Raw genomic sequence first — 69,533 nt, 5'->3', positions numbered from 1 at the left:
AGGGATGATGAGCTGGGATCCCATTAAACAGAGGGTGTGCATACACCCCAGCTAGACACCCCTCTGAACTGGGATATTCTCCATCCTCGCTGTTGAAGATGGGTCACTAGCCAGAAAAGAATTCAAACAATGATGAGAGAGTAAAAAGGAAGAATCCAAAAGGGAGCCTAACTGTGGTCTAACAGTTATGACTCCTCCCAGTGAACTGAATATCCTTTGACACTGAGAACATTTACTGGAGAAAAAGAAACAATCCTATTCACAAGAATGAAAGAGCAGAGCTGGCCACCTTAAGGACATGGCTAGTTGCCTTCTGTTAACTGGTAAACCACAATCCTGCACTGGAACCTGTTGGATTTTTATCATTAAAATATGAATGCTATAAAATTTGTAAGTGATTATATGCTAATATTGTTGAAGACTGATTTCCCTTTTCCTCACGTTCCCTTTATAGTGTAAGTGCACATCTCCTGTCTCATTTTAATGCAATAAAGAGGCTTTGAAAAAGAAATGCATAAATGGTACCTGAGGTTAGGTTTCTAATTGAAATTTAGAAGCTTCAGGAGAAGCTTAGGGCTAAAGGGCATTTTGTACATGAAAATAACTTCCTCCTTTGGCCAGTGCGTCAAAGTGATGAGTTTGTCTGAAGCACTGTCAGTGCGCTCTCCTCAGAATACAGACAGCATGTGGTTGAAGAGTCCCTGTCTGTCTGTCTTCCCCTGCCAAAGAGCAAGCAGATATCCAGAATCTACTGCTGAGACACAGTATTTTCCTTTTAGAATAATTCATCAGGAATTAAGGGGGAATCTTTAATCTTCACCAACACAGGCTTTATAACCAGTCCTTATCTTCCAAGATTTTCTTAAAGTCACCAACACATAACAGCATAGTGAGTCATAATCTATTTCATAAGGAAATCCTATTTCTGTAGTGGAAATTTCCTTGCTTTTTAATAGTCTCTTCTTGAGCTTCCATTCAAATGTGCACAAGAAAGTTCCCTGTGAACCTGCAGGTAGATCAGAACACTGATTTTAATAGCCACAGGAATGTTTCTATCTTTATACACCTGTTTTGTTTTGTTTAATGCGTACTTCAGCTGAAAACCTAAATAATGAGATTAAGAAGAGCCAATGTTGTGTTTTCTGGTAGCTTATTTCCCATATTCTCCTCTCTCTTCCATTTTCTACTTCTCCTGTTATGTCCCCTGTCAGAAGAGAGATCAGGCAGCCGCATGGCTGCAGAGCTCCGTGAGGGATACAGTGTGATTGTGCAAAGGGTAGGTATGTGAAACACTAAATCACAGACTCTGAAGCACCACAGTGATATTTTAGATCAAAACATGCGGGGATGGGAAAAGCTCTGCCAAATCCATGCTTGTTTTTCAGTTTGTTTATTTTAATGAAAGTAAAAAAAAATACAGAAGCACAAGCTTTTAATAAAAAATTCTGTTAAAAAGCAGCTTCATTAGAAGATGTATCAACTCTCTCAACAGTAGGTGGGGCAGACATTTTCCTCAGTCTGCGTCTTAACTCCCAGAGAGAAATGTGTTTTTCATGCTTAGGATCAGATACAGTCCCCGTGTTTTGTAGAAAAGTCTCTCTACTCCACTGCGTACATGTTTGCTGACCTTGCTGTGGAACAGAATCGCAGGAGCAGAGTGCGGAGCAGTGCAAGAGGCCACCTCAGACCCAGAGCAAAGCTGGATGAACAGCAACCAAATGCCTTCCAAACAATAGTGTTCTAACTTGGTTTTTAAAATTCCCATCAGAGAGCCTGCTACACATCCCCTGATAGACTGTTTACTGTTTTGATATGTCAGCAGCTAGAAATTGTTTCTTAATATCCTATTTTTTTTCCTCTAAGTATGAGGCAATTTTGAGTCATGGCCACAGAGAAGAAAATGATTACTAGTCTTCTTTTGTTACAACCTTCCTGTCCCAAAATACTGATGAGCTCTCTTATTCTCCTCCTTTCCACACTAAAGAAAGCAAATCATTGCAACCTTTAGTTGTAGGTCACACTTGCTAAGTCTCTGGTTTTTCTTGCTGTTCCCCTTCAGGCTCCCACCAGTTTGCTTCCATCTCTCGGTGCAGGCTGACCAGGGTGGGATGCCGTGAGCAGGGACTGCCCATGCTCACACACACATTGCCTGCTACAAACATTGAAGCTGATTGCAATGGGAGCTTCGTTCCCTGCAATTTCATTGCACTGTTTTATGTTTTGACTGAGATCCCCTGAAATTTTCGGACCCTTTTCCGCAGTACTGATAACTAGTCAGACATTTCCATTGTGTGTATGCCTTGGCTGCTTCTTCTGAAAGGCTGTACACTTGTCTTCAAATTTAGATTTAGATTTATCTACAAATATAAATTGTGATGACTAGTTTCTCATTGTATTTTAAGAATTTCTACTTGTTTCTATAGCATGTCAGAAATAAAAGAGGTGGATATAAATTGCACATGTTCAACAATGCTCAATAACAAGGCACTGAGCATTGTAGAAATGAGCATATTTGATTTAATCAAAATAAGTGTTGTAGGAAAATCACGTAGGTTTAATTTTTGAAAAGCTATTAAGTTTCAAATTAAATGGAAGATTAAAATAAAAATGAGCTTTAGCTGTAAGTGGAGGCTAAATTTGGTCAATTTTTTGTTGTTTATCTGTGCATAAAGTCCTTGCATTTACCATTTGACAAATCCTCTAATAAAATACTTGCTGCAATCAGGTGAAGTAGGTTATTAATGGTTCTAAAAAAGATATACAGGATTGCCTCATCCTGAGGCAATTAAGTCTGTGAAGTAAGTGTGTTTAATATCTCTGGGGACCTGACTGGAATGAAACAGGTGATCTTTCTACAATTGGCATTGTTTCATTTAGAATTTCTTTAATCTTGTTTGTTTTTAACTGAAGAATGACTCCATGGTTTATATTCCTTTGTTAAGGCTCCAGTTTGGGGACTTCCAAAGGTTGTATGCCACACTGAAAGCAGAGGGGAAAATTTTAAACACCACTGAATAGCAAAGCAATGTTTCACTAGAAGTCCTAGCACCCCGCATGGGAGGGGACAGTCCGTATTCACTCAGTCACTTGAATCAGGCTTTACAGCGTCACTGCGAGGTCAGTTCAGACCTCATAGCTTTGAGTCAACTCGTCAAAGCAGTTTGCCCACATCACCAGCTAGCTACCTCCATGGCCCTTCATCTTCCACGTTCCCCTGAGGGCTTCAGGGACTGATGGGTGAAGGGACAGGGAGCTGAGTCACTACAGAGCCTTCCTACTCAGCCCCATAAGACGTCTTCATTTCAAAGAAACACTTAAATACAGAGCTCAACTCTCGCACACGGATCCCCAGCTTTAGGCACTCAGTTTGAATGATAAATTCTTTATCACGGTATGATTTCTGAGGGATACGTTGTGTATACATCAGGGTGCTGTTTGGCCCTTTGCTATAAAATCCTGTATTTTTCATTTCTCCTTTTTTTCCTCTGCTGTGTTCTTTTTTCCCCTGGATTTATTAGTGGGGATGGTTTGTGGAGGTATGGTTAATTACTAGAGCTTATGGCCTGCTGTGATTGAAAGCTGATCTCACCAGTTTGGGGTCTGCGTTATATTTATTCTGTATGTAATTAAATCTGAATACCATAACTATGCATAATGTTGGAAAATAATGAGAAACTTTTTTTTTTCCTAGTGAAAGCACATCTGAAAGGTATTTTCTTCCTGCAGTACTAAATTCCTACAAAACACTCTGCACTCCACACACACAAACAAGCAAACAGCCAAAAGGCCAAAAGGAGCATTCTGGTCTATGATTTAGATAAAAACAAATGTTTGTTTATCAGATCTTTGTGATCCATTAAAAATAAAGAAGGAATTCAAGCAAACTGTGATAAAGGCTATCCATATATCTTGGGGTATTCGTAACATCACAGACATACTAAAGGCATGCAAAGAAGTGCCAGCACAGCAGGGTGAACATCCTGGAAGCACATCCTGGAAGCAGCAGCATCCAACTGAACATGGGAGATTTGGCTAGGGAGTCCCTCAAATAAAACAAGTTGTGGGAGGCCAGGCCACTGCTCTGTCTATAGGGGTCAAAAATTCTCCTGATTTCCTCACCTAAGGAGAAGGGAACCAGACTGATATGGGAAAATAGATCACACACTGTTTACACTGACAAATCAAGCAGAACACCACACAACTGACTGGGCCACACCAGATTTAGGCCAAACATATCATATGTTGTAGAGACTCAATATTTGTTTTCTCTGCTACACACAAATCTGAAGTCTGCCGATGTCGCTGCTGTTCATCAGCGTGACAGGGATCTGAAATGAGAGGCCCCAAGAACAGTCCTGGAATATCAGAAGTCTTTGGTCTGGAAGTTCATCTCGGTGCTTCTACGCACATTTGATGATTAGAAAAAAAATGTTTGGAATCTGACCTAATGTGATGGACGACACAGTCAGTAATGCTCCAAAAAGTATGTGCAAGCCAAAGTAAAAATAACTAGATTAAATCCACAGTCTTACACCATAGCAAAGCCATCTGACCTTACAGCATACCAAGCCATAAGACATGACAGGGTGACACAGTAAACCAGGAGATTATCTATAAGGTTTAAGAAACATAACAACGTGAAGAAAGACATCTTTCACTGCAAAACAAGGACCCGGTCCCTCTCCCCAAAAGTATTAATGCAGGTCATTCATTTTACATCAAGTAAAAATTCACTGAACAGTCAATGTGTGGGAAGTAAGGGAATTCCTGGTGAAATCCTTTTGGGAGGATCTTGCTGTCTGGAAAGATCCTTTTGCCTTGTCCTGTGCCCCAAGCAATAAGGAACAGAGCTGCCACAATGAGATACAGGGAACACCACAAGCCATTCCAGCACCCAAGCATTCAAAATTACCAAAAACTTTGTTTTTTTTGATACTAAGCCATTGTACCCCGTGCCATGGCTATTAAAGGAATATTCTTAGACAAAGTGACCAGTGTACTCATATTTCTGCAACATCAGCCATTTTCTCATCTTGCCAGGCTGCAGATGCACAACAAAGTGCAAGCGCTTGAACAGTCAGTGTCAATCTGCGGATCAGAAAGCAAAGTGAACCAGCCCTCGCGGGACATGATTAACCGTGCAGGTGTCAGCAAGACGGTTTGCACCAGTCATCACCCAGCACTTTAATGGAACCAGATGTACCAGCTACTATTTTTTTCCCCAACAACCTTAGCTTTATTCTGCACAGAAGCCAACAGCTGCTCAAAAAACATAAGCATCCATACAAATGCACCTCATCACAAGATCCTGCAGTGATGTCATCTTGGGAATCACAGTGGCTACTTTTAACTACATCCATGGTGTGTACAGACCTGAGAAAACAATTATCAGAAAAGAAGTTCCTTGACAAACTCCAGCAACTAATGACTCCCCCTCTTTGCAAATCATCTAAAAGTGGATGATTCACGAATTCTGTCTTCTTTTTTCTCACAGTGTTCTCCAGAGTTGCCAGTACTTGAGCATTGACACTTGAACTATACTGATTTACTGTGATTTGTCAAGACCAAATTTTGTCATACCAAATTTTGTATAGGCCTCACAGTCAGGAGAAAGGCCTAAAAGGACAACTACTATTTGCAATCTGGGGAAACTTGGGAGTTTGTCCAAGCTCCCAGTTTTCAGCCTGTGCCATGGCCCCATCCTGCCTGTAACAGGGCAAGATACAAGGGCAAACCCCTTGCTTCCACTACAGTAGCTCCAAAGAGCTCAGCTGCAGGCCAACATCAGCCATCCCATGTTTGTATCCAAGGCTCTTGCCCCCACTACTTGCAGCACCTCAGGGTGACATTGCACTGTACTACACAGCAGTCTTGCTGTAAACCAGTTTTCTTTCTGATTAGAGTTCCCTAAAATTTGTGGCTCAAACACAGAGACTAAGTTTCACACTTTTATTTTCAAATTCCCACAATGAAAAATAGCTTTTGGGGATGAACGTGGTCAAGTAATCTCATTTAATAACTTGTGGAAAAGTGGTAGCAGAGACATTGAGGAATCCTCTTCCCAGCTACACAAAGTACCATCCTGTATCATGTTCGATCTGGCATTTTTTCTACAAGTAACCGTATACCTGACTTTTCTATTTAATGTCACATACTTCTCCACCAAGAAAAAAAAAGAAAGGGGGGGAAGGGGTCCGCTTCCTGTGGGTGTTTGTGCAAGCAAATCCAAACTGCAAGATTATTTCCTTGACAGAAAGCTGTGATATTTCATAAGACCAACATGAGAACAAATAAGTTCTTGGTATATGAAAGCAAAAATGTCAGCATCCATCCTCCGTAATAACAGTAATTTCATAAATTGTAGGCTTATATAGAGAGTTATACAGACAATTAATACATTTCTGAAATATTTTAGCCAAAGAAAAAATTCTGTTTCTAATCACAAATACGCTGAAAGTCCCTCAACACCAACACCACCTTGCACATAATAATTATGCTGTCATTTGTGCTCAGGGAGAACAAACAAGAAAGAGACACACATCCCTGACTCCTCCAAAGAAAATGTTTGTTCAGGAAACACAAAGTAGAAAACATTTTCACAAACCTTATTGTGCCCAAGAGGAGCTCTAAGCTGCACGGCAGGCATTTACACTTGCCAGAGCTCCACTCTAAATGACCTGTTCAATATAAATGACCATCTCTGCAGCATTGCTCACGTGCTCGGGTTTAGCTTCTCGAAACACGTGCATGGCAAACTTTCGGAAATGAAATTATCACAGGTAAGGTTTGTTCTTTCTGTCATGTAGAAAGTTCCTAAGGTACTCTGATGCAAATGGCACTGAAATCTAAATTCTACTGCTCTCCAGTAAAAAAAAAAAAAATGGGTACTTACTAGTAGCTTAAGGTAAGTGACAGATATTGAAGACTTGCTATAATAAAACATGAAAAGAAACAACACGCTGATAAGTCACACACATGGCATATATTTTATATCACATTCCTCCCAATCTGATTTTTGCTTCTGAATTAGCAACCTGTTAAAATGCACAGGGTTGTTCATACCTAACATTTCAGGTTCTCTCCAAACACAGGAAGACAGTAATGATCCATTTAGATTTTGTTTTTTTTTTTTTGTTTTTGTTTTTTTTTTTTAATACAGTGATCTCTGTGACTAAGGCTGCTAGACTTAGCGGGGGGGGGGGTCTTTTCATTTAAAAGTGAAAAGTTAATGTACAATTTTGTAACAAGCAGGGGGGCAACTCCATAGCAAATTCTATCCCCATCAACCCATGATATGCATGAACCTTTTTTCACATCCACTGTTTAAGCAGAGCTCCCACAATGACTTTGCTTGAGAGCCTACATAAGAACGAATGGCACAATATCTCAGACTTTAAAACATACAATATGTTTTCAAATTATTTCCATAAGGATGTTAGTAAATTAAAAAAAAAAAAAAAGCTTAAATCAAAGCAGAGGAAAGAGTGGGAGTTCTTCACCAAATAGTTTGTCTCTCAGCAGAAAGAATGTTTTCAGGTTCATATAAGTAAAAAATCATTTTAAGCTCTGAAGCTACACCCAATGCTACCAGGTGGATATATCTGGAATGTTATTGCTTATGGGAAACACTTGGATGAGAACTAAATTCCAGGGAAGAGCACTGTAGAGCTGTGTCCTGCTTTCCATTAAAAATAGTTCCCTTCATATTTCCCACCACCCTTTGCAAACTTCCTCCAAATACATTAAAAACTCAAACTCCAAGATAACATATGCTTTTTTCCTCAGCCTCAGTTGAGAAAAAGCTGTTTGTTTGATTTCAGAGTTACACAGGTGCAAAATCAGTTGAAGTTTCAGCATTACAGCACATGCCAAATCTCTTCAATGGTGCTTTACCCTAGGCCTGGTGGGTAGAAGAAAAATCACGAGGCCTGGACATTTCAAATGAAAACATCTGCACTGATTTTAAAAATTTGATCTCTTTGTAAAAGCTATTAGTTCTCACTTACTTCACAAAAACCTTCACCTCCAGAGTAAAAAGCTTCCTAAATGAAGGAGATCTCCACACTTCACAGCATGGTCAAAAACAATCTGAGCGAAGCATGCATTAGCTGGAGACCATTGACACACTCAGTCCTCCCACCTTGCAAAGTTTTCCCTTTTACTTGGCTTGCTCTTTATTCCCTAATATAGTAAGTACATGATTAAATACTTAAAATACTCCCTCTGCTGCCAAAGTTTGCCTTAGTATCAAAGCTTGCCCTGCTTGCTGGGAGTAACAGCAAAGGAATTGTACACAGAGCCTGAGCCTCTTCCCCTTGACTGTACTGATACTGCAAGATTAAGCTCTTTGACTTCATAACTCTTTAATGATGAGCCCGACATCTCTCTTGCATATGGCAAGAGGCTGTATATAGCATACAGCTAGAGAGATTTAAGAATGACCTTTTGCCTCAAAGCAGGACCCACACACCTGCAGTCCTAGTAGAGGTTTGTCTGGCTTCTGCTCCACTGATGGAGATCCCAGAAGGTCAGTTCAGCACTTAACTCTCCTTGAAACTACAGAGCCTGGTCCCTAGCCTAAGCCCCCTTTGCTGTAATTTAAGCCTGTTATCTCTTCTGCTGTCTACAGTAGAGATAAAAAGTGCTTAGTCCTCTTCTCAGTAATAGCCTTCCATACTTTCAGAGACTCTACTAAGCTTTGTCCTGGCTAGACTAAATCCCGGTGGTCATGCTATCTGTCCTCACAAACCATGCCCTGGAGCTCTGATCAAGCTTGTTGCTTTCTTCTGCAATTTCTTGATTTCCCCTTGTTGATAGCTCAGGCCTGAACTGCCCACAGCTGAACTCACACCTCTCCTCTCACTCAACAGGAGCAAAAGGCAATGCTCTCCTGCATATATAGCCACGGGCCAGACCCACAGGTGGTATAAATCAGCACAGGTCTGTGCCTGATAAAAGTCCTGAGTAAACTCAGAAAACACGAGGCAGTTCTTTTCATTGCTTATTTAGGAAAGAGGAAAGTAATGAGGAGAAAAAAAAGAGAAGTCTCTCTTTTTCTCTATTTCTGTAGTAAGAAATGCAGGACTCTCAGTTTGCTTAAATGGATACTGGGGGAGGGGAGAACACTATTATGATCTGTGTGTTGTTGAATTAAGGAACCCACGAGAGGTGCTGTTGGGTTTATAAAGGACAACTTATGCATTGTCTTCCCGTTCTGATGAGGTTAATTAAAGTAAAATAAAAGCACAGCGTTGAATCCCCCTCTAAAAGAGGGGCTTATTTCCTATGCAAAGGAGCAGTTCGTTACCAAAAATCTGAGGCTTGAAATGAGGCCGTGCCTCTGAGCAGTCACTGTCCTGTAAAGTTTAAGAGCCAGAGGATGGCTCTTAAATAAAGAGCATTACAATTAGCGAGGTTAATAAATAAGCTAACAGGCGCAAGGAACCGCTGGGGGGGGGGGGGAGAAAAGAAAAGAAAAGAAAAGAAAAGAAAAATAAGTGCCTCACGTTTCCCCTGACTGATGGGAGATGCAGTCCCACCCGCAGGAGCAAGGCCAGCCCCAGCGGCAGGAGCGCCCGGCAGCCTGGTTGCCGGGGCTGGGCCTCCGCCGAGCAGCAGCGCTGCCTCGCTGCGCGGCCCGCGGCGGGTCCGCGCTGGCGGAGCGGGGGCGCCCCGCGGGCGGGCGGCGCGGGAAGGGACAGCGACTGGCGAGGATGAATTGCGGGGAAACGCGCGTCTCTCTCTTCGCTTACAAAAAGTTGACATCAACTCAGCTGAAAAGTAGGTTAATTAGTAGTGTCTGACAGAGCTCCCCAGCAGTGACTTACTTCAGGTGCCGCACATTACTGCTACTCTGCTGAAAAAAGGCTTTGTTTTCACCTAGCTTTGTAGCCTCGAGTGTCTGAATATTGATTAACTCCGGGTATTTGATTTCTTTGAAATACACTCACATTATTCCAATAAACTGAATCCTTTAATCGACTTTTTTTAAATGTAATTAAAATATTAACACCGCTTTGCTACTAGAAATGTGACCCTCGGCAATGAAGCCATTTCTTCTTTTACCATCAGAGCTCGTCGATATGTCTCTTAACGAGCGGATGTGGTTGCGGGGAGGGACTGGACGTGGTCAGCAAACTCCCGCGCACCAGGCAGCGCTTCTTCTCATAAGAAAGACAGAAATATTTACATTCCTAAGCGAGTCGGCCGAGCCCCAGCCCCAGATCTGTCCGTGCGAAGTCAGAAAACCTTCCCACTTCCGAAGATGTCGGGAGCAATCAGCCCGGACCGGAGCCGTCTCCAGGCTGCTCCTTGGCCCCGGTGTCGCGGTGTCAGGGCCCGACTTTATGTCGCGATAGACGTAATGTCGGGGACGGAGGTGCGGCGCGCTGGTAGGGCGCTCCGCGCCCCACTTGCGCGGGCGCGCACGCCGGCCGGGCCGCGCTGGCCCGAGCCTGCCGCCTGCGAGTCGTCGCGAAGCGTTTTTCCTAACGCCAACCGCGGGATGCGCTCAACTTTTCAAAGGCCTCTGGTACAGTTTTCTTCTCTTTTTCTTTTATTAATTGAATGAGGACACGCAGGGGAAAGCATGCAGAGGTAATGGTAACCGTGGGATTAAGCGCAGGAATAATAAAAAATAGGCTGCTGCGCGTTCATTCCTGCCACTCAGGCGTTGCTGCGCATAGCTGCCCAGCAATGAAGCGTCCTATGTAGCAAGTTTCTCCCTCCTCCTCTGGCTGCTCTGAAAGCCTGCTGAAAACGCACCCTTCTCCTTGCTCACTCCAGCAGAGAAACCTTGCCTCTGCCTCTCGCGTGTAATTTAATCTGCCATTTTCTCCCCTAAAGGGCTCTGCCAAAGTTTGCCGTTTTGTTCTCCCCTGGGCCCCACCTTGATGCGGTTTTCTCTTCCCAGTGCTCCCTGTAAAGCCAAGCAAAATCAAACCCACTTGTCTTGATTTGATCCCAACGATGTACCAGACAAACTCCGATCTCAGCAGAAATGTCCTTGTTTCAATTTCCTCTTAAGTCTATTGCTTTTTCTTCTGAGGCAGGCAGCCATGCAGCCACTGCTTGAATGTGCGGGGTGAATTGCAAGGTCATCAGGGCTTTCCTGTGCTCTAGGAAACTTTTTATTTTTTGTTTGCGAGGAGGTGAACGAGAGACGTCCCCAGCCAATCCTTCTCCTATTAAAACATTTGTAACTTAGACCCTGCCTGTTGACTTTACCTAGCTGTGTCGGGGTGGCGTTACGGGAAAGTGCCTCGCTAAAAAAAAAAAAAAAAAAAAAAAAAAAAAAAAAAGGCCCCCGCAGCTCCCCAAAAACACAAACCCAAATACTCCTTCAAACGGCCAAGCTGGGAGGGCTGGGGTTTGCTCTGCTGGAATTATTGCCTATTTATACCACACTCTCCAAAGCTTGCGGGATTCACGGATAAGAAGCAGAGTGTCCCTGGACTAGGTTCAGAACGTGTTCCGATGTGCAGATAAACTTCTGGAAAGTATCTCCTGACCGTGCCCGAGTGCGCTGACCCGCCTCCCATTGATGGGAATAAAGCGACAGCAGTCGGCTTAAAGAAAGCCGCAGAACATAATTAGTTCGATCCTTTAATGGTTATAGAATCTGCAAAACACTAGTATTAATTTAGACACTGGCATCTGGTTCCACTGAAATTCATGTCGAATGCGCAAACTACCCCTGCTTTCTCCTGCTTCTCTCCGGAGCAGAAAGGGGGAAGCGGGGCCGGAGCCAGCTGCGGTGCAGGGAGCCTCTGGCCACGGCGCAGGGAGCGCTCAGGGCCGGCTGAGCCCGGCTGGGAGCTGCCCCCGACCCGCGCCCACACCCGCGCCCGCACCCGCTCAGCAGCGGCGGAGCAGCCGAGCCCGGCCGCCCTCCCCGAGCCACTCGCACCTTGGCCGCTGCGAGGGCTCCGGCCCCGACCCGCGGCCGGCAGCGGGGGGCCGGCGGCGCTGGGCGCCCGCCTTCCTCACCGGTAGGTCCCCAAAGCAGCACCCACCGCCCCCGGGCTCACTGAGCCCCGCTGCCGAGATCACGCGGCGCTAGGGCGCGACTCGGCTTTTCTCCGGTTGGGAAATCTCTGCTCTAAGACAAAGAGTCTCCTTAAACCACGACAACGACAGACTTGAAAGAGAAAGCTGATACTGTTAAATTAGAGTTTACTGGCAAGACGGCATTTAGAAAGGGGCGAGATGTCCCAAATTTAATTTTCGCTGGTGAAACAAGACAATTCTGAAAGGCCACATATGAGACGACTGTTATTTTTGTACTGCTTTGGAAGCTCAGCCATAACTCATCTGCACTAAAATTTACCGACTTCGATTCATCAGATAAGTTTGCGCTTGGACGTGCTTCAAAGGCTGAATAACAACTCCAGTGACAGGCTATAGTGATTTTCCCCGTCTGATTTGCAGTGGTTGGTGTGTTCTTGTGCCCAGACTGAAGATTCATACTCAAATCCCGAAGTCATAAAATTTGGGCTTTCACATTTGTCTTTTCCCAACCGAAACTTGACTAAACCAGAGTCCAGGATCAAAAGCGCGGAAGAGCTATCAGTTTCTCCGGGGACTGCAAAAGCCACTTGCTGCTCAGGCACCCTGACAGCGCTGCGGACAGCTTGGGCAACACTGGGCAACACGTGTTGTCCCTGGGAACCGAGCTGTACTGTCTCTCCTGAGGCTGCCCTGTCAGCTCTGGTTTAACTAAACTTGTGCTCCAAGGCAGTTTCTCGGGAAAGGGGAGCACGGCTTAATATTTGACATCCTTTGCGGGGCGAGGGGGGCAGCAGAGCGGGGGCGGGGGGGGGCGGCGTTTGCTCGCCTTGGGGTGTTGTTGCTGCTCCCCTCTTGACTTTTTTTCCCTCCTTTCCCCCCCATTTTTGCTACTTTTCTTTTTTCTTGAGAGACACTAAAGGAGGAGAGACAAGTGCAGAGCTAAAGCCGGGTTCAAGGTGGCGGTGCGGGGCCGCGCAGCCAGGTCGCCGCCCGCTCCGAGCCCGCGGAGCTGCGCGGACAGGGCGGCGCGGAGCCGCTGGTCGCGGCGCGCCGGGGGGCTGCGCGGGCCGCGGGGGGGCTGCGCGCAGCAGCCGCGGCCGGGAGCTGCTGCTTTCCCGCGCCGGGGGCGAGGCTCTGCCGCGGGGAGGAGCGCGGCCCGCTCCGCACGGGCACCTCCGCCGGGGAGGAGGCGGCGGGGGGGCCGGGGGGGGCGCAGCCGATGCCGGGTTTCCAGAGGGGAAAGAGATGCCCCGGTGGCCGGCGCGGCCCCCGCGAGCGCCCCGAGCGCTCCCCGGCCGGGGGAGCTCGGCCCGGGCCCTCGCCTCGCCTGTCGGAAAAAGTGTGTTTTCTTTTACTTAACTCGGTGTTTCCGGCCCCATTCTGCAGCACTTGCATTAAGTGCGTGTGTGTGGAGGGGGGCCCGAACCACCAGAAAATTGCCCGGCCTGTGTTTATTCTCGCGCTTTACGTTAAAAGAAAACGGCTCGTTACTTCTTGATCTTTTCATCTCCTTTCCCTTGCGTCGGAGGAATCCCTCTGCCCGCCCCGCACGTTTTAAGCCATGTCTGCGGGACTCCGACTAACCCTAGGTCTGTTTTTTAAAACGTATTTAAGCTGCAGAATTTGCTGACACATAAATAAGCCATCAAGGCTCTCGGAAGCTCATGAATCTTTGACTGAAGTGTGTGTGGGGACTTACACACTTGTTCCACGTCGTGATACTTTAAAAACTTTCACAAAGACGACTCTGGACAAAAAGCACCTCTGTTTAACAAGATAATTCTTGCTTTCAGTTTTATTTCTATTTTCAACTTCCTATTCTTTTGTCCCGTGACATGGCGCTTTTTTCCCCCTCGGGGACTCCTTTCTCTTCTTTCTCCCCTCCTATTCTGAACTGTTTTACAGCCCCGCTTTGTTACTGTCAGGAAAAAATGTCTGGAGAGCCCTGTCTCCTAAAGAAGGAACAGAAAAGGGAGGACTGGGGCCGCGATGTTGCCTATGCATGCAGAACATCCCAATCTGTTTTTGTGCACTGGGTTGGGGAGAGGGCAGCGGGGAGCGTGCACCCAGCCTCGGCCCGGACAAAGGGAGGCCGGACAGCTGCGCACCCGCCACAAAAGATTCACTCTTCTGTCAACTCTGTTTACTTAGTGTTGTTTCTGACCTCTGTGCTACACTTGTTGCTAATACATATGCTTATCAAACCATTTTAATTGGCTTTCTTCATAACATTAGTCCCAGCACTTTTTTCTACATGTGTTTCCAAACAACTTAATTGACTTCTGTAATATTCGTCTTCTTGCGCTCTAAAGAACGGGTTTCTTTGCCCCACGCTTCCCAGCCCCCGGGGGAGGCCGAGGGCTCCTGGCACGGAAGAGCTGCCCCTGTCGAGGGGTGGCTTTGCAGGGGCATGGGCTCGCAGGGCTCACCCCACGGCCGCGGCGCCGGCCGTGCGTGGCGAGGCGGCCGCTTGCAGACAAGCGAGCTGGCTATTCCCGTAATCTTTTAAATGTGTTTTTGCTTTGCTTCACGGACCTCCGTGGCCTGCTGCCAGCCCGAGAAGAGCAGGCACCACCCTCGGAGCTGCTCATCGACCAAGAGGAGCGCGGCGCCCCGGCCGAGGGCGGCGGGCGGAGCAGGTAGAGCCGCGGGGGCGCTGGCCCGCCTGGCCGCTCCTTCCCCTCCCCAAAACCCAGCTCGGGGCAGCCCGGCCCCCCCCCCCCTCCCCCGAGGCTCCTGGGGATGCCGGGGCCACGCCAGGCTGGTCTGCGGGAGGCGGCACGGCGCAGCCGGCCTGCCCCACCGCCGGCCTCCGCCCCGCCCGCAGCCCTCAGCACCGCGGTTAATCGCTTCGCTTGAGCTCCCTCCTCCTTTTTTTTCTTTTTTTTTTTTAATTTTGTAATTAATTGTCGCGCTCGGGTCTGTGATGGAAACAACCCGGCGAGGCCGGACGGCTGTTGCGGCTGCTCTGCCCGGCTCTGCCCCCCCGCGAGCTTTGTCGGCGCGGACCGTCTCGCTCCGATATGATGTTGGGACAGCGCCTCCCTTGAAATGGAAACAGAGGCCTGAATAAAGCAGGGTGGAAAAAAAGTACTTTGTAGTCTGCATCGTCCGTCTTTAATTCAGAGACGCATCTATACTCCTGGGAGCGCCGCCTTTGATCTCTTTGATTTTTACACCAGATCTGTTATGGACTAAAATTCCTAGGTTTTCCATAGAAACATCTCCATTCCTTCGGGATATTGATGTTTTCTTCTTCCTAGGGGTTATGATATGGTAAATCAGATTCAGAAAAGCATGGACAATGCCAGCATTCATGGGTCGGGGGGTGGGGGTGGGGGGGCGGGAGCCTCTCTCTCTTCTCCCAATGAATCAAAATATTGTTTATTCTGTTGCTCTTTAAGCCCAGTCACTTCAGCTGCCTTTCAGTGCCTTCAACTCTGGAAGAGGGGCAGCAGCAGCAGCAGCAGCAGGTTGCGTTGCCATGGGGACCCTACTGTATGGCAGCAGCGCCAGCCCCAAGGACAATGCCGCGCAAAGGGGCTTGAAAAGTGAGGTTTCTCCCTTTGCCACGCAGCCACTTCCGATGGCGCAAGCATTCTCCTTTCGGGACCCTCGTCTTGTCACTTGAACAATGTCTATCTTCGCCTGCCAATTTTTTTTCTCTCTACCCTGCCTTTGATCTATAAAAAATCAAAAGAACAAAGTCAGGGGAGAATAGGGGGCTTTTTTTGTTGTTGATGCACAGAACAGGCTTTTATAATTTGGGTCTACTTTTGTGCCTGAGGTTTCCAGGGGCAGGGAAGGAGGGTGGCCGATTCCTGCGCTGGGCTCTCTCTAGTGCCATCAACCCTGGGCATGGCGTGTGCCAAAGGCCCCCTCCCCTTGCCCCCCCGCCCAGCGCCTAGGCCCAGCACTGCCCAGCCTGGTTGTCCCTCCGCTCCCTGGCCTTGGCCCTGAGAGCTCCCCAGCAGACGGGGGCCTACCCACCTGCCGGGCTGAGACCGCTGGGTGGCATTGACCCTGCCCAGGGCCTGAGGCTTAGCCTACTAATTAATTCTGGTGTTAATAACATGGATGGGTGCAAATAATAGCATGCAGGTATATTCTAATGCATAATGAAAATGATGGGTTTTTTCCAAGTCATGATTTTGTGTGAAGGATAGAGGAATAAACATGAAACTAGTGTTCTTTTCTTAGAAATCAGGAAGATCTGGACAGTGTGTGTCCATGAGATGCAGAACTCTTGGCTTTACATGCCAGTAAGGCAAAGAAACCGGAGTGCTCACTCAAATATGCAAGTGCTCATCTGACTTCTCTGGTTTTTAAGTGACAATGGACATTGTCAAATAGGTGTATAACCAACCATAAATAACTCTAGGTGGGAAACTGGGTCCCATTCTGGTTCTCTTCATGAGTACAAGTGGCTGGTTGGGTTCACATGTGACACTATACATGTAACACACCTGGCATTAATCCTAATCACAAAAACTCAGCTTAGTTCCTTGCCTAGCTTCGTATAGTGGGAAGTGTTAATTTCTCCAAAAGGATTGTGTTACAGCTACTTCCTTTTCATTAAAACACAAGCAAAAGAAACAACAAAAATGGCTAGCCTGCACTGTATCAGTTACACTGGCTTTGGTGCCTTGGCTAAAACGTGCTCCTGTACGATTCGGTGATTAACTCCATTGCAGACTGGTTTCCTACTTTGGAGGGGTCAATGTCTGGGCAATACAATACAGTAGGTTGGGGAGAGAGGGAAAATTAGAAGAAGGGTTATTAATGACATTCAGAAATCCTTGGTGAGAGCTTGTTCTCTCTCTGGCTACCTTTTGTTAGCTATTTTCTACAGAAAATCACCAATTTCAAAATGTCCAGTTAAGGTCATTGGACGGAGATGAGGGCATTTGACCCCCTGCCTGGGTTTGTGCTGCCTGTTCTGGGCATGTCTGTCCGGGCCTGCAAGTAGAGGCAGAGACACCCCTTGCTGGAGGGGCTGAGGTGGCTGCCCAGGGCTCAGGACCTCACTCCTGCCTTTATGACAGACAGCAACAAAACAGGGGCAATGGGTTGGTGAGACTCAGCCCCTTCCCAGCATGGGAGATGGACAAACTCTGTCCTGGTGGGCATAGGGAGCTCTAAGGGTGTCCCATGTCCCAGCAATGCACTGTGGGAGCCCCCGGACCTGATTGTGGACGAGGCTCCAAGCCTGGGTGCCATGGGTGCACCACCAAGCACCTGAAGGCAGCCAAGTCTCTGCTGCTTCATTCACTTGGCATCATCTCACCCTCACAGGTGTCTCCTGACACTTCCTTGTGACCTGCGTGGTCGCTAGGACTCCTGACCATGGTCCTCCATCCCAGGTAAACTCTCACCCCAGGGCCCAGGAGCTGACCCTTCCTCATCTGGAGGATCCCCACACCGCGGGTCTGTGCCTTGAGACCACCGAGGGGACCCTGCCGTAACCATGGATCCCAAGGCAGCAGGTTTGCATGGCGTTGGAAGGACTCGGGGACCACAACATCCACTTGCAGGCAGTATCAGGGCCCTGGCGAGAAGGGAAGGGAAGGCGGCAGGGATATATTCAGCTGTCTGGGAGATAATCAGTAGGAGAAGGTGTAGCAGGCCTGGGGCCCAAGATCAACCCCCTCTCCTTCTCCCTGCTCCTCTTCATCTTCCTCTTCCTCCTCCTCCCCCCAGTTCCCGGGGGAACTGGCTTCCCTCCCTATCTGGTCACATTCTGTTCCCAAGATTAATTGTTGGGTCAGGGCAGATTCACCATTGTGTCAGCCTGCAAGTGCCTTTCGCTTTTTTTCTTTTTCTTTTTTTTTTAAAAAAAGAGCGCGTTAGTCAAACTTCAGGCCCCCCTCTCTTCCCTCCTCCCCCGATCTTTCAGGGCGGAGGCTGCTACCCCGACCCGACCTTCTGGGCTGCGAGACATCAGCCATGCCTTTTAACTGTACAATTATGCACACTCCCTAAATGCTGTTTTAATAACAGCGTTTGAAAAAAGCCGCAGCGGGTTGGTGTTTAGAGAAGCAGTGAGATGTCTGGAGCAGCTCGCTCGCTCCCTCACGCACACGCAGAGCCGCCCCCGACGGCTCCGGGGGAAGAGCAGTGCAAGCTCACCTAGCAGCGCGCCCGCTGCTCCAGGTGACCCCTCCGCCGCCGCAGGAGACCCGCCAGCGGGGCAGGCCCGGGGCAGCGGCGCGGGGGCGGCTCGGCGCAGCTCCCGCCGGGGAGGCCGCAGGGCCGCGGCGGCCCGGGGCCGGGGCGCCCGCCGCAGCTCGGGCTCGGGCTCGGGGCCCTGTGCGCAGGCGGGAGCGGGGCGGCGGCGGCGGGGGGGGCGCGGGGGAAGGCGACGGCACCGAAAGGGCTGCACGCTGCGCCGAGGGCGCGGGGAGGCGCAGCGCGGGGGGGCTCCGGCCGCAGCAGAGGCATCTCCCGGCCCGGCCGCCCCTCGCCCCCAGCAGAAGCAGCCCCGCGCAGCCCGGGCGCGCAGCGGGCACGGCGCAGGGATCTCCTGCTCTGCGTTCCTCCTCCCGTCGCCAGCGCGCACCGCCTGACCCCGTCCTGCGGCTCTCCGCGCCCGCCTCCCCCGCGTGCAGCGCCGCGCCGGGGCCGCGCCGGGGCCGGTCCCCGGCGGCTCCGCGGCGCTGCGCCGAGCCGCCCTCCCCTCCGCCCCCGCGCAGCACGCTCGGCTCTCGCGCACCTCTGAAACCCCAGAGCCTGGTGCCCGCTGCGCTTCCCAAGCTGCCGTGTAAGAAAGAGGTGCTGTGAAGGAGACCCAGACACCTCCATATCTCAATTTCTGTTCTTTGGACAGGAAATGTGTGTGTGTGGTGGGGGGGGGGAATCGAGATCGTAAATTTCACTGATTACTTACAGATTGTACAGAGAATATTCAGGCTTTCATGGCAGCTTCTAGAGCCATAACGACTGGACAATATTGCCCAAACAGTACAAACTCTCTTTAACTACTACAAAGAAATCAGCAGGTAATTATAGGCTTGATTGTATACATAACAGGCATCGGAAATCGGAGAATAACTGGAGGCAGCGATTCTGAACCAAAAAGGGAGCTGTTCTGCTTCAAACTCTCATACAAAAGCTCCTCATTGTGCTGGGTGCCTTATCCTAATTAGAGATACCTGCACAGCATAGCAAATATAGACGAGACACACATCCTTGACCTTCCTGCCAGGGAAACTCATCCTTTTGAAACTGGAGATACAAGGACGAAGCCATTGGGGCATTCCCGGGACACGCAGGGATGCTGAGGTGTGCGCGGTGCTCTGGAAGGAGTGCTTTGCTGGGCACAACGAGCACGCCTCATTTGGGGAATTTCTGATCGGACAGGGATTGCTGGCAAAAAAAACTTTTCTCAAGGTACCTAGAAAATTACCTTTTATAGAGAGAAAGCTAATAAATATCAACGAACGTCTGGCCAAAATTACACGAATCTCTTCAGGAATATATCAAGCCCTTATTTCATATGCGGTTTATCATATTTGATATTATTTTTTCTTGACGTGAGGGGAAAAAAGACAATATTGTTTTCCTATTCCTAAAGAATATAAACATTTATTTCTGATGTAAAGACGGTTCCTTTTTAACACGTTTTGATTTTGAAACCATTATTGACACTCCCTTTGCAGAACGATCTGTCTTTCCTTTAACCTGTAATTCCTCCTCCCAACAGACCCTAACTCCTAGCAAAACCAGAAAAAAACACTCTTAATACCTTTCCTGATCTTGATGGCCATTCCACTTGAAGGCATCCTCAATTTATTTTCTCTCAGGTGAAGTTTTCCAACAAGTTACTTTGAAACAATACGAGGCAGATGCCTACCATCTACCCGTCCCTGTTTTAAGTCAGTCACTCACTGATTGCTCTTGTACAACTGCTCTATTTTCTCTCTTATTAAAACGAGAGTGTAAGCCGTTTCCACGTAACTTCGCTTTGACTATCATCTGGCCTTAAGGTTGACTTCGGTTGCTTTGCCTCTAGGGGTACGTGTTATGTTATTCTAGGTCACTAGTGACCTATAAGCCCAAGTGAACATGTGTCCACATCAAAAACAGCCAGACAGAAACAAATAATCAAAAGTATCATTTCAGCCTATAGGGAAGATTGCTTCCACCGGGTCAAGTTTGACTGTCCAGAAGCAGAGCAGGGTGCAGCTGCCAAGTACTAATTCCGGACTCCTAAACCTCGACAGAAACTTAGCGCAGTGCCAACGGAAAGTGGCTCCTCAGTGCTTTGACCTGTACTATGAAATCAGCTTTTGCTTTCAACCAAAGTGCCCGCACTCCTGGCTGTAAGTACGCGCAAGGAGAGCAGGGTTTTGCAGAGCTGGACACACACTTCGTGCATATCTGTGTGAACAGAAATAAACTCTTCAGGGAGCAGTCATGCTCAGAATAAGCTAGATTTGGATTCCTTTCATTTACAAACATGTATTTGCGGAGTCCAGTTTCTATTTTTCTGAACATCTTTTACTACACCGCTATAAACGAGATAATGCAATTGTTGGTTCAAAAAAATGAAATGATTGATAGAAATAAATTCTCTTTATCACTGGCAACTATTAACAGCTAAATATTCCACTCGGTGCTTTGCAGTCCCGCTCTTGTAATAAACGTTTTGTCTAACCTACATTGCTGGCTTCTGCCTACCTATTTGGTTTTAATGTCATGTTAACGTTAGATCTAAAGCAGGATGTTCACATAAATATGAATCAACTTTTTCAAAATGCTCCTGACTAAATCGTGCCGTGAAAATAAAACACAGAGGGAGAGAAGGAGAGGGAGCTGTGTTTTCCAAAATTGAAAGACAGTAAAAAATTGATCATCAAAAAATCTCCAGATGAAGAGAGTAAAGGTAAATCAAAGCAGAGCAACTGTAGCAGTACCGCTTGTACTTTTCCTGTTGGGCTGCGCAGTATTTCATCGAATGGAAGTACTGGCACGACGTGCAGGTATCCGCTTATATTGCAAACTGCAGTTGGTATAAATATTCTGCTCCGGAGAACAGCTTCATCACACGCTTCCAAACAATAAAGTAGCCTTTCAAACAAAAGCCACACATCAGGTGGCTTTTTATTAATGAATGATGCTCTGCCTGATAAATATTAACAGCGACTCTCTCCTCTCCCCTTCCTTCCGCTGCCTCCCACCCCGCTGGCAGCCCCGCGCCCGCCGCCGCCCGCCGCCCCTCGGCCGGGCTCCGCCGGGCCCCTCGGCGCTGCCCCCGCCTCGGCGCTCGGATCCACACCGAAACGCTCCCACCGGAGGGCAACTCTTTTTTTTTTTTTTTTTCCCCTGAAGTTTTGCGGGGTCCACCCAGCCTCGGCGAGAGGGGCTCGGGGGGCGCAGGGGGGGCTGCCGGGTCGGGTGGTCTCCGGGGGATGCTCCTGCCCGGCTCGGCTCGGCTGCGGCACCTCCGCGCTTCCCAGGTGCCCGCTTGTGTCTCACCCGCGCGTCTGCCTCTGCCATTAGCAGCCTCCGCAGTGTCTGAACTCAGCCCTTTCAAGAGCCGGTCCCAAATCTAATCTGTCAGTGCAGCTCCAAAAGCCACGTTTTGAATGGGGCGGAATAAGAATCTGTTGATCGCCTTGACCACGAGTTTGGTTTTCTGACCTGGTATCACGTCCGGCTGGCTGCTGGCTTTCGCCAGGTTTCGGCTTTTTTTTTTTTTTTTTTTTTAAAGCCGACTGTTATTCTACGTGCTAAATGGTCGGCTCTTTAACCAGCAACTAGCAATCATCAGACATTAATTTATACGGCTTTTACAAATACCTAAGCTATTTAAAATGCTGAACTGGGTTGTGTGTGGCAGGGAACATCTATCTATTGAATAGGCAGTGTCACACGGTAGCATGCTCTCTTGTCAAGGGTGATTGTGTTTTAGGCAAACATTTGAGCAAACATAAAGGCAAAGGTCAAGTACTGTTCAGTTGCAGTGTGTGCTAATTCACCTAGCTAACCAATGGGGCAAAAGTTGCATTTTCTGCTAGCGCCGCGGAGCAAACCTCTGCGACGGGCGCTGCGAGCTGCGGGCTCGCTCCCAGCCCCGCCGCGGCGGCTCCCGGCCGGGGCAGCCCCAGCCCCGGGGCGCCGGGCTGCAGCTCCCCGCTGCCCCTCGCCTCCCCCGAGCTCCAGGAAAACGGTGCTTTCTGTACCTCCCCCTCTTCTTTTTTTTTTTTTTTTTTCTTTTTGCCTTCTTCCCTCCTCTCCCTCCCGCAGGTGCCCTCCTCTCTTCCTCTCTTCCCTCCTCTCCCTCCCGAGCCGAGACCGGGGCAGCAAAGGGCAGTTTGACTCCGCACTGAAAGTGCGTCGGGAGGAGAGGGGGAGAGGAGGACGGGAGTTATTTTATTACCCTCATTCCTCCCCACGTCGTTGCAATAAACTACAGCCATGTTTTGAATACGAAAGGCTGGAATTTATCTCTGGGGGTGATCTGCCTGCAGAATTTGCCCGGAAAACCTTATTATTTCTCATAGGGAAATTCTTCCTGCCATCCAAAAAAATACAGGAGAATCAAAGGGCTGGGTGGTGGTTGTCACACTCGCAGCTTAGAAGTGTCTCTCTCTTTTAAGAGGAAAAAAAAAAAAAAAAGCAGCGACCAATTCCTTCCCTCTCGGCTCAGCCTGGAGGGCTCGCGCTTTGAATCAATAGTCATTTTGCTTGAGCCAATGGCTGGGCTTCCATCGAGACTCTACGTACAGTAGTTTTCATAATAAACCCGGGTTTCACAGTAGTGGTCTTAAAGAACTCAGGTTTGGCGTTTTCCCGTGCAAAATAAATAAATAAATAAATGGCGGTGAGACTTAAAAAAACGAGAAAACCTTCCAACTAAAAATGATTGTTTTGAACCCAGCCGAAAGCTGGGGAAATTCTTACTTGTTGCCTTGTGCTTTGCAGGCAGTCGCCTATCAGTGCTGCGCTGTGGGGTCTGACTGCTGCCTGGCTGTAGTGCTGAGAGAAGCTGCTTTTTTTTTTTGACAAAATTCCAAGAACATCAACAACGTTAGAGACGTGACTCTAAGCACAAAATTGGTTTATGGCTAAAATGACATTAAAATCACGAGGGCACATTTCCTTTGCAGTGCAGACTTTAAACACAAGCATACACACATGAGAAAACACGATTTAAAAAATAAACTTACCCCCGCTTGCCAAATCATCACACTTTGTGAGACTCTTCTTTAGTGCTGCAGACAACTTGGTCCTTTCCAAGCCCTGCATTAAACACGGTGGATACAGTACAGCAGGAATAAAATAAAAAAAAGTTTTGTCATATATTTCTAAATAGTCTAATCTCCCTCAAATGTCTCGGATTTCTTTACAACCCACTGGCTACGGTCCTATAAACACCACCTGGGCAGTTTCACAAGCTTTAAAGTTTTGTGTGAGTGTGTGTGTGTGCGTGTGCGTGTGTGTGTGTGTGCGTGTGTGTGTGTGCGTGTGTGCAGTAAGTTGTTTAAAAGGCATCGTTGCCATTCAGAGGTATAAAAGTAATGCCCTGGTGTTTGGCGTGATGGGGTTTGTTTTTTGGATTTGTGACTGTTTTCTTTCTTTTTTTTTTACATGCACCTTTCATTTTACTTAACTTTTTAAAGATGGGAAAAGCTGGAAGCTTTAGTTTTCGAGAGACTTTTCTCGTTATTCATCTGTTTGGTCGTCTTAGCTGCACAAAAGCGTATCAGCTGCGTTATGAAAAATGGCCTAAGCCCAGAGAATGTCACAGTGGTCGACTTATTATTTTAGCCCTTCTTAAAAAAAAAAAAAAAAACCTCGGGGAAAGTTTGCTTTTGATGAATTCAATAAAAGCAGCACTGCAACGGAAGAGATTTTAAGCTAAAATCATACAGCATGGGGGCAAAAGCTTAAACCAGCCAGATGGCCAAAGGTAGCCAGAGTCTGCCCGCTTCAAATCCGGCCCCTGAAGTTACAGTCCTCAAGGCTTTTTCATCTTTATCCCTCTTTGTTTCCTCTATTAAAAATATCTCAACAAACAAATAAACAAAAGTAAACTTTCACAGTTCATACGTCGCGAGTGGTTCTTCTTTCCTCCCCACACAGGGACAGGACAGGATTTTGTTGGCTTTGGTTTTAAGAAGACCCTGCATCTCCAAGCCCCGGGGCAAGGTGTCACTTCGGAACTGGCCAGCAGCCGCGTCGGCCCGCGGAGGGCTCCCGGCCCCGCCGGGGGGGCGAGTGCCCGGGACGGCGGGGACCGCGACCGCAGGCTCTGCTGTGGATGAGCTCCTGTCCTTCTCCTGAGTAATAAATAGATCTAAATAATGTCAGTGAATAATAATAATAATAAATACACAGCCTGGGGAGTCTGTGAGGCAGGGCGTTGAGTTCTGTGTGGGTTTTGTTTGCTGTTAGGAAACATCCGTAAGCAGTGCTAAAGCCCCGGGCAAACTCTGTTCTCTCCCAGCTTAAAAAGCGCTGCAATTCTCTGGATTTCAGTGGCACTGAGAGGCTGTCCCTGCCTTCCAGAAAGTTGTCCTGGCTGCAAGCGAGGGCAGTGATTTGGTCCCTCAGCGTTTATCTGAGGCTGTGTCACCTGCTCTGATAAAAGGACGGAGCTTTTGATGCCCCCGGTCCGGGGGAAGTGTCAGTGCTGGCGTGTGCAGAGGGGAGAGTAATTTGCTAGAGAAGTAGGGGCGGAAGAGGGCGGCTGCCCCCCGCCCCGGGCTTTCCTCTCCGCTCCCCCTGTCCCGGCTATCCCCAGTCTTCAGAACAAGGGTCCGAGCGCCCCAGCCGCGGCGGATTAAAGCCCGCCCGCAAGCGCGTAGTGCGGCGGATGGATCCCGTGCCCTTCACCTCTGCCCTCCGCGGCGCGGCCCCGAGCCCTGCCTGCCCCGCGGCCGCGCAGCTCCGCGCCGCGGCTCTGCGGGGCCCCGGCGGCGCGGGGGCAGCGAAACCCCCCGCGGCCGCTCCGCGGGCTGCGCAGGGGCGGCGCGTCCCTCCGTGGGGCGGGAGCCGCCGCGCCCACGCGGGGCGCAGGTGGAGGGACGCGGCTGCGCGCCCTGGCCGCGGCCGCGGCACCGGCGCTGAGCAGCCCGCTGGGAAGCGGGGCGAGAAGGGTCCGCGCGGGCTGGCAGCTGCCCGGGGCGGAGGGTGGGTTAAGTCTAATACTGGGCTCAACTTGTAAACGATTAAACGGAGCGCGGAGGGGCCAGCGCGCACCCCTGCCGCCAGCGCGCTGCGCGGCCGAGCAAGGAAGGAGTGCGCGGGGGCGTGCGGGCGTGCGCGTCGCGCCGCGGGCACAGCCACCTTGCAAAAACTAACTTGCTTCACAGTTTCCTAACGCCTAACCACCTCGGCGGTTGGGGCTGGTTCCCCGACAGTCGCTGTCGCGATGGCCATGGCGAAAGCAATGCCAGCGATCAGGGGGAGAAACCAGTCTGCCCTCGTTCCCCTCGCTGGTGGTGCTGATTGCGAGGGGCGCGTAGCTGGGGCAGGGTAAAAGGAGCTGGGGAGAAAAACTACGAAAAAAGAAGAGCCCCAGGGCAGCCCCGACCCGTGTGGGTGCGGGACTGGGCAGCGGCGGCCCCCGGACGGCAGCAGGCACGGGACCCCCCCGGCACCCCTTGCCCTGCCGCAGCTCCTTCTGCAGCCCGGCGCTCGGGTCTGAGCCGCGTCCTGCCTGGAGCCGGGGCTGCCCTCGGCGAGGCACCTAGACGTGGGGCGAGGAGAAGTCCAGGGAGATCCTGGTTACCTTCTGGACGTCTTTACCCCCAAACGCCCTGGAAATCCGTTAAATCAAGACCTTGTGAGGCTGGAAATTGCCCTTTGCGTCCCCAAAGAGCGCAGGCTGGGTAAACTTGAAGAGAACTGATGCGAATGACGGAGCAGAATCGAGGGGCGTTCAGAAATTTTGGAAAAGGCAGTCATACCAGTCAAACAAATATTTTTTGGTTTGGGGATATTTTGTACCTTGGAAAATAATGCCGATCCGATGTGGCTCTGTTGAAACTGGGGTAGCTCCCCGGCTTAAGGAGTGTGTCTCCCCCGGCGCATCCCCAGGTGTTCCCGAAAGTGTACCTGCGACCTGCGACCTGCTCCCACAACTGACCCAACACCAGCGTAGCGGGGGAAGAGCAGCCCCGCGCACGGGACCTGCCCCCGCCGCGCTGGGAGCCGCGCCCGTCAGGTCGCGGAGCCTCCTTGGGCGCCGATTCGCCCCTGGGGACCCCCGGGAAAGGGAGGCAGACAGCGAGGTGCCAGGCTCACCTCGGGCGTGAGCTGCGCCCTCGGTCCCCCCGGTGGGGACGGTCCCGGGGCGCCCGGGACTCCGGCGCGAGAGCGGCGCGGGCTGGCGCCCGGTGCCGGGCGGCCGGGCCGGGGGTCTGCGGGCCGGCGGCCCCGCCGGGCTCCCCCGCCCTCGCCGGCTGCTCGGCGCTGCCCGCGCCCCTTTCGTTGCGCCTCTCGCTCCGCACCGCTTCCCCCGGCGCCGGCGCCGAGCGCGGCCGCGGCTGCCGCCCGCAGCGCCGCTGCCCGCCCGCGCCCCGGCGCGCTGCCCCGGCCCGGCCCGGCCCGGCAGCCCCCGAGGGAGCGCCCCGGCTCGCAGCCTGCTCCGGCGCGACGGCTCCGGCAGTCGCTCCGCTTCACCGCTGTGCGAGCTGCTGCGCGGGCTGGTGCGTCTCCTCAGCCCCGCACCGCGTGCGAAACGCTGGTGGGCATTTGCCCTCGTTGGTTTGCCCTTCCTAAACCTTCTCCGGCTCCCATGTCCCCTGACCTAGATCCATCACCCTCTGGGGAGCGATGCTGGAGTTCCCATCCAGCACAAACTTCCCTGGAGCCAAGACAGGGTTTGGTTTCGAGGGTGCTTTCGCAAGTGTGGACACAGCTCGGAAACGGGAGTGTTGCCAAGCTCTTTCCCTTGAACTGGCCCAAGTGCCGGCTGAAGGCGGGCTTGGGGGCAGGAGGCGTCCTCGCAAGTCCTCGCAGTTCTCGGAAGATCCTGACTTCTCTCCGTGCTCACTCCCCGCACCGCACATGTCACTAGACTGCAACTTTAGTGCTTTGCGGTTAATATTTTTTGCCCGAGGTCTATCACTAGCATTAATTGTTCCAATAAATTGAGATATAGTGTGCATAATGCAATGTAACAATATGGTTATATTCCACGTGTATGACTTAATTAAGCTATTTGCAGCCTGATGCTGCAAGTCAACGGGTGTGCAAGTGGATTAACAATGTACTGTTCTCGTATCCTCAGGATGGTGCATAATTACTTTACTGGCGATACATATCAATTTTTGATGATTGCAGAACACATGCTCACTTTACCAACAAGCGCTTTAATAACTCTCCATTGTGTTTTAAAAAAGAGTTGTTTGGAAATATTTGGAAGCCTCTGCAAACAATGTTCGAGGGTTTGAGCGCGAGGTTTAGACCTGATCCGTATTTTATGAAGTGCGAAGGCTACGCGGCAGCGCCCGTCCCAGTCCGCCCACCCGGGCCCGCAGCGCCGGCAGGGCGGCCCGGCCGGCGGAGGGCGGCGGAGCGGGTGCGGGGCGTCGAGGCGCGGGGCCGGGGCTGCGCGGAGGCAGCGCGGAGCCCTCCACACGGGCCGGGCACCCGCTGGCGGCCCCCCAGCCGGGAACCCCGACGGTGCGGCCCCGCGCCCGGGCCTCGGCGCGGGCAGGTGGCGCCGGGTCTGGCGATGCCGGGTGCGCGTCCCCGGCCGGAGCCCACCGCCCCGGGGGCAGCTGGATTTCGGGGCGGGGAGGCAGGTCCGCCCCGTCGGAGAGCGTCCCCCGCGCCGGCGCAGCCAGCCGGCCCGCGCCCCTCCGCGTGTCCCCGCGCAGCGCCGCGCCGGACGGCGCCTCGAGAATCAGCCCCTTGGGACAAAGTGCTCGGCGCTGCAGGCCCGGGCGCGCTCGGCAGCCGCAGCGGGAGGGCCCGGCGCCGCCGGGGCGGCGGCAGCGCGGCTGGGTGCGGCCCCTGCGCGGGCGCGGCTGGGCGCGGGCGGCGCATGCGGCTTTCTCGGCCCGCGAGGGCGTTTGACGCGCGCGGCTGCGCGGGCGGCGGGGCGGCCGTGGCCGGGGCGAGGCGAGCCCTGCGCGACCTGCGCAGCCCCCGCGCCCGTCCCCGCGCCGCGCCCCCGCTCCTGGCGCCCAGGCGCGGTGGCGCTGCTCTCGCGGAGCCTGCCCGGGAGAAGCCGGTTTGTTCTTGCACCTGAAGCAGGTGATGTTTATGCAGAGACATCTGAATGACAGCAGGAGCGAAGGACAAATCTAATAAAGCCTAATAAACCGTGCGAGTCTAAATGTCATTAAACTTACAAAGATGAGACTCCAAATCACCAAAAAGGTAAATGTCTTCATTAGTCTGATCTCTGAAGACTGTCGAACATTTCATTAATTTATAATTTATGATTGTTTGACAAATATTGAAAAGTATGTAAATATGAGGGGGATAATGTCTTTTCTGCGGGAGATAAGGAAATGACCCAAACTGTACGTGCCTGCTAGATTACACACGAGGTTCCAGCTATCTGTTATCAAACTGTGCTTTCCCTTTATACAACATATTGTGCAACTGACAAGTGAAATAGTGCAGATAAACCAATGGTTTAAAACGTAATAAAGACAACAGCCATTTGCATTTTTTACATTTTATTACAAAGGTAATTTACTATGACACATTTCTGAATGTAATTTATGAAAACATTTTAAAGCAATTATATAATGTATACAGCACTTGGAGACACAAAAAGTCAGATAAATAATAATCTTATGGATCTTCAGAGACTTTCTATAACGTCGAAAATATAGGCTTTTGCGGGCAAAAGCAACAGCAGTAAAACATAATATCATAGAAATAAAATGCAGAATGATGTAATAAAGAGGAAATGGGTATACTTCGAACTGGAATTGCAACATTAGATATTCAAGGAGAAAATCTCATCTATTCCAGAGAACTAGATCATCTAATATTTTTTTTCCTTCCTGAGCATTGTGAATGGGCTTCTTAAGGAGGAGAGTGGTTTTGAGGAAACCATCTTGCATCCGAGTCCCCTCTGGGGGACAACGAACTGCACCTTCCAGTGGGGACCCTGGGGAGGAGAGGAGCAGAGTCAGCCACCGTTCACCCCTCTGTGACAAAGGGAAATCACGAGTTTGTTGTCACCGAGGTGTCGGGCGGAGAGAGCGGGAGGCGACGCGCTGCGGGCTGCACTCGGGGGTGTCGCCGTGCGGCCAGGGCCTGTGCGCGGCCCGGGGCGCAGCCGGCCGCCCCGCCGGGGCGCTGCCCTCGCCCCCCCCCTTCCCCCCGGGCACGACCTGGAGGAGGTTTCCGCAGCCTCCGCTCTTCCCAGCAAGCGGAAACTTGCCCCTGCCCCAGCCAGGTCGCCCCTGTTTCCGCGGGTGAGCGGCGCGGGGCCACTTCTCCTCCGCGGGACGCGCGTCCCTGCGCGCCCGCCCCGGCCGCTCCGCGGCTGGCGCAAGAGCGCTTCGCTGCTTACCGTGGAGAGCACGGAGACGGCCAGAAACCGAGAGGGGACAGCGTCGCCTGACCATTGTCTCCAGGTGCCTGGGACAAGGTATTTGCACCCAAGGGAGAGGGTCAGAAAACCCATCGCGTGCAACTGCCTGGTTTTTTTTTCGAAGCCACCCAGTAGACCGTCAGCCACGGCGCAGAGTTTTGTGAAAGCCCTGAATTCCCCAGAACGGGCTGCGTGTCTTTGTCTTTACATAAAAAAGTGCCCTTTGGCCAAATGTGCCTGTAAAGAGCTTGTAAAACAAACCAGAAATCTCAGCTCTTCCTCAAGTCGCTTTATTCCCAAATCTTGCAAATATGTTAGGAGCGTTAGAAGTCGGACTAAACAGCCCCCTAGCAGAGCTGGTTACCTGCTGTGAGTCTCGCTGCCACAGACCCTTTCAGCAGACATATTAAATCTCTTACCCTAAGAAAACAGGCACTTGTCACAATTGAAACTCGACGTACTGGGGCAGCGGGGTGTGACAATTTAGGGAACTTTATGTTTTCCCCGGCGGCCCGTCCAAGTGGAGGTCCCTAGCGCGTCTCCCCGAGCGGGCTGAGACTGCCCTGATCCGGATGTTTCCAAGGGCTCCATCCAGAAAGGTCCGGCTCTGTGCCCAGCGCCTGCCACCCTCGCGGCCGCCTTTGGCCTGTCGCTCAGTTATTTATGGGGCAACGGAGGTTTCGACGAGGTGGCAGGTGATTTCTCCCCTCCCCAATTTCCCCCCCCCCCCCTTGGGTTCCTCGCTCCCGCGGGCTTTCCGCGGCGCGCTGCCCCGACGGCGGGGCCCTGGCCGGGGCCTCCAGCAGACCCAGGCCGGGGCCTCCGGCTGCCCCCGCCGGCCCTTGCACAACGCGCTGTCATTCTTTCCCAGCACCAAAGTATGTGTTTTATTACAGATTATTTAATTTGATGAGCAACTTTCCCACCGCCCTGAGCACAGTCTAAGTGGAGAAAGGTGCACTTGGCACTGCGAACCAATCTCAATTAGGGGGAAAAAAACCAACAGCGACTCACACACAAACAAAAAAGCTCTGCAATATCGCCAGAGGGCTGAGCCGGCTTCCAGCGACCTGAGTTACAGGGTTTGCCACCCAAACGAGCCCAATCGAGCCCGTGTCGCTTTTCGGTAATGCGGTGTAGAGACGAGCGGTGCCCTGTCCTGCCACCCCCGCCTGCTACCGGGGCAGGTCCTCCCCGTCGAGCCCTGGCACGGGCTGCTTGCGAGCGTCCTGGCCAACAACTGGCCGCCGTGGAAAACTGGCAAAATGTCCCACGTAGTTCAAGTTGCGTATAAGTGATGCGACGGAAAGGCACGGGCAACTCATTGCTTAAATGATTTCTTAAAACACTGACGAGTTTGTAACTTATAGCGAAGGGGAGGAAAAAAGGCAGGAGCCGCTGCAGGCTCGGCTTGGAGGAGTCCGCCGATCGCTTAGTCATAGGAGCGCACAATGGAGGGGCTTTATTGTCTCTCGTTAAGCGGTTCATAAGTGACCCCGTTTATTCCTGAATAGCCATGTTTTGATGACTTATAGTATATGCAAAAACAAACTTTCCCGCGGTGTTTTTTTTCTCCGTCATGCTTTTCTTTTCAAACAGCCAGATGATTTTAAAAAGAAAAACACCCAGAAATGATAAATCGCGTCGCATAGCTAATGGCTGGAGGGCGCGTTTACCAATTCATAATCATTTATTCTTGGTGATGTATGACCCTTACTCTTAAATCTCAAAAGCTTCTATTTGAAGGTGTAAATAGCTTTTTTCCCCCTTGCAGTAAACCTTACTGCATTAGCAGTGATTGATCTCCTGTACAATTCGTCCCAGAGTGCTATTTTAGAGGGGGAACACTGGCTTTTGGAGATTAACTGGGGAGTCTGTTACATATTAATGAACCTGGGAGATATACTAACGTTTTGGTAATTTAGCTATTTGTGTCTATAGCTTTCGCCGTTATTTTCTCTTAGACCCCCGCGGTTGTTATACATCGAATTAAAAAGTGGTCCTTCAGCATCATTTTTTCAGTGGCAACTAAACGCCATTTAATGTGAAAAACAAATGTTGACTTGTCTCTTGAAGGAAGTGTGTTTCTTGGCAAGACATCAAAGTGTTTTAAACTGTATTAGAAGGGTTTGTTAGTTTTCCTACCCAGAGCCTACGGTAATGCAAGAAAATAGCCTCCCGGTGGAGGAAGCCCGTCGGAGGGGGGAGCGGGCGCTGCGCGGGGCTGCGCATAGGTACACGCTCGAGAGGCGATTTTAGCTGCAGCACAAATGCACGGGCACCTCTTCGCTGGGATTACAGCCTTGATTAACGTGCTAATGAATAGGGATGTTAAGGAGTCGTCCGGAAACCCGTCTGTGAGAAGGAGGAGTGAGAAACTCCTAGGCTGGGCTTAGCCTGCAGAGAGACCAACTAAGCTAAAATGCCATTAACCTACTGCTCGGCAGCAGCCAGCGGGGCGAAGCGCCTCGGGAGCGCCGGAGAGGGGCTGCGGCGGAGGCAGCAGGCTGCAGCCCTGCCCGGGCGCCGGCCGCGGCTGCGGGCAGGCTCCGCCGCTGGGCGCTGCGCGGAGGGGCGGCCGGGCCAGCTCCTCGGTGCCAAAGAGGGGTCGGTGGGGGGCATTGGGCCAGGCTGCTGGTGGGGGACATCGTGGCGTTTTTGCAGGAACGAGGAGGTTCTGCTCCCTATTAACTTTGACGTCTTGCGTGGATTTAGCAATTGGAGTTCATTATCCTTGAAGGTCGTTAAAGTAGGCAGCTCGGCTGGGAATTAGTGTGCGCAAACCCCCTCGCTGCAGCTGGCTTCGCCTGGTCTGGCTGGTGGGCTCCGAAACCAGGCGGCGGCTGCTGCTAATGCAGCGGGCAGGGAGAGGTACCAACCCCTCCTGCCCTCCTCTACCCCATTTATCGCTGATGCCTGAAAGGTTGAAACGCAGCTGGCCACCAGCCTGGAGAGAGCAGAGATCCCCAAGTCGGGATCCCCAAGCGGATCTGCCCTTATTTTTAAAGGGAACAATCACGTTTCTCCCCCCGCATCCCGTCCCGAAGTTAAACGTTTGTTTAGAACAAACTCGAGAAGCAACAGTCTGCGAGAACCTTGTTTTCCCCTTCTTCTCCTTGTGAATAACAAAGTGATCATAGGCTACTCGGCCAGTTGGCGAGGAGAGAACTTTTGTTTTCTGGGGCGATTTATGTTCTTTATAAATATGTGGTTTGGAAAATAAAAAGAGACTTGAAAACGTTGTTACAATGAAAAAGGACAAATTAGAAGACATTTTCTGTGATCAAAGGAGGAAGAGAAAGCGAGTAGGGGTATTCAAAAAGCTTGACTTATTCACACAACTCCTTTGGAGCCCAGGGGCAACAAGCGTGTCTTACATTGAAAAGGCGGCTCTATTCAGAGTGCAGGTGCGAAGTGGTGTGGCACATTCTGCCACATTATGTAAAGGTTGTTGGAGATTAGTGTTCAGACTTAATAACTAAAGCGCTTGATTTACATTGGAAAAAAGCCCCCTCATCCGTGAAAGCAAAATAATTTAACGCGTGATCATTTCGAGTGCTGCTGATATCCTAATACTCGCATTGTTCTCGGCCAAGTACTGGAGGGGCGCGGATTGATGCTTTTGGGAACCTATCATTTACAGCCACTGAACTCCGCTCAGAACTGGAGGTCTGCAGGGGAGATAAAAGAGGGGCACAAGATAAAAGTTTCACGTCTGAATAAAGAAAACAATATAAATGTGACAGTTCCCCCCACCCTCCCCGCGCGCATCTCCGCGCCTCCTTCCTGGTGCCAGGGCGAAACAGCACCCAGGTCTGCAGAGCCGAAAATTGGGCTCAGGTCTCAGGCACTTCTCTACTCCGCCTTCCCCCGTCGCAGCAGAATTACTTACCTTACTAATTATTCATATTTATGTAAATGTCATTAGTTAATGTAACTTTCTATAAAAAGATAATCAGGGTAGAACGGAGCATAGGTATTACCTTAAGTGCATTGGCTCTGGTTGTTTCATTCATATGTTAATACACGTGATGCAGTAGTGCCAGGCTGGGGGGGGGGGGGGGAGGAGGGGAGAGGAGGAAGGCAAGGAAAAGAAATTAAATAATAACAACAAAGCCCACAAAGGCTGTAAGTTTGCATTGCGGGATCAAGGAGCAGCGTGCGCTCTGCTGCGCTGAACAAAGCGGGGACGCGGCGCGGTCCCGGCGCTCCGGCTGCCGGGGCATCCCGGCAACTTTGGGTGGCTTTTTTGTTTGCTTGTTTGCTTGCTTCCTTTCCTCTCCCGGAGGAGAATTTTATTCTTCAAGCCATGTCGATCCACCCAAATTTTGGAGCCGGACTGTGACCCTCCATTCGCGACAACCCGAAAGAAAGTATCTTTGTACGGGACACGCACCAATTAAAATTGCAATACCTTTTTGCATCCCTCTTTAGTGTAAGCATTTTAGGGTCATTTCCATAAATTCTCTGCGAGAATAAAGGCTATAATGGGAACAAGGTGAGAAAGCTGTTAACCATTGTTTCAGCAAGAAAAGGTCGTAAGTCAGGCAATTGGTGTCTGACCTGTCAGGGTAAGGTATAAAGGCTTTATTCATGCAGTCGCTCACGATTTTCTCAGCTCTCACAAAAGTGTTTTTATGATTCTGTTTTCTTACCTCGTTCCTTAATTAAAAAGCTGAATGATTAGAATAGCACCTGCATAATGTCTGGACGACGCCTGCATACTAATTCGCGAGTCTTTACATCTAGTAATTATAACATAAAATCAGAGATTGAATAAAACAGAAGGATTTTGCCCCTAAAGCCCTGCTAATCCCCTTTTAAAAGAGTCTGCTGAAATAATTCAGAACAGTTTCCGGAAGTTGGATTACCGACTCTTTTTTGACTATTTACAATGAAATGATATTTCACACTTAAAGGAGTCTCTGTATTTCTACAACAGGTTTTTAAAGGTGGCCTGTTTCCCGGACAATAACAATCCAGTGACTCCTTCATTCTTCTCCTAGCGATTTTGTTCCTTCCTCCCAGCAAGGTCTTCATCTTTATCAAATATATGCGAGGATTAATCTGTCCTCAGGTAGGGAGAACAACCCCCCCCCCCCGGAAACCTCCCTTGAATTCCCACTCCGGGGCTCCAGCCCCGCTGCCCCGGCCCCCGGGGGCTGAGTGAGCAGGGCTGCGGGGGCAGCCCGGTTCTGCCCCAGCTCACCCTGCCTGCCAGTCGCCGCAGGAGCAGGCGGCGCGGAGCAAGGCGCTCCCGCCGCTTCGCTATTGCCCCCCCGGGGCGGTGGGTGATTTCAGCCAGCAGTGACTAGTCAAAAGTTGGAGGATATTTTTTGGTCTTTCCAAAACAGCCGGGGGGGGGGGCGGGGAGAGCTCTGCTTTTGTCTGGCCCTCGGGCGGGCTCGAGCAGGTATCCCCGGGGGCAGCAGCGAGAGGCCGGCAGCGGGCAGGGGGAGCCGGCTCCGGCGGCGGCGGGGCTCCGCGGGGCTCCGCGGGGCGGGCGGCGGGCTCAGCCGGAGGGCTCCCGACTCCCGGATCTCGCAGCAGCGGCGACCCGATCCTCTGGGCAGCATTCACTTGAGGAAAAAAAAATACCAATCACCGGCATTTGCTGGGGCGTCTCGGTTGCTCCCTGGCAGCCCAGCGTGCTCCGGCCAAGTCCCGGGATCTCGTCTCCTAATACAGGCGGGAGAGCGCGGTCCTCGCCTCGCACCAGGTTGGCTCCAAGTGGCGAAGGAGTTGAGAGCGAATTCAGTCTCCCACGAAAACTGCAGAGGTTTCCCTAAGCTGTTGGCATCATTAGGAACACCTTAACGTGCTTTCCCTTTTTTTTTTTTTTTTCAGTCAAAGCGGTTTTTTTGGCGACTTTTGTTGTCCTCCCCCTTCCCTAGTGTAATCCTGCAAAAACTCTAAATCATCCACGAGAAAATAGAGTCAATATATCATTCAGCATTAAAAATCTGTGTGTGGGGGGGTTAACTAAAAGCTTTAATTGCTATTCTGGCCCCGTTATAACCATGGGAACGACGTGCTCTGTTGTGATCTTAGAAATGTTACATATCCCTTAAGCAGGCGCTCCCCTTGTTTGTTTACTCTAGCTTACTTTCATTTATATCCCAGGAATATATTTCACCAGGCGACACAGGAAAAGACAAAGGGTGTAAATAAACTAACATATGGCCCAGAGGTTTTAGAGAGGCTGGAGCCGCTTAACAAGTCATGTGGGCGATGCTGGGAATCCGACTTCTCTCCTCCCCCCCCCGGCCTAACCTCCGCGGCTCAGCGCTTTCCTTCCACCTTCTCACGATAAGTCACGCTTGTGTCGCGATCGGCTTTGTAGGACCAGCAGGATTTTGCTTCGAATTGGAAAAAATTTAGCCACCGAAAGCAGGGGTGGGGGTGGGCAATGCGGGCACGGCCGTGCGCCGTGCGTGGGCGTGCGTGTGCGCAGAGACAGCTGCAGAAAGCCAGTTGACCTAACAAATGTGTGTGTGGGGGGGGGGGTGCGTGGGTGTGGGGGTGTGCGGATGTGTGTGTGTACGGGTGTGTCTGTGCATGCACACGCACACGCAGCCTGGGCGCATTTCGGGCGTGTGTTTCTGGCTCGGGGGGTTCAGCGCTGCCAGAGCCATGGCTGTGCGGAGCCCAGGGGGGCGTCGGCGGGGGGCTCTGGGGGGTGCTCCCCAGAGGCCCCGCCGCACCGGGCCGGGCCGGGCTGGGCCATACTGGGCCGGGCTCGCCCGAGCTAGCCCGAGCCACACCGGGCCATATCGGGCCGGGCCGGGCGCCTCAGGCCCTGCGAGCGGGCAGGCTGCGGGGAGCGCGGAGGAGGGCTAAGCGACCCGGCGCACGCACACCCACTCAAAAACCCTCTTTTCCCTTGTAACCCATTTCAGGGGCTCGGTCCCACAGAGCCTAAATGGTGGTGCAGCCCCGTTGGCGGCTGGGAGGGGAAACGTGTCTAACCGCGTGCTGCACCTACCGCCCCTCTGCTGGTCTCGATAGCGCGGCGGAAGCGGGTCTTGGTTTTACTGATTCATATTTCTAATCTTCCTTTCCTGAACATACAATGTTCCTTTGTTAATGAATGGACTTTAATTAATGCACTTGCACAATGCAGGGGCTTGCATGGGGATCGATGATAGGAAGCAACAGGGGATGGTTCCCTCCAAAACCGTTTGTCAGCATTGAGAAAGAAAAGGCAATGTCTATAAAAGGACCACTAATAATGCCCACACGTCTCTCACCATGCTGTCTGAGGGGACATTCCTCCCCTTGTTGACAGTCAAGTGTAATAAGTACATGTCTTCGCTCAGTCATTGCAGACCATAGGACCGCACTCTTCAATTAGCATGTGCTGTCAGCCCTCCTTGCCTTCGTGTGCCATTTTTGCCTTTTACACATCAGCAAAAATGTTTTCCTTACATTCCTTCTTTCTTTAATTCTTTTCTTTCTTTCTTTCTTTCTTTCTTTCTCTCCCCCCCTCTCTCTCTGTAGTCGAATGCATTCTTTACTGACAATATTCCCGCCAGCCAACGCCAACTTTTTGCCACCTCTGTGTTAGGCAACGCCGCTCGAGTTCTCCTTTTGAGAGCGGCGTGAGGGCAGTGCGCATGCGCAGGGCCTCGCCGTGCCGCCAGGGCTGCGCTGGGCGCGGGCGCGTCCGTCCGCACGGCAGGGCCGAGGCTCAAGGAGCCCGGGCGGAGGGTCCGCACGGCAGGGCCGAGGCTCAAGGAGCCCGGGCGGAGGGTCCGCACGGCAGGGCCGAGGCTCAAGGAGCCCGGGCGGAGGGTCCGCACGGCAGGGCCGAGGCTCAAGGAGCCCGGGCGGAGGGTCCGCACGGCAGGGCCGAGGCTCAAGGAGCCCGGGCGGAGGGTCCGCACGGCAGGGCCGAGGCTCAAGGAACCCGGGCGGAGGGTCCGCACGGCAGGGCCGAGGCTCAAGGAGTCCGGGCGGAGGGTCCGCACGGCAGGGCCGAGGCTCAAGGAACCCGGGCGGAGGGTCCGCACGGCAGGGCCGAGGCTCAAGGAACCCGGGCGGAGGGTCCGCACGGCAGGGCCGAGGCTCAAGGAGCCCGGGCAGAGGGTCCGCACGGCAGGGCCGAGGCTCAAGGAGCCCGGGCGGAGGGTCCGCACGGCAGAGCCGAGGCTCAAGGAGCCCGGGCGGAGGAAGCTCGGGGCACGCTGGGGGCCGCAAGCCCTGCAGCGTGCCGAAACCAGCCAGCGGAGTATGCCAGGCAAAAGGGTTACCTTTAGGTTATTGTAGCTGGCGAACTAATCTGCTCTCTGTTAAAAATACTCGGGATCCTCCTGGGCACCTGATAAAAGGTGTCGGTGTAGCAGGGGCGCGTTTTGAGGGGAATCCCTTCAAACAAAGAGTTCAACCCCCCACCCGCCCTGCTGAAACAACAGCTCCCTCCGGGGCTGCGAGGAGCAGCAGCAGCGCTTCTGGGGCTGGCTGGGAACTCGCCCCAGCGTCCAGAGCAGTGCTGGCCTGCCAAGAGCAGCCCGTGTGTGCAGGAGTCAACGCGCGGGCGCGGGGACGGCCGGCGGCGAGGGGACAAAGGGACGGGCCCGAGCCGGGGCAGCGCCAGTGCCGCCGCTCCCGCTCCCGCACCCGGCCGCAATCCCAGAGCAATTCACTGCCGCTAAACTCGGAGCCTCTGAGCCAAAAAACACTGTCTCAGAAATGAAGTCAAGGAGTTTGCTTTTGTTCTTTTAATGCAAATGACAACCTAAAACGAACAACATTAGAGGAGGTTAAAGACCAACAAAACCCACGCACTGGTAGCTGATTGCACACCACATTAACCGTACACCGACTGTGGGGGACATTTTTCAACTCGTAGCAAAACCAGTAGAAATACAACGTCGACATAGTTTTTTTTATAAATGACTCGGTACAATCACATATATTTAAAAGTGCACACGTTTGTAAAAATAGCCATAGAATCGATAGGCTTATAAATATTTATTGTAAAAAAATCCAAATATTAAAAATAAATAGTATATTCAAACACATAACAGAACATTCCTTCATTACCAAACGTGTGATGAAGGAAAAAGTGGAATATATGAAGTCTGGAAAGAAATACAGTATTTCAACATTGCAAATGTTCTTAACAGGTACATTTTCAGAGGCATTTCTTCTCTGTACAGTTCACAAGAAATATGGTAGATTCTCCCATAAATATGACAAGCTCCAGGTTTGATGATGATGATGATAATAATAATAATAATATAATAACAATACCCACTCCACTGCAGTTTGACTCAGTCTTTACTCAGGAAAAGTCCCATTACATTAATGGGGTGGCTTAGAATGGCAGGATTGGGCTCAGATCATTCTGTAGCAACTAAAACAGAAGTACACTGATGAGTTACAACTTCAAGGAATTTGTTTTACAAACAGAGCATTTAATGATCTCTAATGAGAAACTCCTAAATGAACTTTTATTAGGGAAGCGTTTCAGTATACACTGTAATGTTTATAAAACGAAGATATAAAAAGGGATGTAGTTGGACTATCTTTACACTCACGGACAATAAAACATGGGAGCATATGGAAGCCATCGGTTTGAATGCGTTAACAACTTCGATACATTGCAGTATATACATGCTTAATAGGTATTAGGAAGGTTAAAATGATCAAAGCCTTTACTCTTAAGTGTATGCTGTTGCATTCATTAGACTGGAAAGAAAACGCTTGTTGGTCACATCCTAGTGTTAATGAAACGCAACATTTCTGCCTTTTCCCAAGAATTGCATTCTGTGCAGCATATGTGGGGGAATAATTTATTAGACAGAAAAGTTCAGAGGATAAAATGCAAAACTGGACATCATTTCAACTTTCCAACAGCAAGGTCATACAGACATCTAGGGAGATCTGTACACAGATAGAGTTTCACATAGACACAGCCACATATATCCAGATGTATGTCTATACACAGGATTCGATAGTTTGGTATTTTCTGCACCCTCTGGGCCCCTAAAGTTATCTTTAAAAGTTTGATTTTATCTCTTTAGAAACGGTTTAAAGCCAACGGGCAGGGTGAGTTTGACAGAGAGGAGAACAAATCGCTGACAAAGAACCTTTTACGTTTCATCAGCGTTGTTAGGACGACAAGCAGGAATTTCTCAGATAATAACTCCCACTTCAAAGATTTCTCAGCTCAATAGAAATTGGACCATCCTTTTTATTCAACCACAAGGGCTGGCACTAAAGACGACTCAACTGTTTGAATTTTTTTTTCGCCGTGTTTATTTTTCCCCTATTCACTGGGGTACTTGGATAAAATAAACAACAAGACAATTACCGGAACGTGGGCTTCTAACTTTCCCGGGCCCGCGGCGTCGCCCGTGGCCGCGGCCGCGCGGGTGTCGTGTCCCCGCGCGGCCGGGCCGTGCTGGCCTCTCCGCAGGCGCGCAGCGAGGCCGCTTCCCCCGGGCGCGCTGCGGGCCGGCCGCGGCTCCTCGGGGGCTCCTCCAGCGCGGCCGCTCCGCGGGGCTGAGGCCGCCCGAGGGGCTTTTGCATCGCCCGGCCTGTCTTCCCGGGGAGGGCGGGGGGGGGGGGAGCAAAACCCCTGCTCCTCGGGCTTTGTGATCGAGTTTTACTGCGATAAGCTGATCGGAAATGCTCGTGAGAGGGGAAGGGAACTCGCCCTAAGCCTCATTAGCAGCCCTTTCTTTGAGGAGAAGAACAGCGAGGCTAAAACGCCAGAGCCAAGCCCACCTTAGGGTGAATGCGACGCCAGACAAACCCCAGCTCCGCAGAAGTGCATTAGGTGGAGGAAGTGTATCTATAGCGAGGAGCAGATTGACTGTATTAAGCTAGCATGAAACCAAAGGTCAGTGCAAATGTATCTTAATAGACTGTCTCAAATGGAGTGTGCCTCCTTTGAAGGCCGCTTGCTATTGCTCTCCTCATTACCATAGCGATCCTAACGTGGCATGCTGATGCACCATAAAACTCACACTTTCAACCCCAAAATCAGGCCCTTTGAACAACCCGAGCTTGATTAGACCTTTCTCCTTTTCTTTTCCCCCTTAAAAACCATTTCCTTGCCTTTAGAAACTCGCCCTCAAATCCCAAACGCATTCTCTGATCCCGGCAGAAAGCAGAAACAAAAGTGGGCTGAGGCAACGGTTCAGGCGGGTCTTTCTTCCTGACAGTCTTATCCATTTTTATTATGATCTGGAACAAGTGCCCTATTCGCGTGGGTTTTGTTTACCGGAAATTAAATGAAAATGATTTAGTTCGCCTCAAACAAAAATATATACTTGTATACACAAGAAAAAGGGCCTGTTAGACGTAAATATTATGTCCTTAATGAAAAGACTGGACGGGCTCCAGACTTCGCCTTTCACTATTTAAGTATGACTTGCCTATTGCCATAGAAATCCTAACTTACCATGAAGATTCACCGTTGTGAAGAAATACTTCTTTGTGCGAGCTTTCTTTGATGTCTAAGGCATAAGATTCAGGCTTTCAGCTGCGTCTGTCTAGATTACCTTGAGAGCAACGGGGTAGACATCTGTAACAAGCAAATGAAAAATTAAAGGTGATTAGCCTGCACATCCAAACACCTCTGTAAATAGAGAAATAAAGAAATAAGCAGCTCTCGGGACAGGATGGGAACATCCTCCCTCCCCGCAGATGGCTTCCGTACCTTGCGATTTCCACGGCCTGAGTTTCGGGGGCTGCACGGTCAGAGGGGAACAATTGTCCTACAGTTTGGGCTCCCTACACATTTTCCCCTGACTAGGTAATTCGTTAAGTGAGTCTCCCCGTGTTGACATGCTGCTGTTGCAATGAGAGCGAAATGAACGAGGGCTTTAAAGACCCGAAGCTGTTGCGTGCGAGGCGCCTGTGAGAGCGGGGCTCCCCGCTCGGCGCCTCGGGAGGACCCCGAAGCCGGGCAGCGGCGGAGGGAGGCGCCGTGGACGTGGTTTTCGCCACTGACCAGCCATTTTTTTTCCTGTAACCTTTGTGTGTACATATATGTGTGTGTGTCCGTGCACACGTACGCGCACACGCACGTTAACCCCAGTTACCTGGGTGGCGGGAGCTGGTGTAAGGCCGGGGAGCCCCTGCTTCAGCAGGCCGCCTGTCTGCGTTTAGCGAGCCATAGAAACCTCTCTCAGCAACCCAGGCTATTTATTTGCCTATACTATCTGGTATCCTTAAACATCATTAAAGTAATTAAAACGGCGCCATTCGGCAGTTTCAAGTTACCCCAAGGTGGAGTGTCTTGTCTTTTTTTTTTTTTTTTCATTCTTTCTTTCTTTAACGGAAAGGGCTGAATCATGTCGGTTTGTGCGGGTTTAATTTTAAGTTCTCGGATAGGAGGAAGGTGCTAAAATCGTGCTGTTTTGCTGTTAGAGAAATGCTTTCTCACGATAGCCTTTAACGCGGCAAAGCGCGTTGCGGGGCAGGCCCGCGCGGAGGTCGCGCCCCGTCGGGGTCCGGCCCCGCGGCTCCGCGCGTGACGTCACCGGCAGCCCCCCCGGCGCCCCCGGCCACGCAGGCGCCCGCAGCCCGGCAGCGGGGACACTCGGGTGGGGACGGATGTGTTTGGGTATTAAAAGTCATTACTAGTGTAAACTAAAATGGACAATCAATCATTAAGCCACCCCTGGGCCTTTCTTTATTAGTGACAACAGGGGGGAGTGGGAAATATATATTTATATATATATATACACACACACACACACACACATATATATATATATTTATATCCTGCACGAGGGAAAAGTAATGAGATTTTTTTACAGAAACGTCCACCGAACGGGTTAATTAATCAAAGAATTTAATTGATCCGTTTTGTACAATTCGGTAACAAATAATAGTTTATATATATATATATATATCTTTTAAAAAACACACTCTCACAGAAAGTAGTGGGCGAACAGAAGCACTTTGCCACAAGATGCCGTTAACAAGAAAAAAATCTGGACAGCTAGAAATCTGTATTAAAATACTATGGTTCCTCGGGGGAGGGGAAAGGAAAGGAAAGGAAAGGAAAGGAAAGGAAAGGAAAGGAAAGGAAAGGAAAGGAAAGGAAAGGAAAGGAAAGGAAAGGAAAGGAAAGGAAAGGAAAGGAAAGGAAAGGAAAGGAAAGGAAAGGAAAGGAAAGGAAAGGAGAGGAGAGGAGAGGAGAGGAGAGGAGAGGAGAGGAGAGGAGAGGAGAGGAGAGGAGAGGAGAGGAGAGGGAAAGGAAGGGAAGGGAAGGGAAGGGAAGGGAAGGGAAGGGAAGGGAAGGGAAGGGAAGGGAAGGGAAGGGAAGGGAAGGGAAGGGAAGGGAAGGGAAGGGAAGGGAAGGGAAGGGAAGGGAAGGGAGTGGATCAGTGAGCTCGTAGGCAGGCGGAGCGGGGAGGCGGCACGGAGAAGGCGCACGGAAGCAGCCAGGTGCCTGGTGTCAGGGATACGGTCCGCAACGCGGGACTGCCGTCGCGCGTGTTACCGCGCGTCTTCTCTCCACGGGCCGCGCAGAGCCCACCCCGCCTCGGCCCCTCTCCGCGCCCGCCCGCGGGCGAGCAGCTCCCGGCCCCGGGGCGCGGCAAGGGCCCCCCGCGGCCGCTGCTCCACGGGCCCGGGCGGCGCCCGGCCCTAGCGGCGGGGCCGGGGCTGCCCGTCGGGGCGAGGCGGACGAGGCGGCGGCGCGGCGGCGGGGGGAGCGGGGGGGCGGCGGGCCCCCGCGCCCTGGCACACGTACCATTCGCTCAGGTTGGCGGCGGGCTGCGCGGGCGCGGAGGGCTCGGCGTGGGAACACGAGGCGGGGGGTTCCCGGCCGGAGTCCGAGGAGGGGGACACCAGGGAGGGCGTGGAGGACTCGTAGCCGGAGCTGGGAGGAGGGGATTTGCAGTGCACTTTCATGTGTTTTCTCAGGGAGCTGGGGTGGGTGTAGGACTTGTCGCAGCCTCTCACTTTGCAGTTGTACGGCTTGTCGCTGGTGTGGACGTGCGAGTGCTTCTTCCTGTCGCTGCTGTTGGCGAAGCGTCTGTCGCAGCCCTCGAACTCGCATTTGAACGGCTTCTCCCCTGCAGAAGGCAACGGGCGAGCACAGGCGTTAGTGAGCGGCGGGGGCCGGGGCGCCGCCTCCCGCGCACCCTCGGGCGCCCGGCACCGCCGGCCCCGGCGCGGCTCCCCGGGCGGCTCCCGGGCTGCGCTTCCCGCGGCCCCGCCGCCGCCCCGCCGCGCTCCCCGGGCTCCCCGGGGCCCTGCGCGCCGGCCTCAGGCCACTCCTTCCCCTGCCCCTGCCCCTGCCCCGCGTGGCAGCGCGGCGGTGTGCGGAAGACAAAGCCCTTAGATGAGGAAAACTTAGAGGCCAAGTGCTCGCCGCGGATAAACAAAGCGTGTTGCCTCTGCAGACTGCCGTGTCCTGCAGAAAGAGTGGTCAGTGATTTATCCCGGGGAACGTTTCTACGTTAAATACATTTCTCGCACTCCCCGAGGTGCACGTGGAAATATTATTCATACCCTCGGTAAATCACATCTCATCCGCTCTATTCTTGCCTTGATTACAAGCCAGTGGAAGATCTGCACCAGCCTCCCTCCCCTCGCTCCTCACCGGCTTGCTGATACTGCGTGTTAAAGCACGAAATCTTGCAAAAAGGCACTGATTGTGGGGTGCAAAATCATAGACTTTCAGCAGGAAAGAGACTAGGCCAGTGCCCGCTGCTGTCGGGAGGGTAAGAGTCTTTCATCATTTGAACCTACTCAGTCATGGAAGGAATTGCAATCGGGATTAATTTGTCTGGTAATATGATAAGTGACGTTAAGCATAACAGAAATATAATCGTGTTGCTGGAGTCGTGTGGAAGTTGAACCTCGGATTCTGTGCACTGGGCAAGGCACACGGTGTGCAGGACGCGTTTGCAGGGAAACGTGTCTCAGACATTTCGGGATGCAATGCTGGCTACCTTATTGTCGCTGGTAACAGCAAACTGCAAAAACCTCCTTCCGAAGGAGCACCCAGGTCCCGCAGCACCCCAGTGTGAAAATAGCCTTTTCCCCTGCCAAAAGCAAAAAAAGTAGCAGGGCGCAGAAGACACCAGGAAAACATACAGCTGAACGTTAAACACGAAGTGCAAACAAAGCCACCGTGCTCACCATCATGGCGTATGTGGTCGAAAGGACTTGGGATGTTTGTAAAAGCTTCGGGGTTTTGGTTTTGTTGGGGGGTCTCCCTCGGTTGGTCACGACTAAATTTCCGAGGGACTCAGCCCACCTCGCGCTGGGTCGTGGGCTCAGGGAAATAAAGGAAGGCATCCCAAATATTTCACATGAATGCACTTGATGCGAGGTGGGTGGGAAAAAGCTCAGGGCTCCGCGTTTCACGTATGTCCTTTCCACTGCAATAATCAATGACGATGCCCCACGTCCTCTACCGCTAACATTTGCACAGAGGTTTGGTAAATACCTGACGTGAGAGGGAAGGGGGGAGAGGTTAAAAATAAGGTCTCTCAGAAAATGATGCGTGTCCCGTGACCAAATATTCGCGATACATAGGAGCGCATATGCGTAGACACACGCACGCATATAATCTAATTAGAGTTTCACGTAAGGAAACAATCTGACCTTCAGCATCTAAGTTGAGACAACAAATCAAGGATATTAGTGCAGTACAAGCAAGCAGTAAGTTAGGAGACCCCAGGGAAAGCCGTCCTCATAAGCACTCCGGTTGTGCAAAGCGAGTTACATTCAGGTAAACCCGGGCTGCAGTGCCTTCAGCTTTCTCGGAAGTTGAAAAATGTTTAACTTCGCTTAACTCCGTGAAAGAGTCGCGGAAAAGCCCCTCCGCACTGTCAGAGGTCCGCTGGGAAGAGGGCAGCGCTTTCCCCGCCGCCTGGGCTGCTTTCTCCGGACGCCTCGCTAACGAGGAGCCAGCCGCAGCGTTTGCAGGGAGCCTTCCGCGAGGGCAGCTTTTCTTGCGCGGAAATCTCTCTCCGCGAGGGAGAGGGCCTTTCGCAGGTCCTCCCCGCTGCCGCCTGAGCACCGGGGTGCCGAGCTCTAGACCCGCGGAAAGTTCAGCCAGGCGACGGAGCAGCACAGCAGCTCACCCGCCATTTTAAAACCACACTTGTAGCTGTGCAAAAAAAAACTGTTCGGGGAAATTCAGCTCGGAAAATGCGGCCTAACCTCCCATCACCGGGCGCGCAGCAAGGTATTTACAAACTTCTCGGGGGGCGGGGGGCAGGGCGCGCACCCCGCGCACCCCGCGCACCCCACGCAGCCGCTATTGCTCGCGGCCCGCGGCGGCGGTGGGGAGCGGTGCGCCGGACGCCGCCGCCGCGCTGCTCGGCCGCTTTGCGACGAGCCCCCCGGGCCGCAGCCCCCCGCCCCGCCGCCCGGCCTCGCAGGGCCCCGCCGCCGCTAGCAGCGCAGGAGGCGACGGTTTTCCCGTGGAGTCTGGGACCGGCCTCATGAGTAATCGCGGCGGGACCTGTCCGGATTTCGGAAACATTCCGGTTTTGGCGACTTGGGGCGTCTGACGGAAGCAGCGGCCCCGTGAAGGCCCCGCAGGAGCGTTCGCGACCCGGCAGGGCGTCACCGCGACAGCGCACGGAGGAGCGCGGCCGCGCGGAGCTCTGCGCCGGGAGCGGCAGCCTCCGCTCGCGGTTCTGCCCTGAACCTGCCTCTCTGATGTAGGTCAGTTACACTAAGAATTTAACCATTTTCTGCTTCAGAGACTTCAAACAGTGAGGCCGTTAAAGAGCAGTAAAAGTTTGTTTACTTAAGGAAAACACTGTCATTAAGGGATGAGCTCTCCTGGCTAATGGCTGTACCTGCTCCGAGCCGGCGAGGAGCCGCGCAGACACGAGCCGTGCGGCCGGGGATGCTCCTTTCTCCCCGAAAAGGGGGCCCAGAGCATGGCAGAGAAACGCAGCTTCGACATCGCATCCCCCTACGCCCAGATGAACGACTCACAGAGCAAAGGAAAAATAATTAGGAGACGAGTGACGGTTACTGTAAAATCTCCGTGCTATGTTTAGACGAGAGCGGTACGAATTTAGTATATATGTCATGCATATTATATCACGTCGAGTTATATCATAAAAATGCAGCTCCTCTAAGGTCAGACCATATATCGAGCATGGGGGAAGGGGAGTTTTATGAACTGGAGGTCGACAAAAATCGTTTGGCTGTAAGCAGATCTTACAATAGGATTATGTAGTTTCCCTCGCAGTGCATAAGGCTGTACGGGAGGGGGTGGAAGGTGGAAAACCCTACACTGGAACAGATTAAATTTTCCAAAAAGGGCTTATTTCTTATCTTCTTCTTCAGAGAAAAAAAAGCCAGTGCTACAAACTACAAACACCGGCTGCTAAACTAATTAATATAACTTCACAAGCTGCTCCTGGAAGTGTGAAAACTTTCTACGTGCAATTTCATTAATTATAAATGCTTTCCTGGCCGGAAGAATTCAAACATAGTTTTGCAAGATAGTCCATCGAGTTACTTTCCTTTCTGTTAACTAGAACTAGCAGATGTTTCTGACCCATGTCCCAATTTCGCGTAAGAGTTCTGCAAATGACATTTCAAAATGTACAGGCCGAAACAATACCGGGTTTTCTTTGCCTTTTTTTTCCTCCCGAGAAGCAAAACTTGCAACTGCCCATATTTGCGAATGCACAGAGTTGTTGGATGGCAATGCTCATTAAAAATGTCACTGTTATTCAGATCAAACATTTGAAACTCCCTCTGACCAAAACAAAACTGTTGAACGAAAAGGTCGCAGCTGTGTTATTCTCACAACGTTACAACAGCAGCATCTCAGCGACATCAGTCAAAACCGACCAGACAAGTTGTAACTTCTATTGTTCACTTTTAATTTGTGAGCTTGCACAATGATTTCATTTTTTCCCAACTACTTTAAACTGCCCCCCTAAATTCCCTGCCTGTGTGAATAAGCAGAAACAGTAGCTATATCTCTCAATATTTACGCAGATCTACCCGAACAAACGTTACATCAGTCTTTCCGCACAACCAGAAAAAACATGGACGTGAATTCTGAGATTTGTTCTCGCTCTCCCTTTTTTCTCTTTCCCTTTTCTTATCTCTCCCCCTCCCCGCAAATGGCAAAGAAGCAAACAAATCTGAGAATTTATTTTCCAGAAGTACTTGGCGTGCATTCAATAACAACGCGAAGGATACATTAAAAACAAAACAAAGCAAAATAGTATGCTGAATAACACAGAGAGAGAGTAAAGAGAGCTTTACATACTGACCTGTATGAGTTCTTTTGTGTATTTTGAGATTCTCTGATCTGGCAAACACTTTGCCACAGCCTGGGAAAGGGCAGGGGAAAGGTTTTTCACCTGTGTGGACTCTGATGTGATTTACAAGTTTGTATTTGGCCTTGAAAGGTTTCCCTTCTCTCGGACACTCTTCCCAGAAACATATGTGATTGGACTGCTCGGGTCCTCCAACGTGCTCCACCGTGACATGAGTCACCAGCTCGTGCATCGTGCTGAAAGTTTTCGAGCATAATTTTTTGGGAGTCTGGTCCAACTCAATCCACTTACAGATGAGTTCCTGTTTGATGGGCTGCCTCATGTAACGAAAGAAGGCCCCCGGACCGTGGTGTGGAGCCAGATTCACGTTCAGGTTCATGCCACCGTAGCTATGAAGCGAAGAAGCAGCGAAGGGGTCTGTCCTCGAGGCTGGTACTTGAGTGAAATGTTCAGACCTGGCGTACATTTCTCCAGGTAACCCCAGTCTTATCTGTCCGTTTAGATGGCCACCTGGAGCTGCATGGGGAGGCTGCTCATGGAGTCCAGTGAACAGAGAGGGATTCCCAGCTTCTGAGTGGTGGTGGTGAGCATGGTGTCCGGGGCAGCTACCTGTTGTTGAGACAAACAGTCCGTGGTGAGAACTTGCAGCGGGGTGCTGCTCGGTCAGCCCTGGCATGACTGAGGCCGGCAGGTCTCTGCGCCTGAAGAAGTCCCTACCTGCTGCCAGAGCCTGGGCTGGGTGAGACACGGGGTAAGGGGCTGCTGTTGACTGCGCCGGGCCATACGCTCCCGTTTGACTAGAGACCACCTCGGCTTGGCCTGCCATATGATGATGATGATGATGGTGGTGGTGGTGGTGGTGGTGGTGGTGGAGCTGGTGGTGGGGATGAGGGGCTGGGCTGAGCTTAAGGGCCGCGGGGTGATGCTGAGGAGGAGGCTGAGGAGGAGGCTGGTGCCCCGTGTGTCCTGGCCGGCGCGGGTGCGGCCCCAGGCGGGCCTCAGCGGCGGGCTCCCGCGGGTGCGCTGCCGCGGCGCGGGGCTGCGCGGCGAGGCCCGGGAGGCCCGTCATGTTCGGCGGGGGGCGGCGGAGGGGGCGCGGAGCCCCTGCCAAGGCTACTAATCCCGGCGCCGGGTTCCGCCTGGAGAGTGCGGCAGGGTCCATCCCTGGGATCCCCGGAGCATCCACGCTCATTAGCTTCTAACGCTACAAAGTCACCTGACAGCGGGTAGGAGAGAGACAGACAGACAGATAGGGAAAAAAAAAACTTTTTTTTCTCCCCCCCAAAGTTTCCCGGTCCCGCTGCCCCGTCGGCGGAGCACGGGCGGCGCTGCCCGGGGGGGGGGGGGGGGGGAGGGGGGTGCTGGGATTTCGGTGGCGTGCTTTTGGTGGCTGCTGCATCCGGCGGGGCCGCCGAGGGGCTGCGCCCCCCCTCCGCCCCCCCCCGCGGCGCTCCGCGGGGTCGCGGTAGCCCCACGCGGCGCAGCGGCGGCCGCGGGACGGGGCGCGGGCGGCCGCGCGCCGCCTCCGGGCCGCCGTGCCGGCCCGACAATCGCCGCGCCCGCCCATTGGCTGCCCGCGCCGTGACGTCAGCGATGACAGATCCCGCTGCAGACCGAAAAGGGTTATCGCTCCGTGCGCGGGGAGGCGGGGGGAGAGGGAGGCATCGCGCATGCGCCGCCGACGGCGCCCCCGGCCCGCCGCCCCCCGCGCCGCCCCTCCGCCCCGCTCCGCTCCGCCGCCCGGTGTGGGGGCTCGCCGCCTCCGCCTGCCCGGCCGACGGGGCGGGTCGGCCGCCGAGTCCCGCAGGGCGGGCGGGCGAGCAGCGGGGGCGCCGTCGAGGCGGCGGGGGGCCGTGTCCGCGGGCGCGGGGAGCTCCCCCCGCGGCCGCGCGGCGCTTCGCTTCGCTGCGCTGCGCCCCGCCGGCCTCGCCGGGCCCCGCCGCCCGGCTTCCGCCGCGGGGCCGCGGCCCCAGGGAACAAAGCCGCGGCGGGGGCAGGGCCCTGCTGGGGAGTGCGCAGTCGCCCGCGCTCCCGCCGCCCGCGCAGCGGCCCCCGGGCCCTTTGTTCGGGCGCGCCGAGGCCCGCGCCGCCGCCCGGGGGTGCCGCCCGCCCCTCCCAGCGCGGGGGGCTCCTCCGCCGGGCCGCGGTCCCGTGCCGGGCGGCGAGCCACCAGCTCCGCGCCCGAGCGCGCCGCGGAGCGGGCTGGGCCGGCGGTCGGGTGTCTGACACTTGTTGGCAGCGCCGGTAACGGGGCTTCCCCGTTCGGAAACGGGAGCCGAGCGGCGCCGCCAACTCGCTGCCCAGCGCTGCGCGCGTGGCCCGGGCTCGGAGCGCTGTGTTTCTGCAGGAGCCTCACAGAGGATCCTTGGCAGGCTCCGCTTGCCGTCACCTGATAAGTTTTAGCAGTTATCTGGTTGTTGGCTGCTGGAGTAATACGAGTAATCGTTATGTTTAGCCTGAATCTGAGTGTTTAACCCAGAAGAGGGAGTCTCTCCCTTTCCGTCTCTCTCTCTCTCTCTCTCTCTCTCCCTTACAGGACAGTTCCACGTAAAATCCATTCCCTGGCTGAAGAAAAAGCACTGAAACACATTCCTAACCTGCACGTATCCTGATGCTGCTCACCTGAAGGAAAGAACATCGTCTGCAGGTTTTACATTGCGAATGACGAAAGTGTAGGTTAAGGCTACAGGCTCTATGCACTGAGGCCTTACAGGTCTTAAAAAGCTTAGGGCTTCAGCACAGAAGGAAGCATCTACTTAAGTTTTTAAGAGGGCGGATTGTGAACTTAAAAAAAGAAGAAACATGGGGAAAGAGGGAGAAATAGGGCATCCGCTTTAAGAAAGAAAAACACAACTGTAAATATCTGCCCACAGGATTACCACAGACCTCGGATCCCGGCAAAAAAAAAAAAAAAAAAAAAAATCCCACCAATAAACGCGCAGTCTTACAAAATAAAGCAACAATTAATTCTCTAACCATCGTGTCAGATACTCCGCGTTTCAATACCTTGACTTACTGCTAGCTTGCCAATGGGTGCTCGCTGCGGAGGGAGAGTCTGCGCCTTTCCAGTGCCGTGTAAAGCTCTCGGCGCGGAATTTTGCCTTTCCAGAAAAGTTTAACAGTATCGGCGATCGATCGCTTTTATGTTAATTAGTAAAACAAGAAAATGTTTGGCATTTTCAACCCAGTTATTCTCATGACAGAGACCACTAGCCAATGATCAGAAACGGTACGATTAAAGTGTGGGACATATATAATCATATAGGGGACATTTTTAGCTCAGCCTCGCGTACTCTGGGCTGGCTGCGGTTACAGGCTCTGGTTGGCTTTCAGCGTATTTTCTGAAACAGAAAACTAATTTTTAGGTAGCTAGCTGGAGATACATGTGTATATCTTTCTGAGTGGAGATGATGAAAAGTGACAAATGATGCAATTAGCTCTCCATCCTCACATAACATGTTTACGCAGGCATTTTAAACCACACACCAATCCTCACAATATCTTAACTTTCAAGTCTGCTTGCTCTACGAAATGGATGTGACAGTCCTATTCATGACCATCTCAATAGGAGTGCACAGAAGAGACAAACGTTAGGAAGTATGAATCTGTTACTTACAAATGTACTGAGAATGTGAATTCCAAATAAAGCTGTTTTCCTCATACCTCCTTAAAACACTTCATCTCTACATACTTGTTATCCATCAATTCTGACACTTCTCAGTCAAGGGAGAAAACATCTGGAACAGTTTATCAATTAAAAAAAAATGTCATAACCGGTTTGCCCTAAGCTAATTTAAAATATTGTGATGGTTTCTCGTCAGACACTAATGGCTCTCAGTCCGCCCCTCACTTAAGGCTTTCTCTCGCTCTCTTTTCAGCAGTGGATGAGGACCTGGCACTCGGTGTCCCTCACCGTGCTAGGTGAGGCTGGGCTGTGCGCCGCCTGCGTGCGCCGCGCACCTCGGGGAAGCCGCCGCGCGGGGGAGTGGGCAGGGGCGGGCGGGGGCGCGCACATGACTGCGCGGAGGCGGAGAAAGGAGGAGGAGGAGAAGGGGGCCAAAACCAGCCAAGTTCGCGTATCTAGCAAAATGTTTTGAAAACCTGAATGCCTGTTTGTGCAGCCCGTTGGCAGCCTGGCCGCGTATGCCTGCCTGCCACTCGCGGGGTGACCGAGGTCTCCTGCGTCTTGGCAGGAATATGAGCCGTATTTGACCAGATAAGCCGGGCTTTTGGGCAAATTCTCAAATCAACATCAGGTTGTGCAGGGCCAATTTTTTTTTCCTTTCTAACCTACCTGGCTGCGGCAAGGTCTTCCCCTCTAGACTCCCCTCGAGACTCAAGGCCTGGATGGACAGGAGCCTTTCCAGGGAGAAGGCAGGACTGCACGAGCAATGAAACAAATATCCTGAGCTGAAGCTGAAACCCAGGTGTCAGGGCAGAACCATGGCTGAGATAGCGCTATCTTGTTTTAAGGAAAGAGAAGTTAAGAGTGACCACGGATGTGGTGCCGGATCCAGGGGGAAGCAGGAGCGTGAATGAGCATTGAGAGGCGGGCGGCTTGGTGTGTGCATAAATCTCGCAGGTCTCAGTAGCTGCTGTGTTTCCGCAACCCCGTCTGCAGCCTCCAGCCCCAAAACCGCCTACCCTAGAGAGGTGACATGTTGCGGGAAGGTATACCCGGATTCTTCCGCAGACAAAGCCGAGTCACGGCCACTCTTCCTTCCCGCCCTCCTTCCGGGGCCGAAATAAAGGAAGCCGGGCAGTAGGTCAGACCCTGCCCCAGAACAGAGACCGCGAGCGACGCGCTCTCCCCAGAAAGCAGAGCGAAGCCAACTTGGAGCAGTGCCGGGAGGCGGGCGGACCGGCCCCGCACGTCGGGGCAGTGCCGTGGGCTCGCTGCTCGCCGCGAGGGTGCGGGGCTCCGCCGGGTGCGCAGCCACCGCGGGCAGCCCAAGCCTCGGCCGCGGCCCTGAGCGCCCAGCCCGCGGCCTGCGAGCTGGAAAACGAAGCTCACACTTTTTGCAGTAACCCCTGGGAGCGTCACAGTCCCGGTTGTTCTGAGCGGGGAACAGCTTTACAAGTCCACCGAATTTTGACCTGTTTTGGTATAAATCTACCCACACAGCAAGGCGCTTCTCCATATTTCTACCTTTGCCGGAGACGGGGTTGCTGTGAAGCTGACTTGCAGAGCAGCTTTCCCCAGGAAACCAGGGGCTGCTCCTGTTGCGCTCTTTGACTCGGGGCCAAATCCTGCTCTTCCCTAGAGTCGTGCTCCGCGCAAGGAGCAGTTTCTGCCCCCTTAAGCCTGTGGGAGAGCAAAACCTGCTCCCGACTCTGTCTCTTCGACGGATTCCCTCCCCCCGATGAGCCAGCTAGAAACTCCTCGGAAGGTGGCCCGGGCGGGCGGGAGTGCCTTGAAACGCCCGGACGGCAGGGGCCAAGCGTTAACCTTCAGGCTTCAGCTCCCGGGCCGGGGGCGGGGGGAAGGGTTTTACCTGAAAATCCTCAGGTTTACTGGGAGAAAAGATAGGTAAGGAACAGAAATAGAGGGGACCGAGAAGTCACCCTGTGCATCCTCCCTAGCCGCCAAACACCAGTTGGCAGGGAGGAATCGCCGAGGCTGGCGGCTGGCGCAAGGGCAGGGTGCAGGAGCTGAGCCTCGGGCTGTCCCGGCAGAAGGCACTGCTGTTTAGCAAGAGGTGGTTCAAGCAAGCCTCTCAGGAACCTCAGCATCTCCTCAGAGAGAAGAGAAGAGGACACTGAACGGCTCGAGAACACACTCGTCCTTTGTTTCTACTTCCTCTCCCCTTCCCACGTAGAAGGACTTCTGTATTTCAAGTTTCCCGAGTAATGGGGATTCAGCTACCAGGAGAGCTTGTGACTGGGTTTGTCGCTCACTTTTCATGACCTAGAGATACCCTAGGACAAGCAAATCATATGCTTATTTTAAACAGAATATTCCGTTCAGGACCTCAAGATTAAGGTATTCCTGTCAGATAAGCTGTCAGTCACTAACTACTTAGACACCACATTGTGGAAGCCTGGTATCCCTGGTAAAGATGATACATATCATGTAAACCCCATCAACAAGATCAAAGTCTTCTTCTTTAATAGGATCCAATACATGTCAAACCTCATTCCAATCAAATCGTCCGTAAATGAATTCAAGATGAATATGTCATAGAATAATGTGACAGTGCAATCACATGGGGTCAGGGGTTGTTGTTTCAATGAGAGAGTCGTCAAATATTAATTCTAGAACCTCCAAATGAATAGGCATTGAGCAGGATTAAGCAGCTGCTGGTGGGGCGTTGTGTCGCTGACTTGTGTTTATGCAAGTACGTTAAACACTAAGCTGAAAAAAATATTGTCTCCTTTGAACTGAAAAAAGACATATTTTAACTTACTTGACTTTTCCAGGATGTTTCTGTAAAGTCGTTTTCTTTTCCTCATTACAAGGGGAGTCTTGTGCCTCATTTCCTGACTTTGTTCCTGTTTGGAAAGAGGGTTGGAAAGTTAAGAGCAAAACCATTTGTGTGAGATACGAAATGAGTACGGTGCTGTATGACTCGAGCATCACGGAATCAAAAAGAAAAAAAAATCCAGGAGTTAAACAGCGAGGGTGGGGGAAGACAAGTTTCTCCGGGAGGAAACTGGAGGCTGTCTCCCCAGCAAACCAGCACATGTTTTATGGAGTCATGAAGTTTCCATGGCTGATTTAGGAAAAAAAAAAAATATGAAAGGACATCTTTTCAGTTATCCTTTGATCTGACATTCACCTTCTGGCAGGCTGCTGTATGGCGGGCTTTTACCAACTGGACTATATTGTTTACAGACCCTTCCCTTCTGAAATGAAATTTCGGACTTTCTGCGAGCCTCCAGCGCAAGTTGTTGTCTCAGCAAGGATTAGTATGGTACCACCCTGGCACTTCTCCCTGCCTATAATTTTCAGCTTGCTCTTTGCACTCTGCAAGACAGAGTACTTCCACTGCTGCTGGCAGAAGTTTGCTCCTCTTCCTCTGAGCGGCAGGAATAGCCCTGGCTGCAGGTCTGGGTTTTGATGTGATGTCCGATTCCGAATTTTTGCAGATGCCTTTGAAATTCTCAGGTATTTCGCAATCCTGAAAGCCGGACAGGAATCTGACATGGGTTTCTTCTAATGAGATTATTATTACTATTGCTGTTATTATTATTGGGACTCCAGGGCTGGGAAATAAAAATTTATACTAACACAAATAATTGATGATATTAATTATGAAACTTCATCAGGGAATCACAGGCATACTCTATCACAAATAATTTGATGTCTTCAATATTTTCACCGCTGTGATGAAAATTACTGCCTAAATAAAAAGAACTAGAGGAAACCCTTAGGAATTTATTTTTACTAGTCAACTTCCATTCATGCTCACATGTTTATCAAACCAGAGCAGCAGACACTGCCCCGTTAGCGAGAGATTTGCAGGAGCTGTGCTTTATTGGGCAGGGTGACGGGCTGGGGGAGTTAGGCGTGCTCAGCTCCCAAGCGTTCGCCAAAACTTGTTGAAACTGGACAAAAAAGATCGCTGCATTTAATATTTCAAATGGTTACCAGATGACAAAAAAAGAAGGCAAAGCAGCCGTGAATTTGGGAGTAAACATTGGCTAAAACTCTGGCTCGACCTCGCGCGCCTTTTCCCCCCGCGCAGCGCCGCTGGCGGGGTGGGAGAGGGAGGATGCGCCGCTGCGGGCCCTGGACGGCACCAAGGGCCGCGCAGGTGGAGCGCGGGCGGAGCGCGGAGCCCCTGCGGGCGCCCCCGCGGGCTGGGCGCAGCCTGCGCGGCGGGAGGCGGCCGCCCTTCCCAAACGCCGGCTGCCGCAGGCGGGCAGGGGGCTGCGGCCCGGGCGCTGCGGGGGCGCCGCCCTGGGGGTGTCAGTGGGGCCGAGCGGCACCGCGCCCCGTGTCCCCCTCGCCGCTGCCTTGGCACGCCGACCTCTGCTCTCCGCGGCCGCGCAAGGGAAGAGGCGGAAGGGAGCGGGGAGGTTTCGGTGCAGAGACCGGGGCGAGAAACCCCGCGGCCGGGGCAGCGCAGGGACCCGCGAGCAGAGGGGGCTCCGCGGGGGGCTCCGCGGGGAGCCGCGCAGGGCTCGCCCGGCCCGGCGCCGGGCACACGGGGCAGGCGCGGGTCAGAGGTCACCCCCGAGGGCGATTTGGGAGCTCGGCCCCGTCCCCAGGCCGCGCAGCCGCGGGTGCAGCCCGCGCCGGGGGCCAGGCAGCCCCTGGGGGCCGCTCCCAGCCCCTGCGCGACTCCGCGAGGGGTCGGGCGCAGCGCTGCCGGCGGGAGGGGGCAGATGGGCGGGTGCGAGAACCGGCCGGGTGCCGGGCACCGGGCTTCGGGCTCCGTCGCGCCCGCTCGCGGCGCTGAGTAGGGACGGGCGGTGCCGCAGAGCCGGCGGCCCCGGCGGGCAGCGCCCTGGGGCGGCAGCCCACGGGGGTCGCCTCTGGCCGCCCCCCTCGGTCCCCGTCCCGCCGGCCCCGTCGGCGCGGCCGCGGGACCCAGCCCGCCCTTCCCCGCCGGGCCGGGCCGCTGTCGGGGCCGCCTCCGCGGCGCTGCCCGGGGGGGCGGGCGCGGCGCCCCGCGCCCGGTGGAGGGGGCCGAAGCCCCCTGGACGGAGCGCGGGGGCCTCTCGTCGCCCGCCGGGGGGGCCGGGACGGCCCCACGTGGGCGCGGGGCGCCGAGGCTCTGCCCCCGGCACCGCGGGGCTCCCGCCCTTCCTCCCCGGGGCGGCCGAGCCTCCTCCCGCCGGGCCCCCGGGGCAGCGCGGTCTCGCCCGGTCCCTGGGGAAGGCGGTGGGGGCAACCAGCTGCCCGGGTGCCGAGGCTCCCCTTCCTCCCGGGCACTTACCCCTGCGACCTGTTGAAGCTTTCCCCTCATTTCTGAACTGGCAAAAATAAAAGGGGGGGGGGAGGAGGGAGAGAAAAGAAAGAAGGAATGAAAGAAGAAAAAAATACCCCCCCCCCGAGAACCCACCACCTCCTTGGCGCTTCCATCGAGGCGGTCATCCTTCATTTCTTCTTTTCTTGCTTTCTGGAAGCAGTTAGGGAATGTATGATGAAGCAGAAATGAGCCGTCAGGATGATATTTTAATGGCTTATATGTCACGTTGGTGCATGTGGCTTTGAACTGGAGCAGCTTTCGTTTCCTGCAGAGAGCGCGCCGCAAATCCCACTTGATAACTTCTACAACCCACAACATTTTTTTTTTTACATTCACTCTTGCACTGTATATTTAGATACGCTTCCTAAAAATACCCTCTCGTCTGCCTTCTCGTATATTTTGTACAGAGCTGGCACAATCACTGGGTTCCCCCTGCATTTGGAGACTGGCTAGCAGCGGACTATCTAACTTTCTGGATCTCCTAGTGCCATCGCCCTGAAGATTTCACAATAATGCTGACAACTTGGTCCTTTGCACCGGGTAATTTTAGAAACAAATACAGCGAGTAGTGTAACATGCGCCTAAAGAGCACATCCGCACGCACACGCGGGCGCCCGCACAGGGGCTATACCTGTTGCTGTAAGTTCCTGCAATTGCAGTTCCTTCGAATGGATTCTACAGAATGAATGCAAACGTGTAGATTCAGTTCATCATTATCTCCCCAAAATGTGAAGCCTCCCAAGATGCAAGGGAAATTACATAATAAATCTGCTTTGAAAATGATCTCCATATATTGAGCACATGCAAACTACATCTGCAGAGAAACTGCCGCGAACCATTCCTTCAAGGCGTACCAAAGTTTATATGTCGTTTGGTTGTTTTCTAGGCGCAATGGCCATTTTTTACCTCTCCAAGCACGCAGCTGTAAACCGAGCAGCGCTCGCACAGTGTCCCTGCTTCCCTGACCCCCCATACCTGCGAGGCGGATTGCTCCCCAGCGCCTTTAAATAGGAAGGATGAGTTAAAAGTTTCTTTGTTTAGCACTGCGAATTTGAGGGGCTCAGATTTAGTTGCGAATAAGCCAAGTCAAGAACCTAACAAAGGCGAAATGGAAGGAGTTCGACTCTTAGCTGGCTTTCGGTGTTTTCGTTACTAAAAAATAATTAGACCTAATGCATATGCAAGCGACCGAGTAAATAAATAATTTGCCACTTCTATATATGTGTACGCACACACACACATGCACATACGCTGGTGTATATGTACGCATGTATACATATGCGTATATATATTTAAAACTTTAATGAAATCTCTCTTTTTAGTGCCGAAGCATCGTTTAAAATATTGTACAAATGTTGCTTAGCTTAATTGATTAAACCACAAAGGTTTTCTGCTTTTAAATACCATACTTATACCTTTCAACAATCATTTTAATATATAGTCAATGGCTCTTTGTAGCCAGAACAAAAAGGAACTATCCGCAGTTTTTCAATAGACTTTGAGCTGGGGAAAGACAGGTTAATCGAGGGTTGCATCTAGAAAACAACCAAGTGTTGTATGTTTGCACTGAATCCAAATGTCTGCATTTTTCTAACTAAATCAAAGGGAGTGTTATTTCTTTTTCTGCTCACTCATCTGAAGGTAAGTAAATTTTCTCTGGCGATCAAAAGCCTGGTCAGCAACAAAGACACCGCCTGCTTTTTCCACCGTCCTGGTGTGGCAAGTTGAGGAATTTCAATAACTGTGACAAGGGTGACTGATTTGTGAACTAGAAAAGGTTTGAATGTCAGAAAATTTACATTGCTCCTATCTATCGAGGATTTTAAATAAATTTTTACCAAAAAAAACCTATCCGGGAGCTTCATGCAGCAGGAGAAGAAACAATGTAGGTTTGGGAAATTTACAGTTTTACCTGAATGAAAGGGACTGTGAAAAGAAAGAGAGAGAAAGAGAGAGAAAGAAAGAGAAAGAGAGAGAGAGAGAGAGAGAAAGAGAAAGAGAAAGAAAATAACAAAAAAAGGCGAAACAACAACAACAAAAGTAGAAAGTTAAGAGTTCTCACCCACCTGCGTTTTGATGGGGGCAGAAAACAAGATTTATTTCAGAAAACTGATGGAGGTACAGACTCAGCTACCCAGAGCAATCCCGCCTGCTGTTTAAAAATAAAATCAAAGGCACCCAGCACCTACTCTTGGAGAGCTTCAGTTTTAAACAGGCGGAAAACAACAACTTCAGAGGAAGCAAGTCACTACAAGGCTTCTCTTTCCAAAGCCTAAAAAGTTGTCCAGTGATCTTAAAAATCCTGGATCACCAAGAAACCATCATTACCATCACTGGGCTTACAGTGCTGGAGAGAGGGAGAGACAGGGAGAGGAGAGAGAAAATAACCGTAACAATAATCAGAGGTCTGCGGGCTTTTTTTTTTTTTTTTTTTTTTTGTCCTTAGCATACACACACACAAAAAGATGCGTTGGAAATATTTTCGTGCAAAAAAAAAAAAAAAAGGGCTTTATAAAAAAAAAGTTGCTCCTCCTGGCCGCGCCGCTCGCCGGAGGGCTGTCAGGGCGCTCACAATACCTGCGATTGATGAGGCGCGCGGGCCAATCAGCGCGCGGCGGCGGCTCTGCGCGCCCTCCGTTGGCGGGGCCGGGGGGAGTCGCGCGGGGGAGGGGGAGCGGCGGCGGGCCAATGGGCGCCCACGTCGGCGCGCACGGCGCTCCGCCCCCGTCTCCCATTCATCAAGGGGGGGGACGGTGTCGTCTTTTCAATTCATTTATCTGCAGGAATGATTGCCGCTATCAGTCTCGCGTTCACCGCCCGGCTGAGGAGGTGAAAGTTTCTCCCCAGGAAGATAAACCGCAAAAGACAATATTGTGCATGATTTGCGCCTTTTTTTTTTTGCGAAGCGAAAAAAAAAGGGCCCACAAAAAAATAGGGGAGAGTGTGGGGAAGCTCGAAGAGGAGAGAGAAACAATCTCTCGGCCACTTTGCAACATTCCTATAGCCAAAAAATCACTGAAGGAAGTTTCTTTTTTGTTTTGTTTTTTGCTGCCCGTGTTGCTCTCTCTCCGTTATTGTTATTTGCAGGCAGTTTATTTTTGAGCCCACCCAACCCCCTCCCCCCTTAAACCTCCCTGAGAAGTCAAAGCAGAGAGACAGTGAATATTTTTGGGGCACATTTTTATTATTATTATTTGCAACTGCGAAGATCTCTTCCCCCCTTTCGCACCAGCCTCTTTTTTTTCCCTCTCCCCCTCTTTTTTTTCCCCCCGCGCTGATGCCGAAGGGGGTGTTTTTGATGTGGTTGCTTTGGTGGTGATCGTCGCCGACTTTCCAAAGAGGGTGTTTTTCGCTGCTGCTGCTGCTGCTGCTGCTGCTGCTTCTTCTCTCCGCGTTGTGTGGGTGCGCGCGTGCTTTTTTTTTGGTTGCTGCATCGCCGCCGGGAAGATGCTGCTGGATGCCGGACCGCAGTATCCCGCGATAGGAGTCACTACCTTCGGATCGTCTCGCCACCACTCCACGGCCGATGTCACGGACAGAGAAGTGGGGCTGGGGATCAACCCCTTCGCCGACGGCATGGGCGCCTTCAAAATCAACCCCAGCACCCACGAGCTGGCCTCGGCCGGCCAGACCGCCTTCACCTCGCAGGCGCCCGGCTACGCGGCGGCGGCGCTGGGCCACCACCACCACCCGACCCATGTCAGCTCCTACTCCAGCGCCGCGTTCAACTCCACCCGCGACTTTCTGTTCCGCAACCGCGGCTTCGGCGAGGCGGCGGCCGCCAGCGCCCAGCACAGCCTCTTCGCCTCGGCCGCCGGCAGCTTCGCCGGACCGCACGGCCACACGGACGCCGCGGGGCACCTCCTCTTCCCGGGGCTGCACGAGCAAGCCGCCAGCCACGCTTCGCCCAACGTGGTGAACGGGCAGATGCGCCTGGGCTTCTCCGGGGACATGTACGGCCGGCCCGACCAGTACGGCCAGGTCACCAGCCCCCGCTCCGAGCACTACGCGTCCACCCAGCTGCACGGCTACGGCCACATGAACATGAACATGGCAGCCCACCACGGGGCAGGGGCCTTCTTTCGTTACATGAGGCAGCCCATCAAACAGGAACTCATCTGTAAGTGGATTGAGCCCGAGCAATTGTCAAACCCCAAAAAGTCCTGCAACAAAACTTTCAGCACGATGCACGAGCTGGTGACTCATGTCACGGTGGAGCACGTTGGAGGACCCGAGCAGTCCAATCACATATGTTTCTGGGAAGAGTGTCCGAGAGAAGGGAAACCTTTCAAGGCCAAATACAAACTTGTAAATCACATCAGAGTCCACACAGGTGAAAAACCTTTCCCCTGCCCTTTCCCAGGCTGTGGCAAAGTGTTTGCCAGATCAGAGAATCTCAAAATACACAAAAGAACTCATACAGGTACAGTAACCTTCTCTGTCGCTTTTCTTGCTGCAAGTGCGAGCGCCGAGAGCTGGGGTCGGAGCGCGGGCTGCGGGCGAGGGGCCGCGGCCGGGGGGCTCTGCCGAGGGTCGGCCCGGGGGCAGAAGGGGCCGGGGCGAGGGATTTTTCCGGAGAGGCAGGCGCGGAGCCCCGCTGCAAAATAAGCTCGGTCACAGCCGCGCCAGCGGCCGCAACAAAAAGAAAATTATCCCTGCTTAGGCTGAGGGGGAGAAAGGCACAATTTGCAGCCGGAATTGTGAGGGCAGGGGGAAAAAATCGCAGCAACCTGTCCTGTTAAATTTATAGGTTTTAATTAATTGTTCCTCGGCACTTCTGACTGTGGCACGATGAGAAATTGTGCTAAATATTCCGGGCAGCTCAGCCGCCTCCCCTCTGCAGTTCGGGGAGCGGTAAATGCCGAATTCCGCGGAGCGGTTTGGAAGCAGCCGAGCCCGAGGCGCCCGGGTGCCCTTGTCGCGGGCCAGGCCGCCGCCGGGCTCGCCGAGAACTTTTCCCCGCGCGGGCGGCGCAGGGCAGCGGGGCCGCAGAACCCTCGGCCCCCGCCGCCTCCCCCGGCCGGCGGGAAGGCAGTGGCGCTTGCCGGAGCGCTTCGCGGAGGGTTTGCGGGGCTGCCCGTGCATTGTGTTCCCCGGCCGGATAATTTTCAATATTGCAAGAAAATACCGGGGAGGGGGCTGGGATGTGTGGGAGGGTAAAATATCACGAGAATGAGCTATAAAAACGGAAACTAGACACCGAGGATCGTGTGTAAATACCATCACGCCTGCTCGCTCGCTTCGAGCACTGCAAGGAGGGAGACGTTCCCAGGGCCGGGGCTGCGAATGAAACTCGCCCCTCCAAAAAAAAAAAAAAAGTTATTTAGCAAAAGCCCCTCCAAAACAGGCGCTGAACAAGGTCGGAGGTGCGGAAAAGACAGAGAAGAAAAGAAAGATTTGGGGATTTGAGCCTCGTTCAACTTAGAAAGTTGCAAGTGTTTGAAATGCAGCCCAGGGCTTCAGTCCGGCAGTGCGATGGGGACAATAAGAGATCCAGCCGCCCCTGCTTAATCAGATCCGTTTTTCCCCCCCTTCCCTCTGCAATAGGTGAAAAACCATTTAAGTGTGAATTCGAGGGCTGTGACAGGCGCTTTGCAAATAGCAGCGACCGCAAAAAGCACATGCATGTGCACACCTCCGACAAGCCCTACCTCTGCAAAATGTGCGACAAGTCCTACACGCACCCCAGCTCCCTCAGAAAGCACATGAAGGTAACCGGGGGCGCCGGGCGGGGGGCGCTCGGCTCGGCCGCCGGGCCCTGCGCGGGGGAAGGCGCGGGGGCGCCGGCACGGCCTGGCCGCAGGGCGCGGGGCCGGCGGGACGCGGAGCCGCGCGCAGCGGGGCGCAGCGGCCGGGCCGCCGCGGGGCCGCCGCAGCGGAGCCGCCGGGCCGCACCGCCCCGCGCCGCCTCCCGCCCCGCGGCCGCGCTGCTCGGCCCGCCCGGCGCAGCCTTTCGTGAAGGCTCCGGGCGGGGGCGGCGGGGCGCCGGGCTCGGGGCCGCCCCGGGGCAGCGGGCAGCGCCCGGCCCGGCCGCCCCGCCTGGTGCCGGCGGCGACAGCGACGCCGGCCCCCACGTCGGGCAGCGCCGGAGGGCGCCGCGGGCCGGGCCTGGGGCTCGGGCGCGTCTTTCCGCGCCTCTGCGCCGGCCTCCGAGCGAGGACAGCCGCGGGGCCCTTCTGCTCTCTATTTGTGCCCGCGTTTCTTTTGCAGGTCCACGAATCGTCCTCGCAGGGGTCCCAGCCTTCTCCCGCCGCCAGCTCAGGCTACGAGTCCTCCACCCCTCCAACCATCGTGTCTCCATCCACAGAAAACCAGACCGCCAGCTCCTTATCCCCTTCCTCCTCCGCAGTCCACCACACGTCCAGCCACAGCACGCTTACATCAAATTTTAACGAATGGTACGTTTAAAACGCTAAAACAAAACAACAAAAAACAAAACGAAACAAAACAGCCCCCCCCAAGCGAGCAAACAAATACCCTATTTAAAAGACTCCAAAAATAATGAACACTTTGAAATCAGAATTTAAAAAAGCAAACAAAAGTAAAATGCTGCCAGTAGACCCAGGACCGAGTAAAATGAAGACTCATTTTTGTTGTTTTTTGGTTTTGCTTTTTTCCCTTCCTTTCTTTTTTCCTTTTATTTCTTTTTTTTCATTTCTTTCTTTCTTATCTTTTTTTTTTCTTTCTCTCTCTCTCTGTCTTTTTTTTTTGGACTGTTCTGTTCTGCTCTCTTCCAAGGCTTGGTAGGCGAAGGGGTTAGTAGAGTGCATAAGAAGACAAGGTTACCAGGGCAAATGCCAACTGTGCAGGGCTTTACTGGAAACCACTGATTAGAGATCTCCAACTGCATGTCTGCTCGGGCAGCGGCCTTCCCCCCCCATCCCCTCTTGTAAATACAGAATTATTAGCTTCAAAAAAAATGTACTGTTTGATTTTGTACATAGTTATATCGCAAGTTGAATAAGGGGATATGTGGAGTTGTGGTCTTTGCATATATGTGGGGGGAGGGGAGGGAGGGAGGGAGAGGCGGCGGGTGGGGCGGAGGTGGTGGGGGGGCAGAGGGAAGAGGTAGAAATTCAACTATTTGTACTGAATGGCAAGAATGTTCTAGTAAATGTGTACCAAAATGTGAATTACTTTGTATTATTACAGTCTAAACGTCGATCTAACAGAATATTATTGGTATTAATGTGCTTTTTTGTATAAAGTGCAACATTTCGTCCCAAAGTCCAGTCTAAGTAGTGCAGTAAAATGTTGTTACACGTCCTGTCAAGAAATTCGTATAGTGAAAGCCTGGATCTGCGTGTCAAACTGTTACATTTGTTTATGTAAAGTGATATTAAAAAAAAAAGATATAAACTATATCTGTCCGTTGCTTTTGGCAAATACAAGAACATAATGTATATAAATCCTAATTTCCATATTTATCCGCATGTAAAGGTCCGGTTGTACATGTTACAAGATATTCAATATTTATGGCTAGAAGAATTGGTATGTAAAATTTAGTTTACAGAACTGTTTGGTAACATTTCGTACCTTATTAAAGATTCTTAAATCCCACGAATTGTGGTAGGAATTCTTATTCGCTCAGTCAACCTGCTGCAACTCCAACTAGCTTTAGGATATTAGAATAAAACTGTCCCAGTTTTTCACTGCTTTCCATTATGTCATCACTAAAGCAGCGAAGGTGATATAAATGTGATAAATGAAAGGATCCCTGCTGGCATTACTATAGTGTGTAATTAGTATTTATATCAAAATTTATGAAACAAATTTTCGGCCGCAGTATAATTTAAATGACCTTTGCAGACATAGAATAACAACCATAAAAATAACAGAAATAGATTGCATATGCTACATAAATATTAATGTGGGGAATTGTTACATGAGAAGTGCTTCACTCCACTCCAACACTGCCCATGAATCTGCATAGACTGGGTCCCTAAATTAAATTAATTCGGATAACATATATTAGGAGATTTAAAACAGAGGAGATTTCGGTTGCTATTTTAATTTAAAGCATTTATGACCATAACTAATTCCTAGGCAGTGGATTCATGACTTTCCTTGGGCCTTTTACTCCAAGAAGTACAGCGCTGGTTCACGAAGGCCGTTGTTCTTGTTGTTGTTGTTGTTGTTGGGTATATTTTGGGTTTGTTTTTTTTTCTTTTTCCTTTTATTTTTTCTTTCTTTTTTTGCTGATATTCCTTAAAAAAGATGTTAATTTAAATCAATTACTTCTTATGTTATGTTATTATTATTACTATAATTTTGCCAGTGTTAATAGCTTTCTAAAAAAAATAAATCCAGGGGATAAGAATTATTTTATGTAATTTGATTATCTTCCTATCTCTTTTATTTATTTCTCATTTACTTAAGAAATTCGTTCCATTGGCTGGCGTTGATACAGTAAATTTGTAAATGAGAAGACAATATAAAAAATCTAAATTACTTGTGCTTAATGACTGTAGCAGAACGCCTTTTCTCTAAATCAGATTGTCTTCCTTGCAGTTTAGTTTGATAGATTTGCAAGCTGCACTGCTTCCCCGAACTTGGCCGCGGTTGTCGGGACTGTTGGGCTTTGTTCCTGGTTGTAGCCTGCGTGAGCGCCCCATTAAGCAGACAACGTATCAACAGACAACACAAATCATGAGGTTGGCTAAAGCTGCGAGGGCTTGCGATATGTCATAGAGTGAATTGCACAAACTGACCTTCCAGTAGGCCAGGATGACACTTTAACAGCTTCTTTAAAGAAATATTATGTGTACGGCGAGTCAATGGCATATTAACCGCTGGCGGGGGGAGGGGGCGGCGGCGGGGCGAGCCTCTCCGGGCCGCCGCTCCCGGGGCTCAGCCGGCCCCGGCGCAGCCCGGGCAGGGAGCAGCAGAACAAGGCACCTATTTTTGTGGGTCCGCAACCTTTGGCTGTTTCTCCCGGCGGTTCGCGCCGCCCCGCAGGCCCCGGTCCCCCCGCGAGTTTGCCGGCTCGGCCGGAGCCCCGCTGCTCCAGCCGGGCGCCGCCGCCGGCCCGGGGCAGAGAGCGGGACGCGGGCTCGGTTTAACTTTACTTTCCACAAAATGTTATTATTATAAGCCCAATACCAGTTTTCAATGAAAAGAGCGCCACCTTGCAGGGTTTGGCGAGATAGAAAAAAGTTGGAGACCGGTGGGACCTAGGCAGGAATTGTTGGTACTTGCAGAAATGTAATCTAGCGGGCAAAAAGAGCCAGGAAAATATGTTTAGCGTGTCGAAAATGTTACGCTCCGCGCATCTTTCAGGTTAACTGTCCCGTCGGCTTGTCCTGGCAGGAGTTTTAGAAAATAACTTAAGCGTAGCTAAAAAAAAAAAAAAAAAAAAAAACCCCTGGTAGAGCTGATGTGAGCCACCCTCCTGTAAAATAAACCAGGAGAAGCGTAGTGTGGGCAATATATTTTAAAGATGGATATTGCAAGTTTCTTTGAACTTCTGTGGAGTCCCTAGTGGTCGCTTAACACAGATCTGTTACTTACATATATCTGAGCACTTGGTTAACGACTATTCTTGTAAACTTTCGATCTGAGGTTTGTTCCAGCGTCCTACAGCAGACAGAATGATTTTGTTGTTGTTGTTGCTGCTGTTGTTTTCTGTCGGGGCGGGGGGTGAATCCTGCTCGATGGCCACCCCGTGTATGTGCTGCGTTAGCGCCGGCCGCTGCGGCCGGGACCGCGGAGCTCCGGTCCGCGCCGTGCCCGCGCTGCCGGCTCCGGGGAGAGGAGCAGTGCCCCCATACCCCCTCGGCAGCGAGGGGGGCATTTTGCAGGCAGAGAGGCAGCGGGGACTCTGCCGGCTGCCTCCGTGCTGGGCTGGCCGCGAAGCCAGCTCTGCTGCAGCCGGGCGCTGGTTTCGGATTTAATCCCGACGGCTTGCAGGGCAAACAGCAGCCCCAGGGCTGCAACCTCGACGTGCTCCGTTGCTTTGTTTGTACCTTTAACGTCTGGCTTTTGAGATGATTTGGGGGACTTTCTCTTCACGGGTTATTAGGTTGCGAAATGCACGGGCGTTGGCCGCGAAGGGCAGGGTCAGCGCTGCGCACCGGCGGAAGGCCGCGCTGGCAGCCGCCCGCCCCCTTTGCTGCTCTGTGTTTTGGTGCAGCCAAAACGCCGCGGCCCGACGTGCGGCTGCTGCCGGCGCCGTCCGCAGGCTCCCGCGCCCGCGGAAGCTCCCGCGGCCGAGGAGGAGCGTCTGGGGAGAGGCAGGACAGCGCGGCGGGGCTGCGCGGGGGCGCGCAGAAAGTGAAATGCGAAAAACAATAATCGGGCGCTTCCTTTTCCCCCCGAAATACTCGCCTTTCAGGTCTTAACGGCTTGTGAGTGATCGCCTAAATTTTTGGGAAGACGAGGCCGGCGTTCACGAAGCGGAGTTAGCTTCTTTAACGCAAACACCGCCTGAAACGGGGCCGCAGCCTGCCGCCGGCCTCGCGTCTGCCTCGCCTCGGCCGTGAAGCGCTGAACAGCCCCCGGCCGCGGACCTAACTTGGGGACTTTTATTTACTGCTTTTCTGGCCCCGCTGGCAAACGGGCGCAACTCTGTAAGTTTTCCCACTTCCAGGGCACTTGCTCCTTTCCGAGCAACTTTTAAGCAGAGCAAAATGTTGGAAGCGCCGCTGCCGGGGGCTGCGGAGCCCGCAGAAACGCGTGGGACTGCGCCCAGGCCGGCGGGACACCCCGGGCAGCCTGCGCGGAGCCGGAGTCTCGCTGCAAAGACAACTTCCAGGAGGCAGGGATGGGGGGGGGGGGGGGAAATAACCTATATAAAATGCTGCTGATACAGGACAGAGCATTTCAAGTGACCTGATGCTGAAGAGTCCGTGTGTATTTTACTGCTAGAGCTCGGAGTGTAAATAATTCGCCAGCAATGTCCCTGAAGGTGCTTTTCAGGCATTTTTTGTATGGAGACTGTATAATGTGGATATACACGGCGCGCATTTACACACATGCTGGTCCCCGTCCACGCACGCCGCGCTGCGCGGTGCCCGCGGAGGGGCCTCCCGCCCGCGCCCGCATGTGCGAAGCGCGGGCGCGCCGCGCCGCCCCGCACGTGCCCCTGGAAGCGCGGCCTGGCCCGGCGCCGCTCCGCGGGGGCTGCTCCCCTTCGCCTGCCCGGGCCGCCGCTCTCCCCTGCCGGCCTCCCGCCGCCGCGCCGCGGTCGCGCAGCGCAGGGGGGCCCGGCCGGGCCCGGCCGCGGCAGCGCGCAGCGGGCGCCTCCAGCGCGACCGGCCTCCGCGCCTGGCGGCGGACCGGCGCCCTGCGCGCGCCGAGAGCACCGGGACGCCTTGGGGGAGGCCGGGCCGGGCCCGCTGCTCCGCGGTACCGCCCGGAGGACACCGCTCTTTGTCGCAGATGCGCCCACGGTCGCAGGAATCGCCGTTCGCGTTAGTGTTACTGTTTTATACAGACAGATACGTGTTTAAACAGCGGTGCTTCTGGAAAGACGCAAGTGCGTGTGCTTACGCGGGGGTATATTTCGGAAGGCGCACGTAACCTCTATTATTTAATGCAATTGCGTCTCTACAGTGGAGCGTGTGTAACAAAATGGGTATGTTTTTCAAATTCATCCGGTGAGGTTAATAATTGAAATTCTTGTTTTGAACGAGGCACAGGGTAGATTTCTTCAACTTTGCTGAACGTATTAAGGTGGATTCCGTTTCATCGCAAACAGGCTACTTTTTAGGGTGCACCGTGTATTAAATATGGCCATTTTTTATATCAATTTATTTTTTTCGCTGCTTAACTCTATGGGTCAGATTTGGTTCATCTTCCGTAACAAGAAACACGATCCCGTGAAGCGAAGGGGCTATTTTTATCATGCAGCTGGAAGCTGTCATCAATTCGTAACATTTATTTCGGCTTTAGAACGATAGTATAAAATAGCATGAAGTTTCCAGATGACGCCCGTACTGCAGACAGGATTTTTCAAGTACAATAAATCAAATTAATTACCTTTTTAGCTATATAGGATCATACTACCTCTCCATGAAACTGCTATTAAAAAAATGCTCCGTGTGTGCATCTGCGCTCGCGCGCGTGTTTACACGCCGGGACCGGCGGCCGCTGTCCCGGGCGGGCGCGGCGAGGCCGGCGCACGGCCCGCGGTGCCCACGCGCGCCCTGGACCCCCCCGAGTGGCCCTGCAGCGTTTCTCCTAGCAAAATCCTCCCTAGCGAAATCTGAGAGTTGTGAACGGGGACGTCTGGGAGAGTTTAAGGTCTCACTACCGAAATCCCACGAAAACGCAGGAGGAGGACGACTGAAGAGAAGGAAAAAATCCCGCAGGCAGGCGACCCCCCCCCAGGCTGCGCGCACACGTGTTTCGTGGCCGCTGTCGCCCCCCCAGGGGAGGGGGCAGCCATAGGTGAGCGGCGCTTCTCGCCCAGGGCCGGTTGCTGGAGGAGGCGGCGGAGCGCAGGGCCGCGCCCGCCCGCGCGGAGCAGCTCCCGCCGCGCACCACGGCGGCGGCGGCGGAGCATGCGCGCCCGGCGCGGCGCGGCCCTGGCTCCACGTGCTCTTGAATATTTATGACTCCGCCACCTCCCCGCCGCCCGCGGAAGGTACCGGGCGGCTACGCCCCGCGCCCGCGCCCGCGCCCCGCCGCACGTGCTGCCCGCGCCGCCCCCCGCGCCGCCCGGCCCGGCCCGCGCCTCCCGCCGCCGCGCCGCGCTGCCCCGCGGGGCTCCGCGCCCCGCCGCCCCGGCTCCGCGGCCCGCGCACACGTTTCCCCCCAACGGGAAGAGCCCCTCCGCCCGCTTCCCCTTCCGAGGAGCCCCCCGGCCCCGCTGCGCGCACCGCGCTGCCCGGCAGGGCGCTTTCCCCCTTCCTC

At 52.5% G+C, this 69,533-nt stretch overlaps 2 protein-coding genes and 1 long non-coding RNA gene across 7 annotated transcripts; 2 read left to right on the top strand and 1 right to left on the bottom strand.

Annotated features, from left to right (window-relative positions):
* Positions 1-38,479: 38,479 nt before the first annotated feature.
* On the bottom strand, positions 38,480-59,049 carry ZIC4 (Zic family member 4). 5 transcript variants are annotated; one of them, XM_064516837.1, is made up of 6 exons: positions 58,745-59,049; positions 54,168-54,252; positions 47,755-48,369; positions 43,239-43,563; positions 40,935-41,057; positions 38,480-38,879 (listed from the first exon to the last, which is right to left on the bottom strand). In XM_064516837.1, coding segments are annotated over exons 2-5 (1,011 nt in total). In that variant the 5' UTR covers positions 54,238-54,252; positions 58,745-59,049; the 3' UTR covers positions 38,480-38,879; positions 40,935-41,056. The 5 variants fall into 5 exon arrangements, with proteins under 5 accessions (XP_064372907.1, XP_064372906.1, XP_064372905.1 ...); XM_064516836.1 differs by lacking the exon at positions 58,745-59,049 and adding an exon at positions 56,772-56,941; XM_064516835.1 differs by lacking the exons at positions 54,168-54,252; positions 58,745-59,049 and adding an exon at positions 48,478-49,113.
* Positions 45,010-50,989, top strand: LOC112981712 (uncharacterized). Its single transcript, XR_003258786.2, has 3 exons — positions 45,010-45,689; positions 48,263-48,511; positions 50,297-50,989. It is a non-coding gene; the product is annotated as an uncharacterized LOC112981712 (long non-coding RNA).
* A 383-nt stretch (positions 59,050-59,432) lies between the features above and the next one.
* Positions 59,433-64,238, top strand: ZIC1 (Zic family member 1). Its single transcript, XM_064516832.1, has 3 exons — positions 59,433-61,101; positions 62,226-62,389; positions 62,889-64,238. The coding sequence occupies exons 1-3, from the start codon at positions 60,126-60,128 to the stop codon at positions 63,084-63,086; spliced, it is 1,338 nt and encodes a 445-aa protein (XP_064372902.1). The 5' UTR covers positions 59,433-60,125; the 3' UTR covers positions 63,087-64,238.
* Positions 64,239-69,533: the final 5,295 nt, after the last annotated feature.

This window comes from Dromaius novaehollandiae, chromosome 9 (genome assembly GCF_036370855.1).
Source record: "Dromaius novaehollandiae isolate bDroNov1 chromosome 9, bDroNov1.hap1, whole genome shotgun sequence".
NCBI classification, from domain to species: Eukaryota; Metazoa; Chordata; class Aves; order Casuariiformes; family Dromaiidae; genus Dromaius; species Dromaius novaehollandiae.
Note: the sequence above shows the minus strand (reverse complement) of the source record. Positions and strands in the feature narration are given on the sequence as shown.

Coding starts and splice junctions, on each gene's coding strand:
- ZIC4 (XM_064516833.1), bottom strand. CDS start 48,952: ATGAGCGTGGATGCTCCGGGGATCCCAGGGATGGACCCTGCCGCACTC. Junction 43,564..47,754: donor ACACAAAAGAACTCATACAG/GTCAGTATGTAA, acceptor TGCCTTCTGCAG/GGGAGAAGCCGTTCAAATGC.
- ZIC1 (XM_064516832.1), top strand. CDS start 60,126: ATGCTGCTGGATGCCGGACCGCAGTATCCCGCGATAGGAGTCACTACC. Junction 61,102..62,225: donor ACACAAAAGAACTCATACAG/GTACAGTAACCT, acceptor CCTCTGCAATAG/GTGAAAAACCATTTAAGTGT. Junction 62,390..62,888: donor CCCTCAGAAAGCACATGAAG/GTAACCGGGGGC, acceptor TTTCTTTTGCAG/GTCCACGAATCGTCCTCGCA.